This window comes from Athene noctua, chromosome 8, assembly GCF_965140245.1.
Source record: "Athene noctua chromosome 8, bAthNoc1.hap1.1, whole genome shotgun sequence".
Taxonomy (NCBI): Eukaryota; Metazoa; Chordata; class Aves; order Strigiformes; family Strigidae; genus Athene; species Athene noctua.
In genome coordinates this window covers 28,008,441-28,077,101 of record NC_134044.1, presented here as the reverse complement: position 1 = coordinate 28,077,101, position 68,661 = coordinate 28,008,441, and the positions used below count along the sequence as shown (strand labels likewise).

Here is a 68,661-nt window from a genome sequence, read left to right as displayed (position 1 = left end):
TGACTTCCGAGTGGAAGAGTCAATCTTAACTTAAGTAAACATAGAATACTGCTCTTGCCAGGAAGACACAGCTTCTATAAGCAAAATTTATAGAGAAGAGTGGTGATGGAAATAAACACTCCAGCCATCAGTAAAAGCCTTCCTGATTTGGTAGAGGAAAGGGGCAGGAAAAGCAAACACTGGCTTAAAAACGAACCAGACCAAGAAATGCAGACACAATTGAAGTTTCTTGCTTAAGAACTTTGCTTCATCTGTGATCCAGTACACACACAACTGCTTAGCTCCAATGTACTGTATTTATTGCAGGGCATTGATGGTAACTTACCACTTGCTTCACGTGTTTAATTTGGGCAAGTTGGAACTTTGTGTTTTCAGTCGAGTTCTGCCACATCACATAGCCAGAGGCGACCCACGCTAGCAGGTGGATGGGCTCCATTTCTGGGGACACGTTGCCGTGGTTGTCTGCAGACAAAACGAACAATATCCATTAAGCAAGATCCGTGGAGTTGCAGCTGTTAACAGAACCTTATCACCTCAAGTCACTCCCTTACATTCCTTGCTGTGTCACACATCTTCCATAGCAGCTTGGAAGAGCTGCTACATCACCGCTGTGTTTTCCTCCCACTTCTCTCTCTTAACTTGTATTCTCTAAGGTCTCCAAGGCAGGGGTTGCTCTAAAGTAAGAGCAGACCCTAGTACCACAGTTGGGGTGTCTGATGCCCTACTCCAGGGCCAGCCACAGCAGTGAGCAGGGCGCTGGTAAAGACAGAGGAAGCAGTAGCAGGTGGTTTTCAGGAACATGCAAATCACACGTCGATTCTAGTTTCAGAAATGGTGAAGAGATTTAGTCGTGTTGTGACTGACACACCACCCCGAGTAAGAGAAAGTGAAGCAGCACGTGTTCAGAGTAGGGCTAATGGCCCAATTCCCCCTGGTCCTGGCTTCTTACACAGACCACCACCAGCCGAGCTTCTGGCCACGAAGCACGTGGGCTCAAGAATTTCCTTCTCACCCAACCCCCTTCCCTGTACCTGGTATGTTTTCTGCCACAAGCTCTTTTTCCAGGCTCTTGATTCGATTGTAGAACACATTATCTGCTTCATCTGTGTTCTTAAGTTCCCCTTCAAGAGTGAATTGCACATCGGGAGCAATGTTTTTGTTGCCCAGATGATAAAGAACCTCAGCAGTGCAGTTAACAGTATTGTCCTGTTAGAGAGTTAATTAGGTGTATTAATATTTGATTAGATACATGTATAATATTGGTAATGTTATAATATTGGTAACTTGTGCTTCTAAAATGTTTTTTTTTTTTTTCTTTATGTAGTTGCTGTTTTCTCTGAGACTGGCCCATAGAGATTTGTGATTATTTAAGACAAGGTTAAATTCATAGTATTTCTGTGAATATGCTATAAGAGCAGTTTTCTTCCTGCAGTGATAGAAAAGGCGATGTTTGTGGTGCAGAATGTCACTTGTGCTATTCAGTTGGAGTAATGGGTTCAAATAACTTCATTTTGAAATTGAACGACACTGGAATGTCCTCAGGTATTTTCTTGACTCCCAGTGGTAGGGACCAGGGCTTTTATGGTGTAAGAAATGGGGGTTCCCTTTTGGTAAAATTGAGCCTCTTTTTTTTTGCCTGATTTGCAATATAGCAAAATCTGAAGCACAATACCAAGCATTATCAACTGCTGTGTCCGCTGGGATCAGCAGCATAAAGCGATGGCTTTTATTACACATCAGTGGTGCCAACTTCTGCCCCCAGAATGTATCGGATAAATCTGAACTCACTTTGTCAAGGACATCTTCTAACTCCAATTCCAGATGGTACTTAGGCCCAACACCATCGATGTCCTAAATAAGGAAAACATTAAGAACATTTATTTTGTAAAAAGTTGAATTACTTTGCGTTGTGGAATAGATTGTAGTTGTGAGACACGCTGCGGTGGTGCTCGTGAAGAGTTAGGATCTTCTTTTAGTTCTGCCTGCTGTGTTAAGATCGGTCGTTTAATATCCCCTGAGGACTATCTCCTCGCCCGTTCCTAGTCTTAGATATTACTTAATTGTCATATTTGGGCTCCCCGTGTGATCGTGTGCAGTAACGTGCTGCTTGGGTAAATACCCAGGCGAGAGTTAATGGGGCTCCTTGCCTTAAGTCACTTCATTATGAATTGTATCAGGGCATCATATTTTTTGGGTAGTGACTTAAGCAGGTTCATTCAGCGATGGCCCCTGTTTTGGCAGGTTTAGCACCAAATCTAGGACAGCTCGGGGGGGGCACAGTTGGGCCTGTCCTGGCCAGGAGAAGATCATCCTCGGCCTAAGTCCGGTTCAGCAGGGGCCGGTGCCCTGCTGGTAACCAACTGCCCACGTAACCACCCAGCCGGTAACCACCCAGCCGGTAACCACCCAGCCGGTAAGCGCCGGCCCACCGCGGGCAGTGCGGCCGGCAGGGCCGGTTTGCCAGCCGGAGGGGAGGCAGCGGGGCCAGCCCGCCCGGTGGGACTCTGCCGGGCTCGCCCCCTCCCGGCCCGCCACTTCACCCCGCCGAGGAGACGCCGCAGGGAACCGGGGGACGGCCCTGGCCCCGCTCCGCCCCGGCGGCCGCCGCTCCCGGCCCTCACCTCCGCGCAGGCCCGGCGCAGGGCCCGCAGCGCCAGCCCGCGCCCGGGGCCGCCCCGGCGGTAGCAGATGTAGCCGGCGGCCAGCGCTGCCGCCCGGGTGGCCGCGGAGCGCCCCGGCGGCAGCTCCATGGCGGCGGCGACCCGCTTCCTCCTCCCGCAGGAAGCGGCCGGGGCGGAGCGGGGCGGCCGCCGGCCCCAGCCCCCGCCCTGGGCCGGGCACCCCGCCGGCGGGTGTCGAGAGACCTTCAGTCCTCCCAGGTTCGCTTAAACGGTATTTAACAGTTCACGTTTCGCCGCTTTTCCCCTTGACGAGCCTCTCGTTCAAAACTGTAGGTGTGTGCAGAAACAACCAAAAAACCCTTGTTGTTTAGTCAATGAAAAGCCCAAGCCTAAAGGTGAGGAGGAGGCTTTACGAGCGTTGCTTGCCACACAGAGAAGCAGCTTGTTTTTGTGATGGTTTTCTGAGTGATTTGACTCATCGCTTCTGAGCGATTTGACTCATCACAATCTCTCAGCTTCCCAGTGGCAAGATGAAGAATCGTGGTGTTCCCTCTTCGGGCACTAAATACCCTCAGCGGTTGTTTGAGCTGCTGAAATTTGGGTTACACGTAGCCAAATGCAATATAAAACAAAATGCAGAATGGGAACTTTTTCCTTAGAAGACTGTGGTTAAAGCATGGTTTGTTTAATGAGTAACATCTTATTCTGGGGGAACTTGTTTGTTCTTAGGTTTGAATTTACGCACAAGAAGCAGACGGGTGGAGCAGGCCAGTACGGCAAAGTTATAGGTGTTCTTGAGCCCCTGGATCCGGAGGACTACACAAAATTAGAGTTTGAAGACAGAACTATTGGCACAAATATCCCGAAACAATTCATACCCGCTGTTGAAAAGGTACAAAGCGTTTGCGTGCGTATATAAGAAATACTGATTTTTGTTTTCCTGCTCTACCGTCCACGTTTACCGAGCCCATCTCACCCCAGGCAAGGAGGCTTTTCCCCTTACTTCAGTGGAAGCAGAATCACATTTGCGTGGCTTTGCTTAATATCTTACATTCCTAGGTTTTCCACATAATTTAGAAGCTGCTGCTTGTTTTCCTTGGTGGTGTGTGCTCGCTCTATTTCCATAGCAGTGCCTCGGTGCAAAAGTTGGGCTTTCCTTTCTTACAAACAAGCCTCTTTCTGTTGAATCCACTTTCTAACAGCCCTCTTCTGCTTTTGATTGTGACCACATGATTCTCATCTCTAACCCCCAAAAATATGTGACTTTTTTGGTGACTTCTCTGAGGCCAGTTTTGTAGAAAACTGTAATTAAGCTAGATTTTCTGCATGAATTGCCAAATATTCTCTCTTTTTCATCTCTTCTGCAGACTTCCTCTGTGTCTGCCTCTCTGTAACTGTATAATTTATCACATACTGCTTTAAGTAGTACCTACCATGATCTCTGAATTCCTATCATAATGGAACAACCTAAAATATTTCCTTCACTATTCCATGATGCAACACTTAAAGATTTTTGCCAAATCCTGGAAAAAGCATGCAGCCTTAAAAGAATCTTGTTCTTCAGTCAAGTGGTTAGAGTAGTGCTTCCCACATGGAGCATGCTTTTGGGTTTTGATCATGCAGTCTCTTAACAGAGCAAAACCCCGAGTACATTTTTTTTCTTGTCCTTAACTTGTTACGGGATTTCTGTTTTTAAAAAATACCACTATCAAACTGAGGTGCCAAAGAGTGATAGTACAGAGTTTTCAAATCCTTGGGAATGAGAGGTTTTCCCCACTGTTATGTTCTTCCATCACCTTATCAAGCAAGAGGGTCCACTGGGGAGATACGGGATTGCTGTTAAAAATCGTGAAAGGTTTGGGGGGTTTTTTTTGTTCTTGTTGGTTTTTTAAGTTTAATGTCTTTCACAGGCTGTTGTTAGTGGTACTCTTTTTTAAGCTTCACTTTGGTCTACAAAGTACTAACTTGGAGCTGTTATTTGACAGGGCTTCCGAGAAGCCTGTGAAAAAGGGCTGGTGTCAGGGCACAGGATATCTGGAGTGCGGTTCGTCCTGGATGATGGTGCACATCACATGGTGGACTCCAATGAAATCTCCTTCATCAGAGCAGGAGAAGGAGCCCTAAAGCAAGGTACAGAGTTGGTCATTTGAACGCATAGGCCTGCTGGCTGCTTTGTTGTTGGAGCTACATTTACTGACCTCACAGAATCAATTTGGTTGGAAAAGCCCTTGCAGCTCCTCCAGCCCAACCATGACCCTCCCCCTGACCGTTCCCAACTCCCCCAGATCCCTCAGCGCTGGCTCAGCCCGACTCTTCAACCCCTCCAGGGATCCCGGGGACTCCCCCCTGCCCTGGGCAGCCCATTCCAACGCCCAACAGCCCCTTCTGCACAGAAATCCTTCCTCAGAGCCAGCCTGACCCTGCCCTGGGCAGCTTGAGGCCATTCCCTCGGGGCCTGGCGCTGGCTCCTTGGCTCAGGGCTCCAGGACCTCCTTTCTGTAGGTTCATTTGCTGCCTGGTGTGTCCATACATACCGTTAAAATTTGGCCAGTTGTGCAGAGCAGAATATACATGCGAGTTTACAGAAATTTTGAGGGAGGTGCAATAATTCCTGTAGTTGTATAAAGGAAGTCCTGCTTTTCTAGAATAAAGAAACACCAACAGCTTCATCCTTACACAGGTATGAAAATGTTTTCTCCAACCATGTGCCTCCCAGCACTGCAGTCTCAGGAATAATCAGCAAGGGAGGTGGAATTCCACATAGCCAGTTATTGTTTTCCCCCACTGATGTGACACAACACACGTCTTTGCTACTCACAGAGATATCTCGAATTACACCAGGCTTGTTCTTCATGTTTGGTTATTTAGTTAAGTTTTTTTCTGCAGCTATGGAAAACGCCACTGTGCGTATACTGGAACCCGTTATGGCAGTGGAGGTGATGGCACCCACCGAATTCCAGGGAGCAGTGATAGCTGGAATTAATCGCCGGCACGGAGTGATCACAGGACAAGATGGCACAGAGGGTTACTTCACTCTCTACGCTGAGGTTGGTGGTGGTTGCTGGTTCCTGACCTTTTCTTTCCCCACTTTGCCTTTTGACTGTGTTACTGTTTTATTTATTGACTCGTACACGTAAACTCGCAGCCGGGTTTTTCAGCAGATAAACATAACATCCGTTTTTCAGTGGATAAGCATAACAGTAATTTTCAGCTCCGGGCAGCGTATTGTGCTTTTAAAAATCTCGCTCCAGAGAAGCCAGTTTACTAACCCGAAATCCCAGGGTGGCGGAGAAAGGAGCAGAACTCAGGTTTCCTGAGATGGGCTGAGGGTGCTACCTCAGAGTGAAGGAAATCTGTGTGGCAAGACAGGGTTCGAGGGGAAGATCTCCTTCTCAGCTGTTACCTGCACTGACTGTAATAATTACAGATAAATGCAAATGACTTGTTTTCAGTGTTCCTGCTTTTATGTCCCTTCCAAAACCGTGTTTGTTCTCGTGTCAGGGCGTAGAGAAGTGTCTGTCTAACAGCAGGGGTAGGGGAAATCACCTCAGCAAATCCTTAGCTATCGACAAATGACACGCTGCGTCGCTCCCGCTCCTTAAATCACATTTAGAGCTGCAGTTATTTCAGACGTGACGACCTCTTGCTGGGTGACACTTCACTGAATTCAGGACACTCCAGTGTCTGGTGCATTCAGACTCTGAGATTTGTGGGGTTTCCTGCTGAAAACACATTGTGGATATAAATTAGTTGAAATAAGAGGTATCTTACAAAAATAGATAATTAGGTCAGTGCTCTTTACAGAGAGCACCAGATTTTACTCTTTGTATTGTAATTGAGATTAATTGGATAATAACCTAAAGCTGATGGAGAAATACCTGGTTTTTACAATGTTAGTCTGCTTGGATTTTAGGTGCCACTGAACGATATGTTTGGATATGCCACGGAGCTGAGGTCTTGCACAGAGGTAAGTACTCAGTACTTTTTGCTAGAACGTGTTTATTTCTGTAAATGAAGTTAATTCTGTAAATCACCTTTATTTCTGTAAATGCTCATTTACAGAATGATCGTTTACAAACGCATCAGCACACACCTAGCATACGCAGCAGTAAAAGTCAAACACAGAATAGTAGAATAACCTTAGAGTTTTTACTGTTGCTTTAACTGCTTTTTAATTAACATAGCCATCGTTAGCGTTAGTGTCATTTCTGGCCAGAGAATCCTGTCGTGCTTTGAGGAGGGAAGAGATTCAGAGTCGTAAGTAATATGAAGCGATAGGTGTGAGCATTATGCTCACAGGCTGGAGAAGTCGAGGCGTAACCCCCTTCAGTGACAGATTTTTGACAGCAGTGCTCACGTTACTAAGATGTCCCTTTTTAACAACACATACAGCTGTAGTTGTGTGCTCGTGGAAAGCTTTTGAACGGGTGAGTTTGTGCGATGTACAATTCACTGTTCTGCGTCTCGTGAGGCGCCAGCGCCCCTATTTGTGAGTGCCCCGGGGGGCTGGTTGTTAACACCACGATCGTTGTCCGGTTTTGAGCAGAGCTGTCACGTTGATGAGAGGGGGACCACGGGCAACCTTACACTCTTGTGTCAAAGAAATAACACTCAGATGGTGCTTGTGTGGATTTCTGTATCGTACGTACACGGTGGTTGTGTCCACCCCTGGAAATGGTGATCGGGTGTTGCCTCATGGACAAGGTGTGGCCTGCTGCTGTAGGATTACACATTTGGCATCCTCTTTTTGTCTTTTTCCAACTCTCCAGGGAAAGGGTGAATATACAATGGAATACTGTAAATATCAACCATGCTTGCCCAGCACTCAAGAAGAAATAATTAACAAATACCTCGAAGCAACAGGGCGACTTCCTGCAAAAAAGGGCAAAGCCAAGAGCTGACTTTTCTCGTCTTGAGTATATTGAACAGTTTTTCACGCTTTTCTCTGAAAGCTCAGCTGCTCAAGCTGCAGAAGCAATCGAGGCTGGCTGGGTAAGTGCTGGCTGCACTGGGACTTGGACTTGTAATTTCATCATAATCATAATCATCCTTTGTGATATTCTCAGAAGCCACCGGGAGATTGCAACGGAATTGTTCCCATGTAAATGCTGCTCAAGAACAAAATATATAAATGTTAAAACACTGATGAGAATGTCTTGAAATTTGTCTTAATCCGTTTGTATTAAAATAATTTTAATTTTTTACGTGCTACATCATTGTTTTGTAATTAGGCATTGTTTTCTAATTTTGTAATTTCGGGAACGGCACGCGGGGGTTGCTGACGGTGCAAGGCGTTGGGAAGGAGTTGGGGATAGTGTACGTAGGTGTTAACTCTTTCCAAAGCTTTGAACAACGAGGGTTTATTCTGTGGGCTTGCTTTTATGGCTCTTTGTTTGAAAACCCAACAGAAAAATGCCTTTTTCCCGAATCTCACAGTCCAGAGGGCGTGTTGCCGATGATGGGAATCGGTTGAAAAGATCTCACTCACTCTTAGATAAAACAAGGGCATTATAGTTAGGGGAGAAAGAGACGATATTAGCATCCTTTTTTTTTAAAAAAAAAAAAATTGCTACCAGAAGATCCACGCTGAATTTTGTGTGCTTTCTCTTCCTGCCCTACTCAGCCTAACAGCATTTTGTCCAGACTTCCAGTAAACAGAGAATGAAGTTCCAGTTCAAAACCAGCAACATTCCTGGCACGGGATTGCGCCTGATGTTTATCAGACACAGACAGAGCTGTAATGGCTGGGCTGCTGCTCCTCAGCCTTCACAGAAAGACACTGAAAATAATTTATTTTAACCTGGGGAAAAAAAAAAAAAAAAAAAAAAAAAGTACCATGCTGGAGATTTGTCAGGGGTATGTAACTGTGAACTTGGTTGCATCAGTTGTATATGAGTACGATGTTGCTTTTGGCTAAATCCTTCTCGATTCCCTTACATTTGTAGCTTTGGTTTTGTGAAAATCCTCAGCTGGAACTCAAGAAAAGCACTGCAGTTTCTCTGACATTTGGAGATTATCTTAAAAAATCTGCTAGCAGGGGCAAGGCTAAAGGGGTCTGCGGGGCGGTGGAAGGACAGAAGCACTAGCAAGAGCCTCGGTTTTGGGGCACCCTGGATTTTGTTTCTTTTTTTTTTTTTTTTTTCCTCTTTAATCAGATTTTAGTCAGCACTGGTGGTATATCTGGTGGAGTTGGACTCTTCCTCGCTGCAAAGATGGGAGAGAACTGTTGCTCTTCTCTGCCCATGTCTCACAGATGGGCTCCACACGTGGTTTTACAGCATGAAGAATTCACCAGGAACCTGTCTGAGCCACCACCAAGAATTTTGCTTGAGTAAAAACTCTATGATTTTAGGTTCTGATCCACTGACTGAAATCTTGGCCCTAACAAAGCTGGTAGAAATTCTGCCTCTGAATTCCGACAGGTTTGCTACTCATCCAGAAGTTACTGTGCGGTTTCTTAATGGATGTGAGTCTGTGTTGCTTATTACCACAATTAGTCATTTGGATGTGCCAGAAGCGCTCAATCCTGATGCCAGTCTGGAGAACGGAGGCAAAAACAAGGTAAGGCAGTAAAACTGTGGTAAAGTAGAGCCCCAAAGTGCAAAATCCATACCATTTTCGTGGTTCAATTCTAAAAAAATATTTTCATCACCAGTTTCTTAGAGAAATATTGCTGTTATAAGGTCTGGTTTCATGCTTTGGTGATGAGAATTTTCCTTTTTTACCAGCACAAAACACCAAGAGGATGTGAAATGCTTCACACTGAATTTATTGTAATGCCTGCTCTGTGCTGCTACTGAAAGCTTCAGTCAGAAAAAGTATCTCAGACTCTAATACGCTTGTGGAAAATGCCTGAATTTGGGGATTAACAAATCACCCGGCCTAAATATCCCCCAGTTAGTGCTTTGTGGTGAATTCTTCAGTCACTGTTAGCGATGACAGATCCATGAGAGCACGGCGTGCCGTGAGTTCCCCAGAACAAGGCTGTCCCAGAACCGTCGCCTGGCTTCCCGAGGAAGGTGCACGCACTGGAAGGGGTTAATTCACCTGGCAGAAATCTTCTAACGGGGGAGAAAATGGCAGTTGGCATAATCTTGGGGACTGAAGGCAGGACAGCGGGTCTGCTGGGACCCGAGCGGAGGATTTGGGGTAAAGAGGGGAAAAAGATGTTCCTGGGCACCCCAGTTGCTCGCAGGGTTCAGTGGTGGATGTGGGGAGATGAGAAAACATGTTTTCCTTCCATCGATAATATTTTCAGAGTTACCTTCACAAATAGGAGAGAAGAAACTTGCTTTGGATGTCGGCTCACCCTGCAGGGGACGGCGGCGGGACGGAGCCATGGCGACACCGGTCACCGGCTTCTGTGGGGCCTTGTGAAGCTGGGACAAAGGAATGCTGGGGCAAAGCTGGAATTAACGAAGGGACGAAGCTGGAATTAACAAATTCCGGAATTAACACCAGGGTGAAGCTGGAACAAACACTGGGGCCAAATGGCAGCAGCATGAGAGAAAACGCAGCCTCGACCCTGCGTAACGGTGCTTGTTTTATTGGAGATGTAAATTAAAAACCTGCATCTATCCATCCCAAAACAGAGAGAAAAAATTAGACAAATAGAGCGACAGGTTAATACTTTTCTTGATATTTTTATCCAAATATATTAACTTTGTTTACAAACAACGTTACTCTAAGTTAGTGACATAAAATCAACTTGCGTGCGCTTATCTGTGTATATATGTAGTAGCAAAGTGTTTAGGTAGAACTCCAGGAGGTGAGTCTTGCCGTTTAAGAAATTACAGGAGTTAATTTTGCAAGAGAACAGACTAGTGAAAGCATTCAAATTCACTGTTCGACTTGTACAGAAAAATTATCACAACTCCAGGTCTATTAACACAAGGATTTTCTCATTTAATACTTATATATAAGGCGAAAATCTCTTAAAAATTTGCTCCTCTTCCGTGTAAAATCCCAGCAGCTGATCCAGGTTCCATTCCGGATCCATCTTCGAGCCCCTGATTCTCTGAAGCACAGAAGTATTTCACTTTCAGAGGGTGACCCGGGAGCCAAGTGAGGCGCATGTGACATGAAATAATTTCCTGGAGAAGAGATTTGAAAATACACATCTTTTATGATCTTTATGCTGTTTTCTCTGTGGATGAAAGGAGCTACTAACGCACGTTTGCTTTCTTACCTGTGTTGGAACTTCGTGGAGTAGGACAGTGTAGTCAAACTCAATAAAATCATCTTTCCTTATCTGGGCATGGATCAAAGAGAAGAAAACGATCAGGAACACAAGTTACGTTGTTGAAGTTTAGAGCCTGCTCTGACGGTGTTTGTCGCGCAGGGAGCGAGGCAGGTTTGGGATGGGAGCACTTTCCGTGTCAGCCCTCTGACAGGAGAGTTTAACCCTCAGATAAATTGGGAGAATCTTACCTGCCTAGTAATCCCTCCTTTGGAAAAATGGCATTCTAAATAACTAGGGAGCACAAAGGGAATGCTCTCTGCCAACCCTGGGTACCCGGGGGAAAGGGAGCTCTGGGAAATGCCGCTGTGGTGCCAGAGCTGCTCCTCCAGATCCTCTTATGAAAAGGAAAACTACCTTTTGGCCAAATGAGTAAATTTTTCCACCAAAACCTGGACAAAATACCTGTCCAGAGATGGAGATGCCCCACAAGGGGACAGGGGAGAATCGCACCCACCGCAGAGAGCAGGAGCTGTGGGTGGCTGGTTTACTCTCTGCTGCTTGAGTAAACTGTTAGGTTCTGTGACACAGAGGTGTAATTTCCATTTTACTTACCCACTGCTTCACGGACTTCACTTGTGCCAGGAAGTAACCCAGGCTCTCTGTTGACTTTTCCCACATCATGCAACTGCTGCCAGCGACAGCCAAAGCCCACGCTGGCTCCAGGGCAGGTTCAATGTGGCCATAGCTGTCTGCCAGGGGGAAAGAGAGCAACAGAAAAATGATTAATTCTGGCTGTTCAGTGGAAAAATTATAATTCACCGAGTGCTTTTGCCTGGCAGAGCGAGTGTTCCCCCCAACATCTTACAGTCTTGAACAGGGAGGAGAATGATGCTGAACCTGCGGTCACGGTACAAGCATGACAGAACGGGAATTGCCAGGAGAGACTGTTCTCAGGGTCCCCCAGGAGGTGAGAAACCCGACATCCGCCGTCCCTACCTCGCCGGGAGGACAAGCGGGACCAGGGCACGCCCTTTCCAGAATGGAAAAGTTCTGATAGTCATCCCCTGGGAAGTTCCACCGGCGCTGGGATTGGTGTGTGGGTTAGGGCAGCTGTTATTACTTGAGAACGTTTCGCATTTAGTTGAATATAAAGTGGCACAGGCTTGTTTCTAAATCCCAAACACCTTCATTCACAACGTTGTGTTGACCACCATCGTGGCTGAATGCAGCAGGTGTTTTTTTCTGCCCAAGAAGCTGACGAGGTGGAATTGTTTGGATAGTTAGCTCTATGGTTTAGGGTGCTACTGTGAATACATGTGTCTTCTTTTAAAAATGTGTCTACATTTGCTTGTGTTCTTAACAGCACCCGAGCTCTTTAAGTAGGTAAAATGAAATACATTTTTGATTATTTGGAGGAATATACCTGGAATATTGTTCCCAATGATTGGTTTAGTTTGGTGCCTAATTTTTTGGTAAAGTCTGTCGTCCTCTTCCTGGATTTGTTTCTGGTCCTTGGTCTGCATGCACTTGATGTTGACAACGGGTGGAGACTTTGTCCTCCGATACAGCACTGTAGCAAGGCAGCTCCCAGCATTTTCCTGTAAAGGTAGAATTTAAAAGTGTTATCTTTAAGCAAGATTTTATTTACCAGCAACATGTTCCTAAAAAAGCTCTTGGTATTAACAGGTGGAGTACGTATATGTCTTAGTGAGGTGCTTTGTATGAAGCTGGACAGGGTTCAAGGAAGTCTTTAGAAGGATGTAATTTTTTTTCCCAGAAAAGTAAATAGGTTAAAACCACAAGGCTAAAGTGATTTAACAGAAGTTTTTAATTAAAGTGTAGCAGAAATGCACTAAGTCATCTTGGAAATATGTTTGAGAGTTCTCAAATAACATTAATTGATAACAGGGACTTTTGTTGTATGATACTTCAGCCTTGAAAACAAAAACAGTCTAATGCTTCATACTCTGAAAATAATTTGAGTTTCGTAAAATGCGCGTGTAGTGGAAAAGCAGATGCTTACAGTAAAATTGCTAATGACAACTGTCTGACAGAATGAAGGGGGGTTGTAATTAAAAAGAACACACAGCTGTCAACTCTTCATTCTCATTTCGGCGTGTGGACGCAGCAGGAGCCCCGAGTGGATAATGAGGACCACGCTGTGACACTGGCTTTGCCCCGCTGCAGAGTCTCACTGGGGCGCTTGGCTGCCACCTCTTCAGGCATGAGCCCCGGCGGAGGCAGAGGACTGCTGGAGGATATCCTGGGGTGACTTGGCTTTAGGAAGGCCTTTGACACCGTTTCCCACAGCATTCTCCTGGCAAAACTGGCTGCTCAGGGCTTGGACAGGCACACACGTTGCTGGGTAAAAAAATGGTTGGATGGCGCCGGGCCCAAAGATCTGTGGTGAACGGAGTTAAATCTGGTTGGCGGCCGGTCACGAGTGGTGTCCCCCAGGGCTGGGCGTTGGGCCACTCCTGTTTCACATCTTTATTGATGATCTAGACGAGGGGATCGAGGGCCCCCTCGGTCAGTTTGCGGATGACACCCAGTTGGGTGGGAGTGTTGATCTGCTCGAGGGCGGGGAGGCTGCAGAGAGACCTGGCCAGGCTGGAGCCATGGGCTGAGCCCAACTGGGGGAGTTTCACTGAGGGCAAATGCCGGGGGCTGCCCTTGGGCCACAACAACCCCCAGCAGGGCTACAGGCCTGGGGAGGAGTGGCTGGAGAGCTGCCGGTCAGAGAGGGGCTGGGGGGTGAGAATGAGCCAGAGTGTGCCCAGGGGGCCAAGGAGGGCAACGGCATCCTGGCTTGTGTCAGCACTGGCGTGGCCAGCAGGGACAGGGAAGGGATCTGAGCCCTGGGCTCGGCACTGGGGAGGCCGCCCCTCGATTCCTGGGTTCAGTTTTGGGCCCCTCACCCCAAAAAGGCCATTGAATGACTCGAGCGTGGCCAGAGAAGGGCAACGGAGCTGGGGCAGGGTCTGGAGCACAGGTCTGCTGGGGAGCGGCTGGGGGAACTGGGGGGGTTCAGTCTGGAGAAGAGGAGGCTGAGGGGAGACCTCCTGGCCCTCTGCAACTCCCTGCCAGGAGGGGGCAGAGAGGGGGGATGAGTCTCTGGAGCCAAGGCCCCAGCGCCAGGCCCCGAGGGAATGGCCTCAAGCTGCCCAGGGCAGGGTCAGGCTGGCTCTGAGGAAGGATTTCTGTGCAGAAGGGGCTGTTGGGCGTTGGAATGGGCTGCCCAGGGCAGGGGGGAGTCCCCGGGATCCCTGGGGGGGGGTTGAAGAGTCGGGCTGAGCCAGCGCTGAGGGATCTGGGGGAGTTGGGAGCGGTCAGGGGGAGGGTCATGGCTGGGCTGGAGGAGCTGCAAGGGCTTTTCCAACCAAACTGATTCTGTGATTCTGTGGGTGACCCTAAGAGCAACCCATGCCCCGTAGAAAGCAGGTAGAAGCATATTTCACCATTGTAAAAGATCCCTCTGCAGCAGCACTAAAACATCCCCCGTTTGGAAGATGCTGGCGTTCACTGAACGCAGTGTTGGCGTGTGGAGAACCGTCAACTCACCCCGCTCTTGTCTTCGGTCGTGAACTGCAGGTAGTACTTGTGACCGGAGTCGGGGATGCTCTGGAAGAGAGAAGGGTTCGGGTGTCAGCGTGGCTGCAGCCTTACGTGCCGTAACTCACCAAGGTGTGATCATGAGCGCTGAGGGGGGAAACCCTGGGCAGTGGCTCCTCGCGGCCTTCCCGCGTCAGGAAATGGGTCAGGTGAGGTGATCCTTGCAGCAAACACAAAGGGGCTTCACATCAGCAATAAACAAGCCTTAAATGAAGGGCTGTTTTAAAGCCTTTCCTCACAGAGATATGCAAGAAGAAAAATGCAGCTCAAAGTCCTTCAGGGGACAGATTGTTACTGAGTAACTTTAAAAATTATAAAAATGACAAGGCAGTGCTCAGCTTCTGAGGAGGTATTTTTTGCAGAGGCTATCAGAGTGCCCTTGAATAGATAAATGAATCAACTCTTGCTGACTGATTCACAGCTGAACAGGAATTACACAGGCTAATTTAATCTTAGGGATGCTAACCTTTGTAGGTTTTTTTTCCGCTGTGACTGGAAAAAGACTTAATTGCGCTACGCAGCATGTCAGAGCAGGATTCTGATCTGCCTGCTGTTTTGCCCTGAAAATACCAGTCATTAGGTTGCCCAATTAACTACCCAAGATGATGCTTGTTAAGGAATAATTAAAGAATACTCCTTGCTGATGGGAGGCAGCCAGTAGCCCAGAAGCACCTCTTGTAGCCCAAGACATCAAAAAAGCCTTAGAAATGTATACCTTTTGAAATACGTTGTTTTCTTGGATTTGGGTTTGTTGTTTTTATTTTTTTTTTCCTGTTTCTGACAGAAATAGTCTAGTTAAATTGTATTTTTGGTGCGGGATATCACAGACTGTCCTGGCCCCAAGCATGCCAAAACAGAAACTAGCTTTTAACGTTGGCCATGAAAAATACGGATTATCCCGGAACAAGATCAGTGTCTCATTCACCAGTGTGAGAGCAGAGCCTAGTAAAAAACATTTGCATTATCTGCTCTTTACTTCATTAGTCAGTCTCTTACTTTCCTACCAACTTTTATATTCATTTTTGAAATGTTTGTATGTTTGACTGGGGAGTCTGAGTAACAAACAGTGTAGAAAACTTTATATTTTTTTCAAGTAATTCCTTGTAAAATGACATTATGTGTCATTTAACTGTCTGGTATGTTTTCAAGCCTTTCCTTTGATGAAATCAGTCAGAAATAAATGCAAGAAAATAAGTCTTTCTGTATGCTATACTGCGATTTATCAGACAAGCTTTCTGATATACAAGCCAGGTCACTTCCATGCCTGAAAGTTTATTCCTTTTGCATATTTGATGGTTTAATAAGGGGCATTCTCCCTTGTCATAAACCTCTTTTTAAACCTGGTTTAACAAGAGGCATTCTCCCTTCTCATAAGCCTCCTCTTGCTTCTGTCTGCTGCTAGTGGAGGATATATAGTTACACAGGCTGCCTTTGCGTGGCATATGTGAGGTAGTGTGTAGAAACTGTATTTTCCTGGAGAACAAGCTGCCTTCTAAAGGGTGCATTTAAGTCAAATTACTGTATTCTAGCAACAGCACTGTTCTGTCCGTCTTTGGATAAACAGGAGGAGAATTCTGGCCATTTGCATAATTTTGAAGATTAGAACCCAAAGCAAACCTGCATGTTTTATTTATCTAAACCTGGGCCTTTTGTGTTCCTGTCACACTTGCTTTCAGGAAGCTATTAATAGTGTAATGTCAGCAAAGTTTCCCTCCCAGGGCAAGGCCATCAGGCCCGCACCTGCCTTTAGTACATACACTGGGCTACACGCTGCAGATAAGAGCAGAAATCAGTTTAGTCACTTGTTCTGCTTTTACAAAAGCCTCTCTTGAAGCTTTACGATCAGGCAAGCCTGGAGCTGGACCCCGATCAACCACGAAGGGGATGGAGGAAAGGGAGAAAGGATGAGGTCGGACCTTTATCATCTCTGCTTCCTCACTCCCCCCCTCTCCTGCCCCCATTTTGTGTATTGGCTAAAACCTTGTCCTCAGAATGACAGAGATTAGGACATGAGCAGACACTCTTAGCATAGCACAGTGGTAAAAACTAGCTTTGTGGAATGCAGGCTTACAAAAGAATCAGTAACTTGTGCTGAAAGAAGAGTTTAATCTCTCGTGATAATCACTGCAGTTAAGTCTTAAGTTTCTAATTATTGTAAAGCTGCCCAAGAGGTGTTATCGCTGTTGCTTCTCACATTCTTCATTTGATCAAGTAAGGGTATTTTTAAAGTATTTTATTCCTTTTCCTGCCGTCAGTACCAGAGATGAGAGAACCTGCAGGAGTGGGGCAGCCTACACGGCTCCTGAAGCAGGAGGAGCTCTGCTCTGAGTTGGCTGGTGAGAGCGGAGGGGCTTTCCTGCTGACCCTTCTCCTCGAGGGGCAGAGAGCAGCAGCCTGGCTGCACACACCCCCTTACAACACCAAGGTCTTAGTAACAGGAGATTTTTTACAGTTAAACTGGATCTTTTCTGTCCAGCACATTCAGTCATTTAAAATATATTCAACTATTCTTCCAATATTATTTGTTCTTGCATCAGTGTCACCTGTTGTGCTGAAGAAGAAACAATTTTTAGAGCTGTGGTGCTAATTTGGAGAATACTAATCGGTTTCTGACAAAACAGCTCAGCAGTTTCACTGCATTTCCTTGATACCAAGCACTAATGAAGAAAGCCAGTTGAAACCTTTTATAAACTAATTATTCTGCCTCTGATTCCTCTCCATAGAAGGGCTGTAGGGAAGCTTCGTGACAAATGACCTGGTAAATGCTCGCCTTAAAAAGAATACGTAACTCTGTGCTGATGTGGGTTTTGAAGTGGATATTGTCTCTTCATTCCCAACAGTTCCACCACGGCAGTACCACTCGCCTGGAACACTTCTGAGTGGTGCTGCACAGCTAAAACACGTATTAGTCTGGTTATGCATACCAGAGGGCTGCTCTGACCCGACCGGGGAGAAGGAGAAGGGACATTTGGCATGAAACGATTTTAACTTTTACAAAAGTCTTTCTAGTTTCTAAGAAAAACGTTGCTTTTATTTTCACTGTTACTTTCCACTGCCATCCCAAAGTGCATCACTGCAAGCTATCACAGGGTGTGAGTTAAAGAAGAGCTCAGGAGTATCTGACGTCACACAGTGATGGCGGCTGATAAGCAGCCAAAGATAGAAGTGTCCAAAAGAGAAGAAAACAAGTGAGTAATTCATTTTTCCACTGAATATCTGGGTCATGGGATTGTTTTATTTCCGGGCTCAAAATCAATGCAACTTTCATGACAGAGTTTTAATACTATAAAGGCCAGAAGAGCTGTTTAAGAGCCATTTCATTCCAGGTCCCAAAGGAGGTGGTTTTGCAATTGGTTTACACTGCTTGGACTCCCCACCGGCACGGAAAGGGGCGATCCCTCTCTCACCCCTCGCTCAGGTTTCTGTCTCTTCTGTGTGTTCCCCCACCAGAATTTCCTCCCCAGGACCAGTTTGCGGTCTCTGGACCAGCGCGCTGACCCGATCGCTGAGCACGCAGAGGAGTACCAGAGGTGTCTGGTGGGATTCCCCCCTCGCAGCCCAGCCCCAGGTGGCCTGGGGCTTCCAGACGTGCTGGAGACGTGGGTGAGCCCTCGGGCTGCCCCCGGCGGGAGGGAAAAGCCAGCAGAGATAGGTATTTTCTCGACCTCTCTAGCTTGCCCTAGACAATTTACCTACCCTGCCACTGATTTTACCTTTCCCACCCTAACGTGGGGTCCTGACGGTTGGCAGTAAGTCGAAATCTTTTATTTGACTTCTAATACTAGGACCATAGCTCTGGTATTACACCGTTTTCTGCAAGGTGAGCTTGTGAAGGGAAACATCCATCTGTAAAATTGTATTTTGGAGCCCAATTTAAGCAAATGTTGCAGTTTAGTCAAGAGATTGCCTAGCTTTACCTTCGCACTTCCCCTGGTTCACTGCTCAGTTAGGATTTCCAGGACAGCTCGGTATGGGAGACTGCTAAGCCAGTGCTGTGAAAGCTTCTCTCTAGAATTCTAGGATCTTCAGCTGGCACACACTAATGCCTCTCTTCTCAAAAATGTATTTTAAAGCGCAGCTGTCAACAACTCCAGAAGATGCATGCTGCTGTCTCCTAGAAGATACTCACTTAAGAAAAAACCCAAGTGAATGAGAAGGGACAATAAAAAGAAAACTGCAGCCAGTGGCAAGGTAAGAATTATTACGTTTGGTGTATCCATGATGTTTGTTGCATCCCTGATGTTTGTTGCTGGGAGAGAAAAGCACTGAAGTCTCATTTTACCTGAACTTGAAAAATCTTTCACATCTAAGAGTTACCGTACTGGTGACTGTCTCCCGTCTTGTTTCTAATTACCAATTAGCAATTAACTTTCACTGGCTAGTGGGCTCATAATGTTAGTTTTTAAATACAGTGCTCAGGATTAAATTCTGTGATAAAATTATCCTATTTGTACTAGATCTAGTAATATACTAACCAATAGGAAACTAGCCTTCTTAAAAAAAAAAAAAAAATTAAAAACCAAGCAAACAGAAAAACCCCAAAGCCCCCAACATTTCTGTCTCTTGCATTCACATAATATAGCACATTCCTTCCAGGAAATTCTTTTCATTTTTCACAGTGGAGAACAGGAAAGAAGGAAGTCACCACATCTAGTACATTTCTCCTCTTGTTTTCATGGAGTGTGCAAAGAAAAAGGGGAAATAAAGTGCAGAAAGTGGCTACAGCACGCTCCTACAGCACTGAGTACTGTGGAGATAATGAAGCATTTCACTTCTCTCTAATGAACCAGTTCTATTCTTTCCTATATTAGAAGGCAGGTGGCTGAGAGTGGGTGGAAAAAAAATCCCTTTCCCTCCCCGCAACCAAAACTACCTCACAACTATTCAGTTACACTGGGGTTGGAAGGAGGCTCTGCACCAACCCTGCACTTCTGATATGTCTCTTCACTAGACCAGTAGGTTCCAGTAGCACATGCTGCTCCCAGAGGCCATGCTGCTGTGCTTTAAAAGAGGCACAAGCATTTGCACATGTAAATATATATGTATGCACACTACCCAATAAAGTGCCCAGTAAATACAGACGGAGCACTTGCAGGTTTCGAGAGAAGTATCAAATACCAATTTTTGTCACAGGTGGCTGCAGCAATTTCACAGGAAGAATGAAATGCCCGACTTGCACATCCGTGAGCAGCACTGATCACACTGTGTGTGTGCTGGCCTGTTGGGAATGATGATGGGAAGTGAGATAACCTGAAGGGTACGGTCTCGGATAAATCTAGAGCAGGACATTGTGCTTGCCTTCCCAAACAGGCAGCATGACCCATGGCCGTCTTTCAGCCTCGTGTTACACAAAGTAATACTCAAATTCTGAATGGTTAGGCAGTAGTTTGTGTTTTGTCAAGTTTAACTGGAAATTATTCTGGCCTGGTAAATATTGTGTGCAACTCTGACTTGAAATTGGTTTGGAACCACAGTCAGCTGGGATATATGTGAAAGATTGAGGCTGAAGTTCAATGCTCTAAACACAGCAACAGTCCATCCTAAACCACTTTAGGCTGGCTTGGAACTTCTTTCTTGAAAGGGAACATTTTACACTACACCATCTTATTCCCATTTTTAGGAGTGAGGGTGAACAAGACGTGCAGATGCTGAAGGACAAAAGTTAAGATCTCCTTTTCAGACGCTAGAGCCAGAATCCAGTCATGCATTTGGCACTTCAGACTGGGAATCCAAAACCACCAGCCCTTGCTTTTGGGAGCTGCCCAGCACTAGCCTGGAGAGAAAGACCAGATGAGAGGGCTGGGTTTTAAATCTCATCCACTGCGATAGCTTAGACCCTCCTCACCTCTCCAGGAAGGTAGTGCTTTCCTTCCAGGATCTACAGCCTTGGACAAATGTTCCCCCAAAATTTTTGCCAGTTCTCTTGCTTTCAGAAACCGAGTAAGCTGTAAAAAAAAAACAACAAACCAAACCCTTGGCCGGAGGAAGAGAAGGCCTGCATGGCACAGTGCTCGTGCTTGCTGTGAGCACCCCTGACAAGCTCTTGGTGATGTAGAAGCTCTGCCCTTGTAGCTGCTCCTGTCTAGGACTCCCGCCCCTTTCTGTCACCTCCATTTGACATGTTTTTCTGGAAGAGAAAGGCAGGTTTTCTGATGGGAACTGCACTGCCTTTTTTAGTTGAAACTCTTGGTCTCCAGAGGTAGGAAGCCGAAGTCCTTTCTGTCCCTGCTCACACAAAGCAGATGCTCGCTCCAGGAGCGATTTGGGTGAAAACGTTTCCCTGTCAAACTCTTCTTTCCATCGTGTGTCTGCCACATGCCTTGGTTCCCTCTTTCCCTCATCTGTGGACAGGGCACTCGGAGCAACCTCAACCACCCCACAGGGCACCGGCCTTGGATTTGGGTGCTGTTTAACTCAGGAGCGCTCGAGGTGGATCCCCACTCCCCTCTGAGAGCAACTGGGTGCCCTGAGCCCTCTGAGGGAAGGGACAGCGGCTCCCCGAGGGGACCCGGGTGCCCGAATTCCCCGAGGGAAGGGGCGGCGGGACAGCGGCTCCCCGAGGGGACCCGGGTGCCCGAATTCCCTGAGGGAAGTGGCGGCGGGACAGCGGCTCCCCGAGGGGACCCGGGTGCCCGAATTCCCCGAGGGAAGTGGCGGCGGGACAGCGGCTCCCCGAGGGGACCCGGGTGCCCGAATTCCCCGAGGGAAGGGGCGGCGGGACAGCGGCTCCCCGAGGGGACCCGGGTGCCCGAATTCCCCGAGGGAAGGGGCAGCGGGACAGCGGCTCCCCGAGGGAGGCGGGAAGGCGCCCGGTGCCCAGTGCGGGGCCGCGTTAACCTCAGGGCGGCTCAGCCCCGCACCGCTGCCCCACTCTTTTATTATAATAATTATATAATTACAATAATTACTGCACACTGTGCTTTTCCCAGCTTCGTTCTGAAGACCCCCCTCGCGGGGAGCTGCCCTCCGCGCCCCGTCCCGCCCTGCCCTCCGGCCCCCCTACCTTCAGCGTGGCCTTGCGGACCTGCCCCAGGGCCCTCAGCGCGGCGGGAGAGCCGGCCTGGCAGCTGAGGGAGTGCAGAGCCGCCCGCGCCGCCGCCGCCGCCGCCCGGCCGCTGGGGCTCAGCTCCCGCTCGGCGCCCGGCGCTGCCGCCGCCCGCAGCGCGCTGAGGAGGAGGAGGAGGAGGAGGGGGAGGAAGGCGGCGGGCGGCGCGGCGCTGAGCCCCGGCATGGTGCTGAGAGGCGCCGAGCGACCGCGGCGGCTCCGCACTGAGGCGGGCTCCGCCGGGGGCCGGTACTAATAGCGGGGGGGCCCGGCCCGCTGCCGCCCGCCCTCCCTCCGCCCGCTGTCAGGGTCGGGAAGCGCCCGGGGAAACTCCGGGCTCGGCGGCTACTCCCCGTCCCCTCATCCGCCCCTCCCGCCTCGGCGGGGCCGGGGGAGGCTTGGGGGGGGGCCGGGGGCTGTTTGAGGGGAGCCCCCAGCCCCCTCATCCAGGAGAGGAGCCCACGGGAGGGAGAGACTGCTGCTCCGAGACAGCTGCAGGAGCATAACAACACACATCCCAGCAAATACAGGTATTTCTGTGGAAAAAACCGACTTATTTCCTCCTCAGCGTTACAATTCAACACTTCCAAAACTTAAACAAGCTTGCTCAGAGAGAAACACACACGCTTTCCCTGAGATACAGCCGAAACATGCCAAAAATTGCCCACGAGGAGCAGAAGGAAGCGTTCCTCCCTGAAATAAATCTCACTAAGCGAAGTTTTTTGGAACCTGTATGGTCCTGTCTCTTCTAGCGTGAAGAAAATGAACCGAGACAGCAGCAGCCCAGCAGCCAGATTCCCTTAAGATGATTTTTAGGACACAGTTGGCCCTCTGCCTCGCTACTCCTGGAAGCATCTCTTTTGGAAAGACTGAATGTGGCATAACGTAAAAGACTGCAAGACTTCCTGGGTTAAAAAATGCTGTTTTTCTTAATGACCTAGTCTATTAACATCTGAGCAGATGGGCATTAGTATGCGCAGCTGGGAATCTATTTTTATGCTTCTGCATGTGTATTGGGGCATACTTCAGGGCTGGGACGTCAAAAGTAAATCAGAACTCGGGTTAAAGACTCAAACCGCCTCTCGTGGAGCATTAAGTTGCCTTTATTACTGTAACGCTTTTCATAGAACTTGAAATTCAGTATTTTTGAGGTTTCCCTAAGTGAGGGAGAGAGTTATTACAATAAAGGTGTAATAACATTCTTTGTTAGACTGTTCTCTGTGCCACCCAACTCATTTAATTGCCCTGGCTTTGTTGGTGGTTATGATTTTCCTTCCTGAAATATTTTGGGTAAGTAATAGTTTTTATCTTCACATTCTCTAGCATGCTGTTTTCTTTCCATGGGGGTAGCAGATGCAAAGGTAGTTCCTCTCTTTTTTTTTCTTTCCTTCCCAGAAACCTCATTTTGTCCCTTCTGCAGCTCGCTTTATTCCTTTTTGTCGCTTGTTAACAAGTTGTAACAAATTCTGAAGGATCACAAGAGAAATGGGCTGTGTTTTGAGTGAAAATGCAAGACGAAGACAGCCGTTCCGGGGCAGGCCATCATCTAGCTCAGTCTCCTTTGACAGCACCTTCGCTTTGCGAAGACTAAGAAAAAGGCAAGGGTAGGTGATGCTTCCCAGGGGAACTCTCCCAGCTTCCCACCACTTCTGGCTCTGAGATGTCCTGAGATGGCAGAGGTATTTTCTGGGCAGTCAGTAACCCTCAGTACATCTCTCTTCCTCAAACTAGTCCAGTTTCCCCATGTCAGGCGCAGGCAAAGCTCTGAACACTACTTAATTTTTATTTCTTTTTTTGCTGATTAATGACTGTTTTTCTGTAATACGCTATGATTGATTCCAGACAGAAATGCAAACGTGTTCTTTTCCTGTCTTTTTCTTTGATGTTGTTTAGCTTTCTGTCTGCATCCTCGGCGAGTCTGTGTAACCTGTATGGCAGCTGGCTCCAGGACTTGTATTAGGAAAGAAAATAAAATAATTTGTTCTGTCATACCAATCATACTAGAAGATGGTAAAGTTTTAGTAAATTCCATTTCAGTAAGTTCAGCATCCAAGAGAAAATGTGGAGTTATGCAGTTTGGGGTTTTTTTGCCTCCAGTCTTAACTGACACTGTCAATAACTTCTGCAGCAACTTAAGTTTATCTAATTTAAGGGCCAAACTTCTCATCTGCACCTGAGTTATAGCCCATCTAGAAAGGTTAACTTTAGATTAATTTGACATCTCTCCCAGTTTTACAATGCGCTGCTTTAGTTAACATATCTGCAGTCACACAGCCGCTTATTAGAGGGTAATGGCATTTTTCATATATTTTTATGAGGAAGTGCTTATAACATTTTGCAGAGGGAGCAGGCTAATATTTTCCTTATTGGGAGACTGGCCATGTTTGTCTCTAATATTTTCTGTTTAGCTGGAAAAAACCAAGATCCAGTCTTTTCTCATTTATCCTCACTGCGATGACAGCTTCGATGTTACTGTTAAAATGAAATACAAAGCGTGATTCTCCTTAGCTGACACTGGAGGGGTTTGAGCAGCGCCGATCGTTTCCTGATGCATCCAGTTGGCTTCACGTGCTTCGTTTCCGAGAGCAGCACTCTGGAGCGGCTGAGGACATCGGGGGAGCAGGGGAGGCCCAGGCCACGGCAGGGCAAGCAGCGAGGAGAAGCAGGGATCCCTGGTGAGGAAGGCTCCGGCACAGGATGCGTAGCAGAGGGTGGGTAGGGAGGAGGCGAGGACAGCGAGGGGCCAGCTTCTCCAACTCGTGACATGGGTCTACTCGTGTCCTGCAGGAATCCCTGTTCGAGAAAAGGAGTAAAACCCTCCTGCACAGAAGTTTCACGCTCTCAGTTTTGATGCCTCAGGTTTTGTGGGAGCTCAAGGGAGAGGTAAGGGTTTAAAAAAGAGTTAAGAGCTTGTAGATCTGGCTCTTTGTCGCTCGTGCTGGAGAAGCGTGCAAACCCGTGATGTCCGAGCTGTCAGGCTGTGACCCCATCCGTAACTTTCGATGCACTTCCTTTTCCCTTGTATGTTCTCCTCCTTTTCCTGCTTTCTCAGTCAGCATCGCTGTCAGTGATATGGTTGATTCCTTCCTCCTGAGTGCAACAAAGAGGTTGTGAGTAACTGAGACCCGAGGGTCAGTATGACAAGGACAGAGGACCTGTATCACAAAGCAGGGTCAAAAAAGAATTTCCATGGCAGTTTCCTAAATTGCTGCAGAGATTATGTTGCTATAATTTGCCGTTCATCAAACGTGACTCTGAATTTACAGAGCATTTTGACTTGGGAAAATAAAAGCTCAACTGCTGAACAGGTCCAGGTCAGGGCTGGGAGGGATGTTCCTAAATATGTACAGACACAGGCATTTGCTGCTTCCGCAACGTTTAGAAAATATATTTATTTTAAGCCCTGATTTTATGGGGCCCTTAAAAGCCGCAAGTACATATTCCAACAGCCGGGCCTCAAGCTCAGCTCTGCTCATGTGCTTCAGGCTTTTTGGTGACAGTGAAAACGAAGCTCTACAGCATGTACCATCTGAACAAAGGGAACCGGAGCGAGTGATCTAACTTGAAGTGACATATATATTCTGGTTAGCTAGAATGCGGTGCGTGTAGGTTTTGTCCTGCCAGAAAGTCTTTTTACCTCTCATTCCAGTTAACTCAGTCCAGACTCAAAGAGGATGGTGGTGGTGGTACATGTTAGTAAGCCTCTTCTCTTCTCTTCTCTTCTCTTCTCTTCTCTTCTCTTCTCTTCTCTTCTCTTCTCTTCTCTTCTCTTCTCTTCTCTTCTCTTCTCTTCTCTTCTCTTCTCTTCTCTTCTCTTCTCTCCTCTCTCCTCTCTCCTCTCTCCTCTCTCCTCTCTCCTCTCTCCTCTCTCCTCTCTCCTCTCTCCTCTCTCCTCTCTCCTCTCTCCTCTCTCCTCTCTCCTCTCTCCTCTCTCCTCTCTCCTCTCTCCTCTCTCCTCTCTCCTCTCTCCTCTCCTCTTCTTCTTTCCCCCTTCCCTTCCCTTCCCTTCCCTTCCCTTCCCTTCCCTTCCCTTCCCTTCCCTTCCCTTCCCTTCCCTTCCCTTCCCTTCCCTTCCCTTCCCTTCCCTTCCCTTCCCTTCCCTTCCCTTCCCTTCCCTTCCCTTCCCTTCCCTTCCCTTCCCTTCCCTTCCCTTCCCTCCTTTAGCAAACTGTACATCGTGGCAGATCTCCCCACGTTAAGGTTGTGCGGAGGTTTGCATCACGCTTATGTCACATCTGACTTGGATCCTTTAGAAATGGAAATGAGGGTTTGCAGCAGCTGGGCTAAAAAGCGGTCTGAGGTTTTCATTTTCTTACCGTCTTTTTTCATACATCAAATGCTTGTTTAGGGGCCAGCTATCCCTAATTTGCTTCATATTTGAAGACTATTTCTATATCCTTTGTAAGCATTTTACAACAGACCTCACTGGCTCATAATCACTAACAGATGACTGTAATATAATACAATGAATTTGGACAAACTTCAGTTTATTTTGTTTTGTAACTTTTCTAGTTCTAACTTCAGCATCTTGCTGTAGTTAAAAACAAGCTCTGTTACTTGATTTTAAGTTAATTGTTTATGGCTTTCCCCCCCCCCCCCCCCCCCCCCCCCGTCAATAATCACGACTTGATTATATTCCCAATAATTAATCACAAGAGCTTATTTTCTGCGTAATTAGTCTCCAGGATTTTTGCTGGATAAACCAAGCTTTGAATAGGTGATCTTCCAATGCATTGCTGGGCTGACCTTGCCTATGGTTAAGCATAGGCATCAAAATGTTTTAGTGTGGCTCGTTTTTTCAGGGAAATTTGGTTTTGAAGGTTTGGTTTTCTGACTATTTTTAAATCTTTCTGGTTATGGAAAGGATTTTTTTTTTTTAAAAGACAAACGTATATGTTCAATGTCAGCAGTGACAGATGGCATTCTTGTATACCCAGGTACCAGAATTTTCCCAGTGGGTTTTATACATGTGACTCAACACAAGACTGTGTTTTCCTGTGCACAAAATAGACGATATGTTGCATTTTTACAAAAGGGCACGCCGTGTTAAGCCAAAATGAAGTCTCCTATGTTTTGAGTGAGTGTACAACAGACAAGTTTTCTAAAAACTTGTGTATTCTCTGTATCAATTGGCCTATGAGGAAGTTTGCTGTGTAGCTGTAATAGTTCCATAGGGAACTAACAGAAAAATAAATAAGGAGAGAAAAAGCAGGTGAAGCCAATAAATATGCACTGTGACATGAATTACCTTCAAGGCCTTTGCCTTGGTCTCCTGTTAACTGACCGGATTGTTTTTGACCAGAGTTGTCAGAGCCAGGAAATGAAGTGAAGGGACTTGAAAGCCACCACCAAGTGCAAGTTATGTGGGTCAGTGCAGGGACACCACTTGACATGTAAGGGACTGTGATACCTATGTCAGTCAAGCAAGCCCAGTAACCCCTTCTGGCCCAGAACCTGCAAATTGATTGATGCTATCTGTTTCCATTATTTTGTATATTTTTATAGTGCTTTTAAAACACATGTCACCATCCTGTAAAATTGAAATGCTCACGGGTAAGCTTCAGAGCTTCCTTTTAACCGCCCCTGTGCTGTCAGCGAACTTGTCCAGTGAGCTATCCATCAGGACTTCTGGCCTTGTTGCTTGGAGGCTCCTGCAGTTCCAAAGCAATCTTTGATAGTGTAAATCACCTTTAATCTCCCATTGTGCTCTCTTTTCTGAAGGTGTTTGAAGCCACGTGGCGTTTCATTCCATCTACCTTAGTGTCTCGAACCTTTTACAGCGTCAAACGTTTCAGCGCAGAAAAAAAACTTTGTGACCCCAGTGAAACAGAGAAGCACAACAATTCTCAAGCCCACGAGGGTTTACAGGATCCTCTTGTTGTACTTCCCCAAATACTAACAGTGGTTGCAGTATAAATGTGCCAGCATCAATTCTAGTAACCCAAAGCACGTGCAGCTTGGATTCTCCCCGTAACGGAGGTGCCTACAGGGAATTGAGGGTGAAACGTCTTCACCCCTTCGGCACACTAATGCAATACACACCACTGATTCTTCAGGGGTTTCTTGAGGGTGTATTTCATAATAGGACCATATTTAAAGGCATCTGCCTCGGGGAATGGTCACCAAAGCTAAGATTGGCTGTATTTACAGCTATTTTTAGTTTCTTAACCTGTCAGGTGTACAGGATGGGCGCTGTGTGTTGCAGTGCCAGTGTCTCTGGCAGAAGAGTGAGGAAAGGTTCGGAGGGTATTTCTTGGGATGGACTTTGCTTGGGGGTTGCTGGGCTTCAGAAATGAGACAGGCTGATAGCAGATGGCTAGATTTAAGAAATAATGGCATCAGAAATTGTATTTTGCTAGAAAATTGGAATATAGATGAAATGACCCCAACCCAAGAAAAGCAAAAGGCCCTATAATATAACCAGGGGGAGTAAATCATTGCAGATTATTATCACTGGTATTCTAACATTAAAAGGAGACACAGAACATTTTGCTAACCTATTTGGATTTTTTTTTTTTTTTTCATTATGGAATAGGTATGGAGCAGAGAAATCTTAGTTTATAGACAGCACCAGCAAACAAATCCCTTCCATGTCCAGTGCGATATAATCAGACGGAGCCAAGAATAAACACAAGCAATAAATAATACCTATTAATAAACCAAAATCGCAATTCTGCCTTGTGAAACTGTAAAAATGGATCTTGGACCCATGCTCAGGCTTGTTTAAAGCTAAATAGAAATTAAATCAGCCATTTAAAGATGAAATGCTGATAGGAAATGCACCTGTTTGACTATTTTGTACCACTGATGGCTGCCAGAGAGGAACTCAGCTGAAAGATTGGCCCGAAAGGTTTGATAAGAGTCTTTCCTTGCTTTGCACAGCTCTCACAGCCCTACTGCCTCTCCAGAGGTGTCGGACAGTGCTCCAGATCTCCGAGAGATGAGGTCTAAAGTGGAGCTTCTAAAGCACCGTTCATACTAAATTCCTCCCGGCAGACCCAGATGGATGTGAAGTCACGACCCCTCGCCCCACACACTATTTTGACTTGTTTGCTCATAGCTGATAACAATAAAAATCCCCTTGAAATACCGGCTTCTTTTGACACTGGTTTTATAAAGATTCAATGTATATCACTGTTAAATAACTATTGCAACAGAACAGTAATTTTTGAAGCGTTGAGTTGCACAATGTTTAAACAAGGCATTAAATATTTGCACAATAAGGAAAAGAGGGTTCAGATAGTGTTTTACAAAAGGTGGGGACGAATGAGCGAATTCTCATGCTAAATTCCACAGCATTGTATCACAAACCGTCTTACTCACAAGGTGAAAGGATCCAGCAGAAGTAACAGAATCATCCGGGTTGGAAAAGACCTTCAAGATCATCTAGTCCAACCATAAACCTCACACCTCGCTAAAAGGTGATCTTAATCTTAAATTTTTTTTTTCCCCATAATTTATGACATCTCAGACAAAAAAAGATGAAACACGCACAAAAAGATACTCCTCCTTGAAGGGTTCCCTTGATTAGCTAGGGATGTCATTTAGGCTGGAAAACAGGTAAACCTTACTGTTAATTCTCTGGTAAGTTGTTTTGTTGCAGGGAGACATTTCAGAGATTAACTGACATTTTATCTTCACACACTGAACTTTGTACTTTTTTTTTTTTTTTAAGATTTGCTCAAAGTTAAATAATGTAATCTGTGTTTATGTTAGTAATTACCCAATTTTCAGCTCACACCTATAAAATGGTGTGATGACAATTTGCCCGTTGCTAATTTTACTCTTCTGTGGGGTTTCCTGTAACACCAGGTGACACAGGCCCGAAGCAGATTGACCACTTTGATAGCAATCAAGGCAGCTTCCTCTCCAGGACCTTCAAAAACCGTATTATATTTATTTTATTTTTTCATTGCAAGGGTCATATTTTGTTATTGTAGGTACTACTAATGTGACATAAAAAATAATCTGGAATTGTGTTTTTACTCTGAGGATTAGACAAATATGGAATAACATCATTGCAGCAACTGTCTCCAGTTCTTTAAGTAATTTTTATATATATATATATATATATATATATTAAAAAATGTCCTTTATGTACTAAAGATTGGTTTGTTTTCTCAGCATGTCTCTCACTGGTCAATGACAGTTTTCTTATCATTGCTCCATCTCATGATAATCTCATTTTCTTGATTCTGATTAGGAATAATTCCTTCTTTGTCCTTTCCTGCATCACTGTATGTTCCCAGAACTTCTGAGAAAATGATCCTTTTTTTCTTGATTAGTCATACTGTTTTGACAAACACGTACTTGTTTCCTCATGTAAATGTATAGGAACTATTGTGTTTATCTCTCCACATTGTGCAGTTGGGCTTAATCAGCAGGATGATGGTGGGGTCAAAATGGAAATGTCTCTGTTAGGTTTAAGGACTAAAGAAAATATGGAGAAATAACATCGCTTACAAAGCACAGACTTCAGCGTGGCCAATGTGGTACTTTTCATGAGCATTATAGTCACTGAAACTGTTTATACTGAAAAAAATCCAAGTGACAACCAAAGCTATGATCTCAGCGGCGGCTTTGATCCCGTAATAAGACTGACTAAAAGACTTTCAGCTGTTTAAAGCTCAAGGAAAAACCAGTTTGTGAAGAAGGGTAGAGGAGCACTAAACAGTCATTTTCAGTGACATTAATTCCAGTTGGAGAGACTACAAGGAGAAAGTTCTTCAGCTTTCCTTGCCGTTAAATTTGAGTGGGTTTGTGTAATCTGGCAAACCTCCGCTGCCACGAGCTGGCTGCTGCATCACCTTACCACAGAGAAGGGAATTGGCCACTCGGGCCACCACCTCTCTCTGCGTGACCTTGTAAAAATGGGGTTTATGCGTTTGGTCAAAAATGCTGAAATGGGCGTCAGTCTGTAGCATTTGTCCTTTACATGAGGAGTTTCTATGAGAAATAGAGTGACTGAAAGTGGGAAATGTTTGATGTCATGTGGAGCCTAAATGATAGTTCTGGTCTGGGAAAATAAGCCTTTGGTATATTCCAATGTTCGATATATTCCATCAGATTTTTTTTTTTAAGTTTACACCCTGGTCCTTAATTTTACATATCAGTGGATTGGTAGGTCAAGACCTAAGAATTTTATGGATTTTTACTGATATTTTAACTGATGGGGAATGTGATATTAAATCAGTTTCCCTGAAAATGATTGGCATTATACGTCAGGAGATGTTTATGCCCAGCTCCAGCACAAACCCCAGACGTGGTTTTTTGTGTTTTTTATTTTTCTTATTTTTTGCATATCTAGGTCTAGAGATAATGTCATTGAGCAGTCACCAGCTTTCTCCTGCAGCTTGCAGCACACATTATTTTTCACCTGGTGACCAGCCTTTCTAGCACTGCGTTTGGTATCACCAGCAAAACCCATCTAACTCATTAGCTGAGCTTCTTCTGGCAGGGAATATGATGTGATCTAGGAAATTATTCTGCTGTTTACTAAATCAAACTGAAATGTCAGGGATTTGGGCTTGATACCCTCCCAAGTCTTTAAGAAAATGCAATTTACGGCAGAAACCAGATTAATATTTTATATTTTACAGATGCAAATTTGACATTTTCTGTTGGGAGATCTCTGCCTCTCCTGCTGACACTAATACATTAGCAACGGAAGCCTGGGATAGGGCAAGTTCTGATGAGAAGTTGTGTGCGATACATCAAACAAAACTCGATGCCATTTTCCTCTTTTGGGGGAGTTGCTTTTTAATGTCAGACTGTCTGTACTGAATCAACGTTAGCATGAGATGTGGTGTTTGGGTTACAATGTAAAACTACGTTCAGGTTGGTCTTGCTAATTATTTTTTTTTAAGAAAAAATGCATTCACAGTTGTGCAATGTTATTCTTCCTGATACCAGTGTTGTTAGGTGTTATTATAATGTGCTGAAGTATTTATATTGATGTCTCGGGTGAAATTATTTGCTGCCAGTTTAAGAGCCTGATGCTATAATCTTCTTCTAGGCAGGACTGGGCTTCAGATCTGCAATATGTTCATGAACAAAACATTGCCATATGTATATGAAGCAAAAATATATGTATATATTGACAGAGGTGTAACACGTGATTGAAGTATTGCGGTGAATATCGTGGTTAAGATTTCCTTCCTGAATCCCTGATCGCATCCATCCTTTCTTTTTGAAATAATTTTTAATGAAGGGTAGTATTCTGTTCTTGGTCTTGTGTCCAAACAAATCTAGAAGATTTAAGGGAAATTATTGTGTAAAGGGAAAAGAGGGGGAACTTTTACTTTTTTCTGTGTAAGACATGATGATTATTGCAGAGTTTTCCATGCAGATAGCTCAGACCTATACTGACATTTTGTTTTACTTTTTTAAAATAGTCCTGGGTGACCTCGCTTCCAAAGGTGAAGGTGAAAAACAATAGCTGGGGAGCGAACGCTGAGCGTATTTAAAGCACAATAATGGGAAATGCTGGTGACCTCCCATTGCCACTGAGGCCTTTTCCTTCCCCTGGCAGAACCTATGGCTTGTCCCTACCACCAGGCTACCAGCCTCTGGCTCCGTGAGCCCCTTCAGTCAGGTAATGGTTATCAATATTCAAAACATATATCTAGTGGTAACGTTATAAGGGCACGAGGAGATCTCATCACAACAGGACTAAGATACTCTATTTTTAATGCATTTCTAAGTCGCTGCTTAGGACAGAGACAGGCTAATTTTTAACAGCAGATTTCTCTCAGTAGCATCATCCAGTTTAATTTCTAATGAATGCTTGGTTAAATAGTTAACGCTCACTTTGAATAGAAACATGGCTGATTGCATACTTGGATTTTTTCCTCTTCACATTTTTAGGAAGGGGGAGATGGGTTTCAAGAAGTCAGCTATATATTATATTGGCTTCTGTACAATAATAGATGAATTTTAATTTTAATAGCTGGACTTTTGTACTGACCTGAGTTAAAGTGTTTTCCAAAGTAACTTGATGTAGCACAGCCATGATTTAAATCGAGAAGCTGAGTCCAAGTTTCCTTTATTGCTCTGGTTTCTGTCTATTCTGCTATGCTATATTCTGGAGGCTTTCTTTAGAAGGTTAAATATAGATTTTTAACTGTTATAACTTGGCCATAATGCCCAAACTGCAGACAGAGATGGAGAAAAATTAAGTACTTCTGTAGTAGCTGAGCTTTTCAGCAGGCAGTGTTTGGCCCTGTGCGGATTGCAATGGCCAGTTTGCACAGAAAAAGCACAGGTAAGGCAAAATGTGTTAATGGCCAGAGAGGAGAAGGCAGAGGATTTTATAAAGCACTTGTGAGGGCAGTGTAGTTTTGCCGAGTAATACATCACTGGAGACAGCAAAAGCAGGGAGGATGGGACTTTTAACCTGCGTTTCCTCACGGGCATAAATGCAATTCCCATTTTGCACCCTGAACATTTGTCACTGCAGAAGACTCCAGATTCAACCTCGTATTACTCACGCAGAGATTTCAGTCAGCCTTCCAGGTGGAGCCCAGTGTAATTACGTGCTTTTGTAGAATGAAATCAGTGAAGTGTGACCTTTTTTTTTATAAAAAAGTCTCAGTTGTGCAAGTGCCTCATTGTGAAGGCTGGCACTGCTCAGGGGTCTGGCTGTAGTGGTGGGGTGAATTCTCCAATCCGCACGTGTTTTACTGTAACTGAGGCATGAGGAATAAAAAGGCACAAAGAAACAAGCTGCATGCAAAGGTAGAAGGAAACGGCTGGTTTTCACACGTGATGTTACAAATTAGACACCCTTACTTCTCGTGAAGACAAATTAAAAAAAAAAATAATTCTGTATACAACCTTGCAATTATAAAGAGAAACAAAATCTACTGGAATAAAGTAGTTTTTGCTGAGATTATGCAGCTGCTATGATTTAGGTGTTAGTTCTATTATGTAGGTATTTTATTATGTAGGTATTATTAGGTATTATGATTAAGGAATTAGTTTTTCTAGCCTTCTGGATTCTAATAAGCAATTTTGCACATCTGTAGTGAATGCAGAATTTCTGGAGCAGAGTAAATTTGTTTTAGGCATAAAAACTTGTTTCTTATCAAGACACTTAAAATGGAGGGGTTTTTTGATATTAATATGTCACTTCTGAAGGCAGCCTATTGATCCAAAGAGGAAATGCCTGGCAAACCCAGTGAACAAGTCACATGCACCTGCTCCTAACTCAAACAGATTTTTGGCAGGAATTAGCTAACTTCTCATAAGTGTGGTAGAAAACATTTTCTTATGCAAATAATGAAGGTGCTTGAAAATAGAAGACTGTATCATGGCATGACATCACTGAAATTGAAGACAGTTTTAAATGAACTAGAGAACGTAACAGAAATCTGCTGTGCTGTTAAGAAAACTGTGAGATGGTGAAAGATCAACACCAAAAATCACAGACAGTGGGATGGGAAATGGACCTGGGGAAGTCATGTAGCCCACTTCTCACTGATGGACTCTCCTGAGAAAAAAGTTTATTGTTTATCACAGGAAAAAACATGGTTTTGTCAGGGTAAAAGTTATAAAAACCCCAACTCATGATATAGCGCCTGATCTTGGTCCACAGTTTGTGTGACAGTGTGTGAGCTGCATACGTGTCTGTGTAGTTTGTTTTTATATCTGATACTAGAGATAGTAAGTCTGTAGGTAGCTGTATCTGTTCATATTCTTAACAAAGACAGTTCTACCCGCCAGCACAATTCCTCTCTGGTTTGTTCATGCTGTGAGGCTTTAGTGTGACAGCATCCTTTTCTAAAAGCTCACTTTCAATCACGGGGTCATCAGAGAGCTTGAGAAGGGAACAAAATTTTTGATATGAAAGCAAAGATACAATCTCACCTATTGAGATACTTATAATCCATCTTGATAATACTTTCCACTAGTTCTGTGAAGTGTTAAGAGAATGAATTTTTTTCCCTTCAGTAATTTTGCTGTGTTTCCACCTGCCAGCAAAGTAAAGAGGGAGCCCGAGTTTAGGACAGTCTTGCTCAGGATAGGCTTGCTGACACTTGAAGTGGTTTAGGTTTCCTCGATCAATCTAATTAAATAAAAACACAGAACTGAAAAAGCTGTTGGATATTTTGGCACTTTTCTGAAGTGGGCTGCGGTAGATTTTTCTCAGACTAAACCCAAAACAGCCTGTTTATGAAGCAGCTTTGCAGCCGTTGATCAGAAAAGGAATCGCAGGCGCGAACTCCTCGGGTTTCCCCCTGGTTGTTCTCAGCTGAGCGCGATGAGAACATCCAGCAGCCCCTCAGGGGGGTGTGGGGGGACCAGCCGACGAGCTCTGGGAGGGAGTTGCTGTTTGGGAGCTGAACTTTGATGAACCATCTTTGGGCTCTAAGCTTTTCCTAAGACAACGGCATCCACAGTAAATTGTCACTTCGGGGCCAACATTTAGTGCTAACTCACAGAAACTGGAGGATCCTTGTGGCAGATATTAATAGTAAGCACACAAAATAAACCTTGGAGGAGGAGCATATCTTCCTTTTTTAACAATGCCTGGTTGCTAAATCTCTTTGCTGAGTACCCGGTGCACACGTAAATGAGGAAAGCACCGCAACAGCACAAAGAGATTCTTACAGATCCAACACCTCACGCTGCGTCAGCAGACTGTTTACAGCCAGACACTCTTTCTTTTCTTACAGACCCCCCTGCCCACACTCCAAGCCAGTTGCCATGCACACCAAGGCCAGGGTGGGACGGTTTGTAGGCAGAAACATGGTTGTAGGCTTCAGCAATGGGTCCCCCTCAGCCCCCCTCAGGGAGCCAATTATGCCATTTGGAGCCTGTTTATTTTTTCTGTTGACTTCCTTGAAGACGTGCTGTGAGCGGTGATTCATCCGCCAGTTCTTCCCAGTCCCGTGGGACCTGTGAAAGGGTTGTTAAAATCACTGTTTCTCTTCCATTTCCTGGAAGCACTCAGTGTTTGGGGCAGGTTGCTGGGCTACACACCGCTGCTGGACACCTTCCACGGCCGCGCCAGGGCCAGGGCCGGCTGTCGAAACGTTATCTCCTGGGCGTAACCTCCGCAACATTATCTCCCTGAAAACCCCAGCCCTTCAGTTTTGTAGGAAAATGACTTTTCCTATGAGGGACCCAGGGGGTGAGGCTGTCTGTGGGAGATATTCCCAGGGAAGCAAGGCTGGGAATGTGCTGACAGCAGCATTGCTCTTTCAGGTGTCAGTATAAAGAACTTACGAAAAAGTCGGTTCTTGGTTATTGAGCAGGAAGGGCAGTAAAATGAGAGCCAGGGCTAGGAAAGACTGGCCTAGAAGCTGAAATGATGTTGGGACAGCATTGGATGGAGGCAGGAGGATGGATGATTCACATGAAGAGTCACACTTGAGTGAAAGCTTGTACTGAGGTGTTTTGTTTTGCTGTTCTTTGCATTCATGAAGAAGCAAAGTCTGGAAAGCATGGCAGCCTAAACCCCGAGGCTGTGTTTTCTGCTCAAGCCTCTTTTGCAGACTCCTTCTGGCAGGGTTATTGTTAGGAGTGCAGGATTCCCGGCTTTGCTTTCTTTTTCTGTGGGGCAAAGTACTTTTCAGCACCAAGGAACGCTCACTTCACCCGTGTCCAGGAGCTGAACACAAGTGCTGTGTGTCACACCCGCCTTGTGCAAAGCCCCGGTGCTGCCCGGGGACCAGAGCTCCATCCCAGCCCTCACCCTGCGGACTTCTGACGCCACAGCTCTGCCGGGGCTGACACAACTCCTAGTAATTACCAAATTACCAGGCTGGCAGTGGTAATAACCACCGATGGAATTTTATTTGGGGCCAATTCTTCACAAGACTTACAGCAGATAGGGATCTCAGTGTGCTGGGAATGTTTTTTGTTTTGTTAGTCAAAATATTTTGGCATGTGTAGTACTTCTAATAACCATAACGGAATTGTTCAAGCATACTCATAGACTGAGGAGAATTTGATCAACGCTCAGCAAGAGAAGCAGAGCTGGGTGTAGTAACAGGCAGCCTTTAAAGGAAGAGAAAACTTGAAAATGTAGATTCTGGGCAAAAATGTATAAAAAGATGAAGAATTACGATTGCAGCATGACTTTGGTGCCTGTGTTGACATGGCGCTGAGGGATCTGGTGTAGTTGAGAACTGTCAATGTTAGGTTAAGGGTTGGACTAGGTGATCTTCAAGGTCTTTTCCAACCTTGATGATTCTGTGACTTTGGAAAATGAGATTTCTGAATCCTAAAGCAGTGCAGATGTTGAACACCTGATTATCAAAGCTATGTTTTTGCTATAGTTGGGAGATTTCTTTCCTAAATCATCTAAATCTAAACAGTAAAACACCTGAATTTTATTTATACGTACAAGTCTAGATCCTCAGCCACACTGAAGTACCCTTCAGGATCCAGGACTAAATTATTGGAGAAAAATGTAATCTTTGGGAAGTATATACATGCTACTCTGGGCTGAGGAATGACCAAGGCCAATGCCACTTCTTGTGAAATTTAATGACATTAAAAATGTCATTGCAAAATGTTCCTTTTTTAAAAAAAAACCCCACACAATCCTGGTTCCTTTGCGAGGTTAGCCCTGTGCCTGCAGCTTGCCTGCAAGAGGAGAAGGAAGCATGGATGCTTTGTGCTTGGTGGTGCCACCCCTCCTCCACAGCACGTCCACCCCTCTCACCTCCAGTGGATCTACTGACTCACTAATTCTCTGGATTAATCAGCTTTTAAGGAGTTACAAAAGCGCTAATCGTTTGGGTTTTTTTTTTCTCTTTCTGTAGTGATGTAAACACTCCGATGCAGCACCGAAAAGCCATCCAAAATAACCCAGCGGTTACCAGTGCTTGGAAAGGCTCCGAGGGACGCGTTCCCCAAAGAAATTAAGAATCAGTTGTTGTTCACCAGCGGGTCCCATGTAAATTGGATAGCAGGGCATTTAATTGGGGATCTCGGAGCCTAAGTCTGCCCCAAAGCACTTATTGTTTAGAGCGTAACTATAAGCTGGGAGAAGTGTGATTCTACACGGTTTGCCAAGGGAAGCAAACACTCCAGATCTTGTGTGATGGCCAGGATGGGATGTTATTACTTGGCGTCATTCTCAAAAGCAGGATTTTTATCTGTTCCCTTTCCTGAGTTCGGTTTCCTCTTTCCATTTTCCTTTCCCTATAATTTTACAAAGCAGCATGCTTGGCATTTGGTGTTAGATGTTAGATATTTGAAAGAGAAGTGTCACGGCAGTTCACTGCCTTGTTGTATTTTATTGTGGATTAGTTATGGATCTCACTGTAGATATGTCACATGAACTGACCGCTCGGGTTTCCAGAAAAAAATTTTGCACTCCCTTTCCAGATAAGAGAAAGGAAGAAAGCTTCACATTTGTTCCTCTTCAGTTTCTTTTAAACTAAGACATCACCTAATGGTTGCCACGCAGCCCCTGGGCTAGAACTGCGTGAGCAAAGCCCTGGGTGTGGAAGGGAATTCTGCACGGGGCTGGTGTGCACCCGGGCTCTGTGCAGGAGGCAGGCAGGGCAGGGAAGGAAGCTGAAACTGTTACTCATGGAACACGCAGTCACTTACACATAGAGTACGTGTGACGGAAGGAATTCTAGCAGCTGGGGGTAGGTGAAACCAGTACAAGCTCTTTCCAAACCATCCCTCCTAGGCCAGTGGGGAACACTGGGGAGGTTCAAGGGACGAAGAGGAGCGCTCAGAAATTTCCCACACATGCACCTGCATGGTGCGAGCTCTTCTCTGAAGGTTTGTTTTCTCTTCAGTCTTGGGCTCTGTTTAAAACAAGCAAAAAACTCATATTGCTGGGAAGGGTACCTGCGTGTCTGAACGGTGTGTAATCAAACCAGAGCCCCCAGGAGATGTCCAAAGGCAGTTCAGCATAGTGTTATTTCTCTTACTCATCCAAGTGCAATCACGGTTTCTATGTCCAGTTACAGTAATTTAAATATTAACTTTGATTAGGAATTTCATTCCTGATGGAAGCAGGGAGAGGTAAGATCGCAGCCTTTCCATGTCACTGGGACGGGTTCCTTGCCCTACTGCTGGTGTTAAGAAGCAGACACAATTTAAGGTTTAAATTATGTTAATATGTTACGTTAATAAGAAGTTAATATAGAAATAAAACAAGTTGTGAGTGAAGGATTATACAAGCCAAGCATAATTTCCAGTAAGAGCCATCTCAGAACTTTTGCTTTGCCCATTTGCTTGCGCTCAAATAAGGTTATTTTCAAATAAGTCTTTGTTCTTTTTCTCCTTTCCGAGAGGAACCGCCCAGAGCCCAGAGACAAACGTGCCTTCCTGAGGGCAGGTCTGACTCGGGTTGCAAGCAGGTGATGTGCACAGTGTGATTTTTCCTACCTGCACTAGTCGAGGAAGGACGGGGTCTGGAGCGTGTGTCCTCTCGGCTCAGCCCTGACCCCGGCCCTGCCCAAGAGGGAGGGAGGGACAGAAATAGATGCAATGTCCGCAACTTCCATACTGCCTACAGACATACATATAACATACACAAAGCGTGCAGCATCTACAATGAAAGGATGCACGCATGCCACTAAATCATCCCCTCCGCCCATCCCTACCTTGCAGAGAGCAGGTGAGGCCTGTAGGGCTCGTAAGAAACAAAGTGTCTTAAGGTAAAATTTTCCACCCTAACAAAGCTGGAATGACCTTTCACTGAAACCCTGGCCTAGGGATAACGTTGACTTGAACATGCATTTCCTCAGTATTGATCACCCCCGTGCGTAACAATCGTGACATGCCTATAGTGCCGGGAAACGTCAGTGCAGTATTTCAGTTAGTCACCCATATAACGTGTATTTATTCACTTGTCATTTATGTGGAAGAACATGAATCTACTTGATTTTTTTTTTTTTTAATGCTATGAATAATATTTATGAAGTTGTTTGTACTTCAAAACCACAAGGTGGTGAGCTCAGAGATATAAAAATGCAAAGAATTGTAATCTCTGAGGAATGAAAATGTGAAATCAAGTGTTGAGCAAGATGCTTATAAAGGAAACAATATATTTTTTGAATTATATTACAAGTGATTCTCTTGCTGCACAGAATAATTTTTCATTCATTCTTTGAAGGAAAATAAAAAAGAAAACTGTGCATTTCATCCCCCTCTCCAGCCCCTTACTTGGACAAGTGCTTAGGCAGAATATCTTGTCCTCATTTTATTTTTGATTATCAGTTTGGGAAATTTTTTCCTCCCCTCTCCAGGTAGATAAACTGCTAGTTTCCAGTTCTCTGCCAATGGGGAAAGAATTATGGTGGTTTTTTTTTTTCCCCCCTTTTTTTTTCTAAATGAGAGCTTTTTGTGATTTTTTTTATCCCATGGTATCACTTTCTTGGGGTCATGAAACAGAGCAAAGCCTCATACTCTCAGAGATAAAGCTGGATATGTGGAGATGACTCAGAATTATTGGAATAATACTGATTTTGCATTTCTTGCTTTTATTTTGAAAGGTCTCAGTCCAGTAAGGAAACATAACCATGTCAACTACAGGTATAGAAAATATTCTTTTTACAGACACTAATAGGTGAAACTACCTCACGCTTGTCTTGGTTATTTGTTGCTCCTTGTGGACAATCACGCAAGATCAGTGAAGTCTGAGAATTCCTGCAGTGGATAAAATATTTGCTTATGCTGTGCTACCTGCTGAAAGTGTTGCAGCTAGAATAAGAATTCATGTAAATGCTGGAGCAATGGAGCAAAGAGGAATTGACCATAAATCAAGCAACCAAAAACTGATGGCAGGGTGTCTCCTGGAATAACAATTGCTGGATAAGGGTGTGCGTAAAGCGGGGCAATAGTTAACAGGGTGTTGTCAGGAAGGAGCTCATACTCTGCAGCAGGTTGTCCCTAGGTAAATAGGGCCTCGAATAGAAGGGGAAGAGATGTTTCAAATAAATACACTTAGAGGTCAAAAGTGGAAAGGAGTTCCTCAGATTCGAGGTCTAGGAGAGATGGTGAGAAGCGAATTGCATAAAGGTGAGAGGGTTCATTTGCAAAGAAAGGGAAGGAGAGATCAGGTGTATCAGCAATTAGTGACAAATTTCAGGGAACAACGGTGCCACTGAATAAAGCTGTTTCCTTGAAAAGTTCTTCTCAACTCTGGGCTGCAGCCTAGAGAGAGAAGGAAAGAAAAACGACCCACCTTACCCATGTCTTGGAATCTCTCCAGAAAAGTTCAATAACTTGAGGTCAGAGGAAATGCCTGATGAGGAACTGCTCGATGTGCATAAAATAGTCAGCCTTGGGGGAAAAAAAAAACAACCAAAAACCAAAAAACAGAGTTTGACAGGAGATCTGCTTTTGGAATAGAAGTAACTAAGGGAGATAAATACAGAGCTAGGTGGGGACACCACGAGGCTTTATGCTGCAGTTAGAAAGGAGAGGTTCTTGTTGGATACTTGGCATGTCTGACAGCCTGCTAGCCAAATTACTGGGTGGGAGTAATATACATCAGTTGAAGAACTGAATGCTATCTGCGGGGTGAACTACGCACATGATATATTTACAGGGCTACTCAGGGCACACGGCGAGGCCTGCAGCGGAGTCACTGGGAATCAGGTTCTTTCTCCCCTTGCTGCGTTTCTATATGCTTTCATTGGAAAAGAATGAAAAGTCCAGCCCTGGTGACAAAGAGAGCCTTTGCACCGCTTTCACTTGGGCTTCAGCCAGAGGGAGGGAAACAAAGCCCTTGTCAAGGGTGTGAACTTCCTCCATTCCCAGGGCAGCCGGGCCAGCGAGCGGTGGCGGCGTGTCGCACCAACCTCGAGTGTTTTATTCGCAATCAAAGCTTCCTTCCAAAACCTGCTGGGCTTAGTTATAAAATACTTCACGTCCATCACGCTGAAAGAAACAGCAGACTTTTAAAAATGTTTAAATGTTATGAGAATGCGTATTTTCACTGACAGAGTATCCAGCAAGTCATTTGGGCACTTTATTATTTGGCTCTGGACTCCTACGTGTATGCTGAGCAGCCTCTGATAAACGGTTTGTTTTTTTTTTTCCCTTAGGAGGCTTGTTAGACATAATAGCTGTTTCCAAAGTGAAAAACGCTTTGAACTTCTCTGGGAAAGCAGTAAGAGGAGAGGCGAATTAAGCTCTGGAGTAGCCGTGCAGTGCCCTCCTGCAGGGTGCTTGGAATGCCACAGCTCTGCTCCCTCCTGTCGCCGCCGGGATGCGCAGGGAAAGCAGGGAGCCATCTCCCAGCAAGGCCATAAAACAGCCAAACCCAGCCCCTGGGCAATGGGCTGGCTTCAAAATCACACCTGGGTGGACGAGCTGGTGCAAACCAGCGGGAAAACTACGCAGAAATGGCGATTTCTGAGGAAAGGTGATAGATTCAGACGCCTTTTATAGGGAGAAGTTATTACGAATGTGTGCTGTGGGCAACACTCCGTGATGCTTTGGCCCCCGTGTCCTCCCTGGAAACAAAACAGCCTCCTGCCAGTGCCCCCCATTTCATTCATAGGAAGTTAAATAAAGTTAATTAGCAGGTTAGCAGTCAGATCCTTTTTTTTTTTTTTTTTTTTTTTTTTGTTTTTGTTTTACATCCTGCTAGGTTAAAGTACTCAGATAGTAATACTAAAAAATGGTTTGGCCAAGAAGCTCCACATCATTAATGATACTCTTTACACCCTCACTGCAGGTATTTTTTTATACATTATCTGAGCAGGTTTGGCTTGCAGAGATACAGCCTGATACCCGCTTGCCTCAGGGAACAGCTAGGGGCTTTAAGTAGTTTTGGGAAATAGGAAGAGCAATCTTGTTTGATGAGTGTACTTAGAAAAAGGAGCAATAAAGCCACAGTGCTCAGTGCCCTGGTCTGTTGCCTGACTCGGCTGAGAGGGGAGGAGGTGTTTGCTTTGGCAGAGGATCCTTTTGAACCCCAGGAGGTTGCTTAGGCCAAGATCTTTGGTCTCAGACAGTTTTATGGTGCAAAAATGCCTCCTCAGCCTTTTTCCAGCTGTTTACAGGAATTAGACGTGTCTTAAGGAGATTGTCCACAAGTCCAATAATATTAGAGTGAGACAGGAGGAGTACAGGACGTGGAGAGCTTTATAATAACACATTTCTTACCACATGAAGTGATTAAAAAAATGTTTGTATGCCTATGTATGACAGATCTTTCATAATAGGGTGCTAATGCATGTTGGAGGCAAAGCACAAGATTTTTCTTTCAGAGAATGGATAATAGTCTATGATGGTGAAGTAAATTTAATCATGTTAAATGCAGTTCCTGCTTCTTTGCAATTTTGTCATATTTTGAAGCATCTTCACTGAAGACAGTAATAACTTAGAAGAACTCAACTCTGAAAGCTAATCGTTGTTTCACGTGAGTATTTACTATCCAGAGTGTTCAGTGGACTTGATTGATCTGGGCAATGCAAAAAGGTGAGGCCACCAGCACAAGAATTTTATAGCACCTATAAAGTACTGTATACAGTTTTTGCTCAATTTTATGCTGTTAAACTAAGCATTTGGTATCATATGGCACTTTAAGTACTTTGATTTATGTTAAGACAGAAATTGCATCTGTAATAAACATTCTAAAGTATGAGTTTAAGAGCAATCTACTGTATTTATTTGTGACATAAACACTCACCTGCAATGCATTTGAGAATCATCTCAGACTTAACTCACACTGCACATTACAGCCATTAAGCTTCAGGCACAGCAAGGTCATATCCAAGGTGAAGACAGAAGTGACTGGGAAGAAAGGGGTGGCATGGCAAATATTTTGAAATAGCAAGTGGAAAAATATTCTTTTTCTCATATTAAATATTCCAGATACATGACTGTAATTTCTTACTCTACTATAAAGGATCCTACATTATACCAAACAAGATAAAGTACAAATCCAGTCTTGTTTAATATGAAATATTTAAGCGCACAGACATGAAAATAACATGAAAAACCCACTGACATATTTGAAAATAAATATGATAAAATTACACGTGTTTCAGGTTTATGAAAACTCCCTCGAGGATGAATGAAAGCACAGAAAGCCTTTGTTGTACTGGAACCTGCCACAGCTGTGCTCCGTGGGAAGAATCCTCCCACCATTACATTTGCTATTTTGGTATCGAATTAATTACGCTCAAGTGGAACCTGCTTAAGAGTCACATAAATTAATAATTTAAAAATTATTTTAGGCAGCTTTTTAAATAGCGTAATCCTACCGTCTTTGCATATTTTTGTCTGATAGTAATAGAGGGTAGGAGAGTGGCAATAAGGTAATTGATATTATTAGGAATGAATGACAAGGCCTCACTGGCAGAGCGGCACCTTAACACTTATGCAATTTCCTAGGAAATCACAGAATAAGTGAATTCAGATGGATGTCTGGTCTCCCAAGAGCAGGCAAGAGAGAAGACAAGAAAGACACATGAAATCCTGAACTCAAAATTTTGAGGGTAACACAGCTCATTTGGGTAACGACTTAAATAAAAAAGACAAATCCGGGATTCTTTAGTTTAAATAATAAAATCAGAGATACTAATTGGTATTCAACCTTTGAGGCCGCATGTGCTGACGTAGCCTCGTCTCCCTGTTTTCACAGGGAAAGGAAGGAGAAGCTGTCTTTTTATGATCGTTACACACTGAGGCAGCAGTGGCACACTGAATTTCTTACAGCGAGTAAGACTTGGACTGTAATGCTGCACAGGTTTCAATAAACTAAAACGGGACAAGAAGACAGGAAAGCAGTGCTTAAAATCCTACTGCTAAGTATGCAGAAAGTCAAGATGATATTCTTTCTTGAATATTTATTTTTCCAGGAATCCTTTGTCATCATTCTTGGCAGAGACAATCTGCCACAGTTGTTAGAAGCTCTCAAAAATACTTTTGCAGAGTGAATTTTTTTTGGCCTTTAGTGTACCAAACACTGCAACAAAAGTACCCAAGATGAAATCCTGATCCACACGTCAGCTTGAAAGATCACAGGATTTTTTTGGTGGTAGTTAATTGATGAATTGAAATCAATCAAAGAAGATCTTTGCTGAGGATATCCTTAGAGCCTCTGAAAACTGTTCACTTCCTTTTCTCCCACTGGCAGCTGAATCTGGGCCATAATGTTATCATCCTGTACCAAAAATTGCCATTTAATATGTTTACTCACTATGTGATTTTGCCTTTTACTTTGTCTGTGGGGCTGGAAAGCCTTTTTCAGACTTGGGAGATAAAATCTGTGTTTCTAGATCTTCCTTTAAATATCCTTGCTGATAAAATCGATCAAAAGTTACAGGAGACAGTCTCTGTGGGATCTTTTTGTCCAAGTGCTGGCCCATATGAGTTACATGTTGGGGTGATTTGAAATCGATATGAGAGAGTTTAAAGTACATTTAAAATCAAAGTATTACTGCTTAAGACAATGATAAAGCAGTAAAATGGCATGTCTGAGAGTGTGCTAGTTACCTCTCTTTCAGCTTTACCTACCACTTCTCTATCTTTACTTGTGCTAAAAAATAGTTATAGGGACACATTTTTGATTATAATATTCTGGCACTCTACGGATTTGTTAAGTTTAACTTTCCTGGGTACAACAGCCTGGAATCGTTAGCTACCATTTTATGGAGCAGGCTGTGCAGTTCATGTCCCGTTGGTGAGGATTATCCTCCTTGACCCACAGTATAGTGTGTCTGAAATTGCTGTGGTTAAGATTTTGCTTGAAATGGAGCAAGGGTGGGCTTGGGAAAGCTTCTGTGACCCATGGACAAGTCACTTCTGTTGACTCTGGCTCTGTGCTTCATGATCAGAGTGGGCTGGGGATCCTTTCCCCTCACCAACGATGAATCCTGAGGTTTCTCAGCATTTTCTTTCTGAGAGTGACAGCAAGAGGATAGTTTGGGGACTCTAGCCTTTTGCAACAGCCATATTTGTGTCCTGGAGGGAAACTAGAGTGTGTGTGTGTAAACAAAAACCATTTTCTGTGGATCAGAGAGACCTAGAAAAGAACTGGATGGCATGACAATGGTCTTCTGGAATAATTAGGCTAGTTAGCTAGGGAAAAAAACCCACATTTCTTTTCCGTACACAGGCTTGTGCTAACCGTAACTTTGCTTTCCAAAGTGATCCCTTTTATCTGTGTTTTATATAAGCCCCCTGTGAATCTCAAGGTGGTGAGCACGGCCACGCGTTACCTTTGAGCTCCCTCAAGTGGCAAGGACGCCCTCAAGTTTGCAGCACTGGTGCTTTGCAACGAAACCTTGCAGTTTAAGACCATGTTTTTAAGAGCAACTGGAATAAACCGAAAGAACTGCTCTGACAGACTAGTTTAGGGCAGTTGAAAACGCGGCCCCGTAATTTCAGAACATAGTTCTCTTTTGACAGCTCTGTTAAAAGACACATGTTGAGTGAAAAGCGAGCATTTTCTGTGCAGTGGTGTTTTTATGGTGAATGAGTTGCTTCTTAAAGGGTTTGTCCAATATGGGAAGACCTTTTTTGGACAAGACATCTCAAGTAAAATGACTTTTAATAGCCAAAAGGAGGACAGTGGAGAAATTTTACAAACTTTTGCATTTCCCTGTATGTTTATTGTAGGCTTATTGCAGTTTACACCCTTTTTTTTTTTCTCCTTATGAGAGGTTTATTCCTATTAAATGTCTCAAGAAAAATACTAATATAAAAAAATGAAGCCTAGCCCCGTGAGGAGAAAGGCTGGAGAAGCCATGGAGAGGACCCATCGGTGCCGAAGCGCCTGGCTGAGATAGACATGGGCTGGACAAACCTGCCTGAAGGAAACCCCAAAACACCTCCTGGGTTTTATGTTTTAAATTAATCAGGGGCAACAGAGGCACCCTTCCTCCATGGGGCTCGCTCGCCATCTGACCATGGCATCGCCTTTGAAATCCCTTGAAATAGAAAAGGAGCCTAGAGGTGCTAAAAGCTGAAATAACGTCCTGCCAGCTGCGTGCCTACGACACAATTCTGTTGTCAAAAGGCCAGGCTGGGCCTGTTTTATCTAGCGGATGCCCTCACCAGGCCGCGAGGTCAGTTTAGGGTCACTTAGGGGGGTTTTCTGGGGCTGTTTTGCCCCCGGCCCGTTCCTGGTTTACCTCAGCAGGGTCATTACCTGCAGTACCTACCGCTCGGGGTTTTACACCTCCCAGTTCGGTGATTTCCTCACGCCCGGACGCGGCCTGAGGGGCTGGGGGGGGGGCGGCCCGCCAGCCCGCGCGCCGCGCTGCCATAGCAACAAGCCGCGCTGCATTGTGGGCCGGGGGCGCCCACGTGACGCGCGGGGTGATCACGTGGCCGGCGCTCACGTGAACGGCGCCGGCGATGGCGGAGGAGGAGCGGGCGCTGCTGGGCCCCGCTGGCGGCGATGATGATGATGGCGGCGGCGGTTCTCCGGGGTCCCCCCGCGCCCTGCCCGCCGCCTGCGACCCGCGGCGCCTGCCGCACCGCCTCCTTGTCCTCGCGCTCATGTGCTTCCTGGGCTTCGGTGGGTGGCGGCGGGCGGGGGACCCGGGGACCCGGGGGCCGGCGGGGCAGAGCGCTGAGGCGTCCCCTTCTCCTTGCAGGCAGCTGCTTCTGCTACGACAACCCGGCGGCTCTCCAGACGCAGGTGCAGCGGGTGAGTAGCTGCCTAGGGCAGGAGCGACGTTCCGGACGGAGCGGGAGGTGTACTTCTTCCTAAGTAGTTCTACTTGGCTGCTTATTCTGTGCCCCTGTAGTTGCTTGAGGAGTAATTACTCTTTTTCATTCCCTCCCTTATGTACGTAGGACATGAAGGTGAACACGGCTCAGTTCATGGCGCTCTACGCCTGGTATTCCTGGCCCAATGTGGTTCTTTGCTTCTTTGGAGGTTTTCTGATAGACAGAGTTTTTGGAATACGGTGAGCGTGATGTTCGTGTCGCTCGTGTTCGACGGGTGGTAGATTTAAAGTGCGTGTGAAGTACAGGCTTTATAATATACTTTTTTTTTTTTTTTCAAATTATCACAGGCCTTTTGAATTTTTTTTTCTACATGGTCTTGAATTTACTGATATAAATGAGCTTCCTTTCGTTTCCTTTATGACGTAAAGTGGCTTCAGAAATGCCAGCCTGGTACTAGCTTTTCTTAAGGAATCTGTCAAGCCATAGCATTTATTCCAGGCACCTTTTACTGCATAGTAACCTCCCCTTGTTTCCTTGCTGTAGGTCTAATGTAGTGTTTTATAGGGAAAAAAGAGTTTAGTTGTGCATTAAGTGATTTTCTTTGTCTTACAGGTTGGGCACTGTAATATTTAGTATCTTTGTTTGTGTCGGGCAGGTAAGTGCAGATGGGAGGGTTAAGGATGATGTGTCTGAAGCTCCTCTGTGGGGAGTGGGAAAAAAAAGCCCAAATAGCGCTTTGTATAATAAAGGGAGATTTCAAATGGGAGTAGGTGGGTGGAGAGAACTGAGATGGGAGAATCTTGAATTTTGTTGGGGTAGTTGGGAACAAATGGGGTAACTGGGAACAGAGAACCTTGAAAGATGGGTGGAATAAAATGTGAAGAAACTGGTGTGAAACTACTATGTAGGAGTATTTGGGTAGGGTATGGTGGTAAAGGTGAAGCATGACTGGAGCCTCTAGAGGTGTTTTCTGAGTGCAGTTTTAGGGTGGGATGGGTTGGATACTCACGAAAAAAGCAGAGGGAGAAAAACCAAAAAGCCATGAGTAGGAAGTGGCTGTGGAGTATTTCCACAGGGAAGGGAAGGGAGTTCCCTTCCACGGGAAGGGAAAAGCAGTTTTGTTCCTGTTTTGAGATGCTTCTAGTTTGTCCCATACTTCAAATATAAAATAACTTCTCCTTAAATGTTTATTTGGCAGGTAATTTTTGCTTTGGGAGCACTACTTAATACTTTCTGGCTGATGGACATGGGCAGATTCATATTTGGGTAAGTGTAGAGGAGTACATTATGTGCTCTCTGAGGTGAGGTCTGTTTTTCTCTGTCCTAGAAAACTATTGTGTTTGCAGAGACAAAACTGTTGGATGTCAAGGCATGCGAGATCTTCAGTCACATTCCCAGTCTAACTTAAAGTTAGAAGACAAAACCCAGGACTTTGCAGGTCTTACCGAATTCAGAAATTATGAAACTGCCCAAATAAAGGCATTCAGTAACCTCATAACATGTGTTAGTTTTTCTCTTAATTCTTATTTTCCTGAGTAAAAAAAGTTGTTAGCAACAAGTACAACAGGGCTCCTATGGTGGCAAAAAATGAGAGCAGTTGTCAGAAGAAATACCTCCAAATTATGAATGTGCCACAGCACAAAAATGTTGGAAAGCCTGACTGGCTGTTTTGGGGGGTGGGCAGATGACTCCATTAAATTCCAGCTCCAGGTAAGGTGCCCACTTTTGGTTTTGTGTGGGTGAGGATCTATACCACTTGGTGCTTTAATGCAGAAGAGAAATGAGAAGTTGCTGCCCATTGATTTAATTTCTGTAAATGACCAAAGGCAATTATAATTGCTCCTAGACTACTTAAGATGCCTTGTATTCTTAGTTATTCTTAAGACACTCTCTTGAATTATCTTTAAGACTTCTGTTGCCTTGTATATATGCCTTAAATCCACCTGTACGCAGATAAATTTCTCTGAAATACTGTCGTTGGGTACTGCCAGCAACTGATGGACTGCTTCCTTGTTGCTTTGCATGTTGCAATTAATGTGTTTTCTTCTGTGCCTTCCTTCTCTTTTAGAATAGGCGGCGAGTCCTTAGCGGTGGCACAGAACACGTATGCAGTCAGTTGGTTTAAAGGCAAGGAGTTAAATCTTGTGTTTGGATTACAACTAAGCATGGCCAGAATTGTAAGTATAAAACTGTGTAGCTTTAATTCACAGACTTTAAGGTGTGTGGCTTGTCTTGGCAGGGAGACAGGTGGAAAACTGCTTCTCATGCTCTCTAGGGAGTTTTAGTTAAAAACGGATGTGAAATTTAACTTTAGAATGCTAAACATTTGTGGTAAATAGACAAAGGTTGTGCAAGGAAATGGGTTAATGAGATTATTTAGAATCTGTCAACCTTCTGCAGAAGCTTGGTGGTGTTACTAGCATGGATTAGGATAGTCACAGTGCTGCATTTCATCAGACTGATTGATTCTAGGTGTATCATAAGAAGTTGGTTTAACGGAGTGTGGCTTGTGGCTCAGGGACTAAGGGCAGGCTCTGATCAGTGAGCTGGGATGGCTGCTTTAAGGAACTCCCATCCTTACCTGCTGTTGTAAGGTGGTTTTTTCTCAGCTGTGCGTGCTCTGGTTTGATACAATCCCCTAAACTGCTGCTAGAGGTGGGTTTACACTGATAGACCAGGCTGTTAGGTGCTCTTCAGCAGCCTGTGGTATCTTAAACCACTGCAGGCATTCACCTTGGGGAAAAAAAGAGTGAGCTGGTCACAGCTGGCTCTGGGCTGGTGTTCAGGCTGTTGCCGATGAGCAGTTGGCTCAGCTGAGCTGTGGTTACTGTCTGTTGTTAGCCTTGGGATTGCAGCCATGGATCCCTTCTCCAGGGGCAGAAGGGGGGAGCAAAAAAAAGTGCATCCTCCTGATGCCTATCAGGTGGGAATCCTGTGTGCTTTAACATTCGCTGTTCAATTCAACTTGGTGTCTGAGTGAATCTTATGGCACTTCTAATGCCTCCATCAAAACGCTGTTAATGTAGAAACTTTCAGTTTGTGACAGCGTGTTACTGTTGCAATGGTTAATTTATTATAATTTATTACAAACACTGACCAAACCAGCAGGGAATAATTGTGTCATTGTTGCTGATGGTTTGCGTTCCCCCGTGTAGCGTCTTACCTGCTTGTTTTAAACACTGTTCAATAAGCAATCTGCCTAATGTTCCTTTTGAATTTGTGTTGTTGTGAAATACTTTATTCTTCACATGAGTTTGTTCTGCCTAGGGGAGCACAGTGAACATGAATATCATGGGATGGATATACTCTAGAGTTCGAGATCTTCTGGGCTATACTGGTCCCAGTACTCTTGGGTTAACTCTTATGATAGGTCAGTAATATTTTCAATTGATGTCACTTGCTGTCTGAATTTGGACAGTGTGCTTACATGTTAATGATTTCTTACTAACCTGAAAGTAGAGCAAATATATTTGAGACTAGGAAGAGGAATTCAAATACTGTTTGTATCAATGGCTAATATCCTTGTGCAGAGTGTATGATTACTGCATCTGATAAAACACTGTGTGATTTTTGTTTTTTTGATTCTTTTTGTGGCTCCCAAGTTGAAGTTTGTATCTTACAGAGATGAAATGTTTAATGTACTTTGTGTAAAGGGCATCTGAAGGGTATCACGTCAAACTGTGTGTGCAGATGTCTGATGTGGAAAAGTGAAATTTCAACTACCTTTGGATCTGTGATCTTTTCCTTCAGAGCTGTGGGGATTAAGGCCCTGGCACTGGTAATGAGGCCCAGGCTTTGTTTGTGGTGTTAAGAGGTGCAGATAAGGAGCTTGGCTGTGCTGAGTGGGAGCAGTGGTTAGTGTTTTAAATAAATGTGGCTACGTGTTTGTACTCCAGTTCAGGGCAGATCTCTCATGTGGCAGGCTTCAGTATTTACACCTTTTTTACCTTTACCAGTATTTACACCTGTTCTTTGGGTTGTACAGCTGTTGAGTCTTATACATAAGACAAGCTGGTGTTAAACTTAGTTTTTATTAGCTATGTAAAGGTACACTACACTAGTTGTGCTTAAAAGCTAAACTATTATTTGACTCAACTAAACATGTAAACTTGTTGCCTTATTGCAGGTGGCCTAACATGTCTCTTTTCACTGGGCTGTGCGTTAATCCTGGCTTATCTGGACAAGAGAGCAGAGAAGCTCCTCTGTAAAGAGCAAGGAAAAACGGGTGAGTGGTGTGGCTGAAGCTGCCTTGGGCTTCATTCTTTTGTTCTGGAACAGACCCCTTCAGTTCCTCTGTGCAGGTTTGCATTTTAAGTAATTTGGTGGCTGCTACTTTGTCTTTTTCACAGTTACAGCTTTAATTGTAATTTTTAAATCAGTAGGAAGTTTTACAGTTTTAAACACCAGTTTACAGGCAGATGCACTGTCATCTGCTTTATTATAAAGCATGTGGAGAGCCTTCCGGTTCACACCTATCTGATCTGTGCCATGGCCACTGGTACTTTTTGTTGGAATTGGTCTTATTTCCATTAATAGGTGTGTAAAAACATGCAGCCCATCTCCATCAGTGTGTGTGGTGTTTTGAGTTTTCCATGTGGGAGAACTTAGACCAATTAAAAATGAAGTCAATTTGAGATCCAGGTAAGAGCATATAACATGAAGCTTCAGACACGAATTTTGCTGGCTGATTAAACATTTCCTCGAAAAAAATGGTTTGTATTTAATTCTGCTGCGTAAGACTTTCAGAGGCTTTAGAGAACTTGTACATCCAGCTTCATGTGGGAGAAAGTTTGTTCTTGGCTTTGGCACTGTTGATTTAGGACTTGTATATTCTTAACTGACTCCTACTGTGTAAACTTTAAACAAGAGAGTAGACAGTGGCAGGAATATACGCTTTAGTAGTGACTTGTGATCACCTTAATGTTTATTCAATCTGGATGGAATTGAGGTGTGCTTATGCTGACTGAAACAATATTGTCTCTTGTCCCACTCCAGGTGAAGTGATTAAGCTAACTGATGTGAAGGACTTCTCTTTGTCCTTGTGGCTCATATTTGTAATCTGTGTCTGTTACTATGCAGCAGTTTTTCCCTTCATTGGACTTGGGAAGTAAGTGCCTCTTGCTTCTGTAGCTGTTTCAGCTGAATCTGGTTAGGGTTTTAGCTAGCTACTCACAAAGGGAGAGGTGCAGGCTGATAGTTAAGAATCCCAGATGGTTCCTGTTCTCCCAGCAAGTCCGTGCTGTGGTTTGTTGTTTGTTCTGTGCCGTTGTTCTCTGTACTTGTCATACAAATAACCACAACTTTAGTTTCCTTATCTGCTGAGCTGTGTGAGAAATAGCCTTGCTTAACATGGACTGAGCAGGACTCACAAGCATAATGCACGCTCCATTTCCTGATTTCAAACTTGATACAGGCTTAAAGCGTGGCATGAGTTTGAATTCCTTCTGTACTCATCAGCTATTGACTGAGCGTGAGGTGGGGGCTTAAATGTCGTGACACGCTGGGACTGAAGTTGTCTTACTGCACTGATTTTTGGTGTATGTCAGGTTGAAACTTGAAGCATTCATAGGTAGGCTTCCCTTTTGAAACAGATGGTCTAATAGCTCAAGTGAAACGGGTTTTGATTAGGCTTGGAATTAGAAACAGGTCTCTTGAGCTCAATGCGTGTGTTGAGTGAGATGGAAAAGTCTGAGATGACTTGGAGGGACCTGACAGACAGTCAGCAGTGCATGTGCTGATTTTTTTTTTTTATTTGTGCACCTATTCTAAAAATTCTTACTCTGGTCTCTTACCGTGTACTCGCTGCTAATGTCTCATTGTCACCTTACATGTTAGTTATGTACTGGGGATGTTTTCCCCAGAGTGTAGTTTGAATAATCCTTAGACAAAAATGTGCTAATAAGCTCCTAAATGCATTATAAATGAGGATCTGTGATGGGATGTTGTGTCAAAGCTATAGAGCTATATTTAAAAGTTTCCTGTAAACTAAGCTCTTGTGTCTTTCCTTTGTTTAGCTTAATTTTTCTTTCATGTCATACACGTGTGCGTTCTTCTAAACCAGTTTTGGTTTTCTTTAGGGTATTCTTCATTGAGAAATTCAAATTCTCATCTCAAGAAGCCAGTGCAATTAACAGGTACATTGTGGTTGATTTACCAAGTAAATGTGCTTCTGCTCTGTTCTGGGGGGGGGGGTGTGTGTGTGTGTGTATCTTTGGGCTTGGACCGTGTGGGAGGAGGTTTGGGAGCTACTGTTGCAGAGGATAGATAGATTTCACGTGGCCCAAGGAATAATTGGGAGGTGTGGGGGTAATTTTTTAATAAAAATGTCTTAGATATTCACTTTGAGGATTTGGAAAGAAAAGGTTCTGTCTGAAGGATGTTATTTTGGTGTTCAGTGATTCTTTTCTTAGTGATAAAAGCAGTTTAATAGCAACATTAAATGAACTAAATTTTCCTAGTTTGGAGATGAATTTGCGGGAAAAAAACCTTAAAAAACCCAACAACAGAACACTTGTCGGTATACGATTCCAGAATTATGTCACTATTTCCTTGGATGTTGATTGTTTTCATGTCCTTGGACATTTTGGGAATTTTGAGCTCTGACATCTATTGTTTGGAAGGTTTTTTGTGTCATTTTTCTTACGGCCTCACAGGTAAGAAGGGAATATGGTGTTTCATCTGGAGACACTTGTATTGTGTAACACCTAAAGCCATCCATGCCTGTATAGTGTTCAGTTCTCTTATTTTTGTTCTGTTGTAGTATTGTGTATATCATATCGGTACCCATGTCCCCAGTCTTTGGACTCCTGGTGGATAAACTTGGAAAGAATATCATCTGGGTTTTATGTGCTGTAATAACTACGCTTGCTTCTCACGTTATGTTGGCTTTTACCTTCTGGAATCCCTGGATAGCAATGGTAACTAATTCTCTGAAATGTGTAGCTAAATATGATAAAATAAGAGATGGAGTTGATACTGAATTATTCTGCATAGGTTGCCGCTGTCTTCTGACTGTTTATGTAGTCCTCAAAACTGATTTTTGAGATCCCTGTAATACTGTGTGAAACTGAGTTTAAAGCTAAAGATGGTGAAAAAGCAAAAAAATTCATAAAACAGGCAAAGCTGACATGAGCTATCTGCAGACTAGGGATAATGCTTCAGGCTTTGGTGTCTCGTGGAGGGAGGCAGCAGTTGTGCACGTGTCTTTTGAGGTGGAAAAGACTGGCTGCTGCTGTCTGTAGCAGTAATTCTGTAATTGCTTAGTGCAAAAGGGTGTTCGGCAACTGGGGAAGGGTGGGATTAGACCAGAGGGTTGTCTGGAGCGGTGATTCCTTGTCCCTTCACAGTGTCTGCGGTTCGGTGGTGCTCTGCGGCAGAGGTTTGCTCTTGTGCTTCATGGACACACCTTACACTAGCTAGATTACTGTGCTGGGTGCTTGTTTTTCTCCTAAAACTTGTTTTTTTCAGTGTAGTTCTGAAGCTTATTACTATTACTTAAACTGTCTCTAAGGTGCCGTGTTGGATAGTGGTAAACCTCAGTCAAAATCTTTGTTACTGATCCCATTCCTAGGGCAGATTCCCCGAGAAGCTGCTTTTGAACTCAGGTTCACAGACCACATACGGTGCTCACCAATGTATCAGGGTTTAAAAATAGGGTCCTTGAGTTTTATTTATCTTTCTAGTGAGTTGCAGCATTGATCTGTTCCTCTGGGTATTCAAGTCAGGCTCTTACTTAGATAGGGTTTAGTTTGTGGGTCACTCTTGGAAAAAGTTCCCTCTCCTAAATGTGCATATTTATTTAGAATGATATTGCAGAAAGTGTTACTTTAGCTCTTTTTTTTTTTCCTCTTTTGGGAGAAGGGGAAAACCAATATGCTCATTTATTAGAAGTTTCCAGCAGAAATGCATCTCACCTAACAGACGTTTACTTGTTCTGATTTCACCAGTGTTTGCTGGGAGTGGCTTACTCTTTGCTTGCCTGCGCCCTGTGGCCCATGGTGGCCTTTGTTGTTCCAGAACACCAGCTGGGGACTGCTTATGGCTTGTAAGTACTTAAATCTGCCTGTCTGTGCTGCTCTACAGTGACTGTGGCCTGATGCTGTTGAACCACTGAGTATCAAGCAGTTTAACACGTTCGTGGTGACTCCTTCCTCCACGTTCAGTCTAGCAGGAAGTCTTGTGTAGTTTCAGGATGTCTCCGTGTGGGAGAGCACGTGGCTGTGGTCAGCGCACAGAAACTTCTGCAAAACTGTGGAATTGTGACTCTGTCATATGTCATAACAAATGGGGAGAAGTTAATCTCGTTGTTTGTTCAGTGCTGCTAATGGTGTTTTCTCGAAAAATAAATTTCTGCACAGTGGTAATCCTTTGTTTGTGTGTTAGTATGCAGTCTATCCAGAATCTTGGTCTGGCAATCATTGCTATAGCAGCTGGGATGATTCTGGACACAAGAGGATACTTGTTTCTTGAAGTCTTCTTCAGTGCTTGTGTCTGCTGTAAGTATTAAAAACATTAGAAATGGATTCTGTACATTCAGGAGGCTTTATTAGGGTTCTTTTCTTAATATTTCCTGTAAAACAGTAGTAATTTATTTCTTAAAGGTTTCGACTGGGGTAGTGTTGAAAGTAACTCTAACTTGTGAAGTGTTTTGTGGTTTTCTTTGAAGCAATTTAGTGTAAGTAATTTCAGTGTTTCGAAAAAAATGAAGAATGAGCAAAAGGTTGGGTGAATGAAACAGTTAAAGGCCACGTTTGAGGACTGTTACTAATATAACTAAACCTTTTCTGAGTTACCAGAGAGCATAATGAGATTTTTCAAAAGTAATTAAGAGCTGCTGCTGGCAAAAATCTCCCCTCAGTTACAATTATAATGAAAAATCTGGGTTGGTGTTTGGCTGTATATAAAGCTGATGTTCTGTCATTGTTATAAATTTATTGTCAACTAAAACTGTTCGTGGTTTGGTTTTTTTTTTTTTAGTGTCACTAATAGCTGTAGTCATGCTGTATTTTGTGAATCATCTCACTGGTAAGTGTTTTCAGCTCCTCTTGGTGTTTGTTTTTATCTTGAAGTTACTGAGCTGCACTGTTTACAGGTGGTGGTGTAGGGTCCTGTGTCAGGTGCTGTAGCTCGTGGCGTCGGAACCAGGAGCATCTCTTGATGAGGCCTGTCCTTGTAACATCATTTGTGTAGATGCTGTAGCGTGTGATGTTAAATCTTATCAGCAGGGCAGTAGTACCTGTCCCTTCAGCTGACTTGTACAAATGTGTAGGATATTCTGCAGCTTTTTCTAAACTGCATGTCAAACCTGACTGTATGTGTATCTGCAAATATAAAAACTTAATTCTGTGGGCTTTCCTTCAAATAGCAGTGTTTTTTCTCGACTGTTTTTTTAAGAATTAAGTACTGAAAGATCTGGGAGGGATACTCATTTGTTTCATTCAAAATTGCTTCCACTTTCTTTAGTTTCATGGGGCATTTTGAATTGTAGAAAAACGTCATTGTTAGTGGAAACCTGGATCAGGTTTGAGAGCTGTTTGGGTCCTGATTTTCCTTGCTCGGATGATTATGAACACGCTGCTCTTTCTCTTTACCTCAGTTTCTACTTTTAGAAAATGACTGCACCGATTTCTTTTGTCAAGTGCTCTGAGCTTCTGCGGTGAGGTATGATAGCAAAGATACAATACAAAAAGGCCAATTTTAAAAGTTTCAAAGTGTGTATTACTTCTGTTGCAGGTGGTGATCTCAACTGGTCTGCAAAGAAAAGGGAAAAGCTGCAAAAAGTAGCTGCAACTGAGTAAGTATAAAGAACAGTGTCCTTATGAAATGTTTGACCTGAAGTAATTAAGTAGATTACTCTCCGAAGTCACTCTCTTTTGTAGGTCTGCCTTTTGTATTGATTGTTATTTTCTTTCTTACCAGTTAGTAGTAGGATTTCATATTTCTGCCTCCTGTGAGTGAATAATTAGAGGAAGCAGCAATTAACCAGGTGTCCTTTCTGGGCACTCTTCCTTGCTATTTTTCTTTATTTCAGTGGCCTTCCAACTGAGTGGAACCAAAGTGTTTTAAAAATGTTGTATTGCTTATTTAAAACTGTGCTGCATTTATATAGTGTGTATTTGACCCAGTCAGCAGCAAACATTACCATGGCTTTCATGTCAGGTAATGCATGGACCAATTTTTTTTAAGTGTAGTTGAAAGCTAGATCTCTCCTCAGAAGAAACTGCACTCCAGTGACTTCCCTTTTGTTTCAGCTTGCTCCTCTTGCTATCTTATTAAAACTTAGAAGTCTTAATTCAACTTGTCTCTGAAAAATGTGGCTGGAGTCTCAATTGCAGCGCTAACGTGGAACTCAGTTTGTGGTCAGATCTATGTCATAAATGTTACTGGTTACAGTGAAAAGTTCCTGGTTTTAGAAAGCAAATGGGGCCAGGGGTATTTCAGTAAAGTGGAATCCACTTTCTTTAAAAGGAAATGGAGCACTTGAGGTGGGCATAGGGCAGAAATTGTCAGAATAAGCAAAGCTTGTCAGTTCATCCAATTAAGCAGATTCTGTGGCAGACTTGTATGTCCTGCTTTCCTCTCTGCAGCAAATGAGGACAGTGGCACCCTTCAGTACCTTAAAAAATTCTTTCTTGGTCTTGCAAAGCATTGGTGATGTGTTAGGGGTCCGTTGCCCTGTGTAGCCCTAACAGCTGGAGTCAGGTGCTCTTGCTTTTTGAGAGTGGTGTTGGATCGAACATAAAGGTATCAGTCACCTGCTCTTGGGATGTCCCCTGAGCTCTAGGGCACTGCATTTATCCCCTCTGTGCAGTAGAAAGTTGACTTTTTTTATTTGCTATCTGAGAATGCTAAATGAGGGAGAGGTGAAGCTCTCGCTGGGTGTGGAATGCTGTACAAGGGAGTCAAACACTGGGTTAGGCTCTAACTTTCTAAATAATTGCCCAGTACTGAGGGAAGAGGGGAGAAACAGCATTGTATGCTAAAATCCATTAAGATGTCACCTTAAAGGCAAAACAAAAGGCCCTTCCACTCCAGCTTATCTGTTACTTAACTGTCTAGAAACCCAGCTTTTTTTTAGAGTAGACATATTGCAAAGTCCGTCCATCAGGCTGAGTTTGGGCAGCTTAGTTCGTCCTGATGACCTTGCTGAAGACGCTGCTTCTAGTAGTCTCAGCACCCAAAAACTTGTTTTGCCTTTTCCTAGTTCTAATTAGTGCTGTGAGGATTAAAAATATGTGCATTGGAGAATGTAATGTCAATGGTGATGAAGTCTTCGTTAATTTGATTTTAAAAAAAATATATATTTAAAGCAAATATTACATTTGCTTAAGGGTAGAACAAGTCTAAGATATGTGAAGCTCTGCTCCTCTGATCTGACTTTGTTTTGGTGAGATTGTGATTAAGAGCTGTTGGAACACATATACTGTGCCCTCTCCATGACTAGTCATAGTTGAACATTTGTCATGTAAAGGAGTAAGTCAATATGCAGCAAGTCACAGCTTTCAAAATAACATCTGTAGAATTCAAGCTGCTTGTCTGTGAATAACACAGAATTTTTCTTTTGAAATGCTTTCTGTTCTGACCTAATTCAGCTCAGCGAGTCTCTTCAGGTCTTAATTTGCCTGTCAAGTTGTTGGAATTCTTTACTTTTTTATAGGTAACTCCATTTCACCTGCAGATATATTTTTTATATATATAAGCTGTGAGATGTATGAGTTTGTTCCAGATAAATACTTTGCTAACAAGACTTCTCTTGGAGAAGTCCATAAAGTCCATTTATAAAACTGGATCGTGTAACTGTCCATATGATGATACTTGGTTTAGTTTTTTTTCAAGCCTAACTTACCTGTCGACAAGGTCTAGCCAGGTGACTTGTGGGGTTTAACATGGTTTTGCTTCTGATTTGTGGGCGTTTTACACATCAGTCTTGAGGAAAGCTCGAGAAAACTAAAAACTCCCTAGACCTGATGAGCATGCTGGCTTGGTTGTGATGAGTGTCATCCTCGAGCCAAAAGGTCACAGCCAGATTTTAATACAGTTGCAACAACAACGACAAAACCCCAAAACCTTGTACCCAGGAGCAGAGAAATTCTGTGTCCAAATAGAGCTGCTTTTTCAATCTGCCTGGGCCCTGCTGGGTGTGTGTAACACTTCCAGTATTTACTGTGAAAGGTGGTGTTGGTGTATGCTGTGGGGTATAGTGCTGTAGAACAATATTTTCAGTAATTTTTATTACAATGTTTTTTTCAGAAAAGAAATTTGAATAGCAAATATCATCCAGAAGTGGGGAGCATTTGATCAGCATCATGTCAACTTGAAGAATTGTAGTGTTTAGTTTGGTCACTCTGCACAGTAGTTCTTTGGAAAAGAGCCTAACATGCTGGGGGGTTTACAGTAAATGGCTAAATTTTACGCTTTGTAACCAGTTTTAACTAATGCCAAATGATCTCTCGATTGGAACAGAATGGGTTTATAGCGTTTTGCACTGTGTTTGCACTCTGTCATTGGAGAGGGTGCTCTGCAAGCTGAGACAAACATGATAAAGACTTATAGAAAGTGTCTTTTACGTGCAGCACTGCCATGGTGGTGGGGGTGGAGACAATATAACGGCATTTTGTGTTCTGTAGTAAGGCTCACGGCCTTACAGAGCGTGGAAACGGGTCGCTGTTACTGCCTTTGTCACTGTCTTAATGCAAACCACTGTCTTAAATTAAGTATATTTAGAGTTTCTCTTTAAGACTTACGGAAAAAAGAGCCACAGTGCTCTGGTCAAATATTGACTCTTTTGTAGGAGACTGCTATTAATTCTGCAGACTGCTGAGCAGTCTTTTATCTGGATTTTTGACAATTGATTCTTCTTGTATTGTAATCTTTATTTTTAAGGAGTGAAAGCTTGTTTAATAAAGAGAGAGTAAAAGTTGTTACAGCAGCTCACTGAGCGTGTTTGTAATGTCTGAAAACCAAAAGGTTTATCTTTCTACCGGTCTTGCAATCTAAATAAAAGGAAACTGCAGAAAACAGCCTCGCTCTTTCTTTACACTGAATTAGAGTAATCTGTACACATTTTAGTCTTTTAATTTGATATCCAGTGTTCATCTGTAAACATTACAAGCATTTTCGAGTTATTAAAAATGAAACTGCATACACAAGATAGAGTTGCTTGGGTTTGCACTCCTCAGTGCAAATATCTTAAACCAATTTTCTTTTCCAGAGCGGAAGAACAAGAGAGACTCAGACGTCAAAATGAAGATGACTTGGCTAAATTACGGCCAAAAGCTGATGACTTTAGTTTAAGGAATAAATACCTCTCCAAACTAGGAGCTCAGGTATTAGTAACAAAGTAGAGGGTTTAATAACTAAGAATAGAACAATGAGGTGTTTATTTTAAGCACTTGGCTTACTCTTTGACAGAGCCAGCAAATCAACCTCTGATTAAAATGCTAAGTGTGTGCTTGTTCTCAGAAAATGAAGTCTCACCAATGGTAATTAAAAATCTAATGAAGAAAATGAATCAATGGCTGTCGAACCAAATAAGTTGAGGGGCAGGCTTATGATGATGCGTGATTTTTTTTTTTTAATTTTACTTTTTTTTGCAGCTACCAGATAATTACTCTTCCTATTTATCGACAATGGTACACAGAAGCATGTTGAAATAGCCTCTTGACCCACTTGCAAAAGCAGAAATACACTGAAGTTCACAAAACTTTGTTTCCAGCACTGACAACTACTCCAGCAAAAGCAGAATGATGCACCATACTTTCCTGCAAGCACAGATCCTATTTTTAAAATACTTGGCTTAAGCTCCCCCTCTGCGCCGTGGGTAAATAACACAGATGCTGAAGAAGAACCACCCGCCTGTTTATTTGAACCCATGAGCTACGTGCTACACCCTCCTCTCTAAAATGCTCAGTGAGTCGCTGGAGTCAGTAGCTGAGACTTGATCTCACTACACGGTGATGTCGGAAATGCGAGAGCTTTGTTTCAGTAATTGCTGTGAAATGAGCCTTGGTGCAGGTACAAGTTATTGAGCCTCTCGGGTGGGGCAGCTTTGTTACCACGATGGAAGTGGTCTGCTGCTTTTTTCTTCTAGAAGAATGTGAGGAAAGAATACCTTTTTATTTTGGTCCGAGCAAATATTTTGGAGGGAACTAAACTATACAATTTCAGTGTTACAGTTCAAAAAGTGCTAGCCCTGGAGTTTTATACTAGATCACAGGCTTAGCAATAACCTCATGTAAGTCCCGATCAATGTGAAAAATAATGTGTTTTTAAGAGGTTCTGACTAAAAACAATGAAAACGGTTAAACGCAGGAACCGCTTTCAGTGGGGAAAAGTGGCGTTCAGTTTCTTAATGAAATTTAATGCTTTCCCATAATTTCAGTGGAAGGCTTGTTGCTGAATAGCTGGTTCCTAGGAACTCCTGCCGAGTGCTTTTTTATTACTCACAGAGGCTGGCATATGTAATTGGGCAAACTAGTCCTAAACTAAGCTAATCTTACTTTAAAAGGCAAGAGCATCTGGCTTTCTGGAGCACTAGGTACACAGCACAAGGTGCTGCTATGCAAGTAGAGCTTAAGGTGCACAGGGGTGAGTGAGCTTTCCTTGGCTGACTTCAGGGAGTCCTTGTGTGCCACAGAATGCATAAGAGCCTTTGATGAATTGCTTGACTGCAGAGAAAGTAGTTCGTTACAATAAAAATGTTACATTATACCTGTAATTTATTTTTTTGCCTACAGTAATTTAAGCAGACCTTATGGAACTCATAGTCTTAAGGGTTTTGGTTTTTTTTTAAAGATATTTTCCCGTGGAGATTTTTATCTTCCTGAAGGACTAAGCCAGGACTATTTTGGTTAATAGTTTTGTATTCTGAAGAACAATCTAGGAACATCAAGTTGCAGGTTGTGAGCTAGGCCGAGCTTACTGCCGCAGGGGAGCGGTGCACTGACCTGTGATCGGTTTTATTGCTGCTTTCCGTGTTCCCTTGGCGAACCAAACGCTATCGGCTCTGCGACTGGTTGATGCAAGTTGGTTTATGATTCCTTGTAGACTTGTGAATTCTGGGTCTTTTTTAATAAAAGCTTGAAACAGATACTGGTACCTGTATTTTTCTTACCTGACCGTTTAGCGATGCGCTGTTGCCCTTGGTGGTTGTTGAGACTTATATATGGTTTGGTTTTTTGTTTTTTTTTTTTTTAAGCGAGCATGACTCCTGCTTTCCTCTGAGAAATACTTAGCCTCTGGGTGAGTGGCTCTTGGAGGATCCAAAGGCAACGTTTTCCCGCAGTTCCCACCACTGAGGGGGTGATGCATTTTTCTTTCTTGGGGAGGGAGGGCATTTTCTTCTGTTCCTTTTAATCTCCTTCAGCTCCCTGCTTCTCCTCTAATTCTAACATGGTTGTAGGTAATTCTGCTGTTATTTATAGGTCAGCATTTTGTGTGTGGTATGACAGTAACTGTGAGCTCAATGTCTTGTTGAGACTTTTATTTTCAGTTCCTAAATTCTCCGTACTCTCAACCATCTTGCTAAAATACTGTGGTGGACTCATGCAAACGGTGTAACTCGCCGTGTCAGCTCAGCCCCAGATGCTGTAGCCTTTCCCTTCTGAGGGTTTTCAGCCCAGTGATTTCTTTTACCTTTTTCATTTGTGGCTGTGGAGCGTGGGAGCCATCTGGCTTTTGTTCCCTTATCCCTCATTCCTCTCATAAATTTCTGGTAGGATGGAGCCTTCCTCTTTCTGTTGCCAGCCCTTTTGCTGCCAGCCCTGCGTTAGAAACTCGTGATGCTGTGGTGGTGCTTCAGATTTCCAGTGCATACTCCCATCGGTTCGGGTTGATCATCAAGTGGAAAACGGGAAAAGGGATTTCTGAATTCTGAAATGCAGTTTCTTTTTGATAGAGAAAACCTGATGGTGATCTTTGTGGGAGGGATAAGGCCAGCAGCTACAGCAGCGAGCAGGCTGCCTGCCTTGGCCCGGGGAGGGACTGTTGGAGCATGGGCTGCTGGAGTGTTACTTGGCAATATCTGCGCGAGTCCTCTCTGCAATGTGTTTGGAATGGCTTGAGCTGAAAGCTGCTTATCTTTATAAGACTTCCTTTTTTTCCACACAAAGCTTCCCTTAATGGCTTCTACCCCGAGAAGCTGTTGATACAGTACAGCTTTCCTGACTTTTTATTTTTTTTTTTAGTACGGAGTTTACAGGTTGGGCTCTGCTTCTGGACTATAATGGTTTGCCTAAATGCTGCTGGTGGGTATACACGCTTGTCTGGAGGTGTTTATAGAAGAGTTAATAAATATGGTGGTAAAGAGTAGTTCAACACAGTATTTTATTAAATTTATCTGGGCAAATATCCGAGGGAGGTGTCACTTATGAAGAATACAAATGGCATTACCCATCTCTGCTATCATTTCTGCTGCTCACCCTGGGGACTCCCAGAGCTGCTGCTGCAGCTTTCAGGTCGTTCAGTTCCTTTCTATTGGGTGTAGGGTTTGGTGGTTGTTTTTTTTTCCTTTCTCCTTTTGACATGCCTTTTCTTCCGGGGTTATTGCTGGATGTTTCAATAGGCTTTCTCATTCTCATTTCAGAAATTGGTTACTATTCCATCGCGTATCTTAACCACCGTAGGTGCTCTCTTATTCCTTCTCTTGTGCAGATGGTCAAGCAAAGAGGCAAAGCAGAGCTGTTCAGTTGAGCTGTGTCACTGAGTAACGTGAAAATCTTTATTCCTAATATGTTCACGCTGTGTTCTGTTGGATGGGGCAGATGTGCACTGGCGTGAGCAGGAAGCCAGAAAGCCCCAGACTTAAGTACACACAGTGTGCTGTTTCATGCAGATTTCTTCAAAAGGAAATGTTTAAAGCGTGGAAATACTCTGTAAATATTTAAACTTCCCATGCATATAAATCATGAAATACCTCTTTCAAACGTTTAGTAATGGAGTAGCCGCCCGATTGACACTGTGATGCTTCAGATCTTGGGTTGTTCAAGTGTGCAAGTGTTTTTGCACGTTTGAGATTTTTTTCATCAATACAGGTCACTACGAACAACAAAAGCGTTTGTGCCGTAAAGATAATACTTATGAACAAGCTGCTTCTCGTCAGGGACCTTGGAAGTTTTATAAGCCACAGTAGTGAGCTCTTCTTCATCCTGAACCTCACAAGAAGCCTGACTTTGAGGTGGCCCCTGAGCAAAACAGCAGGAATGGTTTTAGTTGTCATTACCCGCGAGGAACTGTGCTGAAATCAGCTTGTGTGGCCGCCTAAACAGCTGTCAGGAGGGGTGGATTTCAGTTGTTACCAACCTCGGTTGAATTTGAATCAACAGATTGGAAATTCAAGCTGCTCTGTCTCATCGCCAAGGCTCCGTCTGCTGAATGTTAGAGAAGGAAACAGAAGCAGCCTTGGCTGACTGGGTGGCTTAATCTGGATTCCCTGGTTGAATTTGCCCATGTTATTGTAGTTACACCAGCCTTGCTCAGGTGGGGAGAAAGCAACTGCACTTCTGCCCAGGGTTCCGATGGGGGTGATCTGCAACATCTCAAGTAAAGGGTTTGGATTGTGTTTGATTTGAATAAGGAGAAAATGTTCGTAAAATAAGTCAAAGTAGTTCTGTCTGTTTAGTCTGGGCTCTGACTTGTGTCAGCATATGTAAAATTGGATAGCTGAAGCAGTTACCCTGTCCTGGCCATCTGGTCTGCCCTTGTGAGAGAAGCTGCCACTGCTGTTGCAGAGATGACTTGAAAAACATTATTTTTTTAAATTTTGGTGGGTTGTTTTGTTTGTTGGGTTTTTGTTGTTTTGTTTTGTTGTTGGGTTTTTTTTCAGATTCCTTACAGTTGAGTATTATGAAGAGGTTATGAACAAATGGGACCCACTTTTCTTGTTTTTCCTAAGCTTGCTTTCTGCTACCATGTCTCGGGTGTATACCATGACTGCTTTTCTGTTTTTTTTTTTTTTTTTTGATTCTGATGCTTGTGTGGATCTGGTCAGGCAGTGCCCCAGCTAGATCGTTTGTTGTCAGCCTCTAACACAATTGCTCTTGCTCTTCTAGTGTTTTCTAGGTCTCGTATGCCTGGCAGCTCCTGTTGTCTTACCTTGCTTCCTCTCTGAATAATTGCTGCTCCCAGCTGGCTCGAACAAAGGAGCGTGACTCAAACATTGTGGGCAGCGATGGATCTACAGTTGCCTGTAGCTCAAATCTGGGTTTGGAAGCAATTAGCACTTTCTAAGAACAACAACTCAAATTATGTTTCTGTTATGGTACTTGCCGAGGTTCTTACCGTGTTCTTGCATGACAAGTTTTGTGCAGATAGTCGAAGCTTGTTCCTATCCCATTGTGCCCACGGCATTTAAACAACATGTAACAGGGTTTGTTGTTGTGGGAGGGAAGAAATTGGAAGCTCCCTGTTCCTCTGGGCACCGGGTTAGCTCTTTTGTTGAGCTGCCTTTGCGGAGAGAACAGAAGGTTTCTGAGCCAGACCCTTCCTGCAGTGACAGCGAATGTGCCGTAGGCGTGACATGGAGACGTGACCACACGGACAGTGTGTTCACGTTTAGAATTGCCTTATGTTAGGTAAACCCCTGCTTCTTGGCTAGAGAACTCCCTGAAACCTTTGGGTCCTGCTGCTGGCAGGATCTGCATGTGAAGATGCAGTGGAGAATAATTCTGTTACCTTTTCTGAAATACACTACACGTAAGGTAAAAGCCTTTCTTTATAGTGCTTTTAGTGTGAACGGTCCTGGCTGGCAGCAGAAGGGGTTCCTACCCTTCAGTGAGGGTGCTGATGTGATGGGTGCTGCTAAGGAAATAGTAGCTGGGTGGTAATTGCCCTTGAAGTAGCTTTTTGAAATATGCTGACAGCATTTTAAAAACTTGTTACCTAATGTCACGAGTGCGTCCAAAGAAGGATGATGAAGCTGGGGCAGGGTCTGGAGCACAGGTCTGCTGGGGAGCGGCTGGGGGAACTGGGGGGGTTCAGTCTGGAGAAGAGGAGGCTGAGGGGAGACCTCCTGGCCCTCTGCAACTCCCTGCCAGGAGGGGGCAGAGAGGGAGGATGAGTCTCTGGAGCCAAGGAGCCAGCACCAGGCCCCGAGGGAATGGCCTCAAGCTGCCCAGGGCAGGGTCAGGCTGGCTCTGAGGAAGGATTTCTGTGCAGAAGGGGCTGTTGGGCGTTGGAATGGGCTGCCCAGGGCAGGGGGGAGTCCCCGGGATCCCTGGAGGGGTTGAAGAGTCGGGCTGAGCCAGCGCTGAGGGATCTGGGGGAGTTGGGAACGGTCAGGGGGAGGGTCGTGGTCGGGCTGGAGGAGCTGCAAGGGCTTTTCCAACCCAGATGATTCTGGGATTCTGTAATGTTGAGATGACTGCTTACCTCTGCTTTGGTGTCTTCCTCAGTTATTTGCTATCATTTTTCTTTACAGTTCTCTTTGCAACTAGAAACAGTAGATGGGCCCTTTGGAAAATCTGTTTTAGCTTTACTTAGTCACAGCTGCCCCAGGAAATGATGGCAACTTGCCCCTTAGTCCTTCATAAAAGTATTTCTTGTGTTCTTCATCCAAATTTGTCCTCACTAGGGGAATTTTTCACTTTTTTGTTGTTGTTGTGCAGGTGAGTTTTATGGCTCTTCTCCAAGTCTCACACCCAGTGAAGCAGAACAAATCTGCAGGAATGGGCTTCCTCAGCAAGGGGCAAGTCTTGCTGGGGCGTGTGTCCCCTCTGTGTTCACAACAGGCCTGGCAAGAGGACGTGCCTTGGGCAGTCTCAGCTCCAAAGCAAGCCTGGCTCTGTTGGTTTGACCAGGAAGAAAGTAGAGGAGGGGGTTGATGCAGCTGTTAAGGCTCACCAGTGGCCTCCAGATCTTGTAAAGCAAACTCCAGCGCTGTAGGAGTTGGCAGTCACCTACCCGGTACACACGAACGAAGAGGTAAATGCTGCGGGTGATGTGAAATGGCAGTAAACAGACAGCAAAAAGCCCACAGACCAGGAGAATGGTTCGGATTGACTTGACTCTGGCGGTGCTGCTGGTGGGGTTGGTGTCCCCGGTGCAGCGGGTGAGACTTCTGATCATCAGAGAGTAGCAGACTACAATGATGAGGAAAGGAAGGAGGAAGCCAGATGCGGTTAGAGCCATGCCGTAGGGGAAGTAGCTGCGGAGGTTTTCGGGGCTCGTCATGTCGTAGCAGACGGTGTGGTTATTGATGAGGCCAGTGCGAGCATAGGCGGAGGTGGGCAGGAGCTGCAGGAACACCAGTACCCAGGAGGCAGCAGCACCGGTGGCAGCTCGGCGCCGGGTCCGGACGGGGAGGGAGCGGATGGGGTAACAAACGCCAAGAAAACGATGGACGCTGATGCAAGTCAGCAGCAGGACGCTGCCGTACAGGTTGGCGTAAAACAAGAAACGTACCAGTTTGCAGAGCAGCTCCCCGAAAGGCCACGTGTCCTGCAGGATGTAGTTGATGATGAGTAAGGGCAAAGAGAAGAGGTAGAGCAGGTCCGCCACAGCCAGGTTCACCAGGTAGATGGTGGTGCAGGTCCAGTCCCTGGTGCGGCAGCAGCTGAGCCACAGCATGGCTCCGTTGAGGAGCAACCCCAGCACAAAGACGAAGCTGTAAGTAAGGGGTAACAAGATATATTTATAGTTTTCCACGAGAGGGCACAGAGCCGTCCCGGCGGTGCCGTTCTCCGTTTCCTTCAGCCCCTCCATCGCTGGGTGCAGCTCCAGGCACCATGCGCTGCTTTTCTGTCGCTTTAAAGCTCTCCCTGCCAGAAATAGAAACACGAACACCCGACAGTCATTTGTCACTCTTGGCCCTCGTCTCTTGCCACCTCAAAGAAATCTGTAAAATCCTAATTAAAGCACGCTCAAGCCTCTGAAGAGACGAAGCTGCAATGGAAATGGTGCGTCACTTGAATTCAACCAAAGCAGCGACTGCTGCCAACGCTTGGTGTATGCCCTCGGGCACCAGCACTCTTATCTCAGGGGCAGTTCAATGAAGTTTTTTGCAAATGCAGGCTCTGCCATGTGCTGAAATTCCCCTGAGCTTCGGTTACTTTAGGGGGGCAGTTGAGGGAAGGGCTCAAGCCCGCATGTGTTTTACAAGAGGCAGTGCCCCTTGTGTGGCGCTGCACCCAGGTTGGTTGAGGAGAGGTGAATTTACAGCTTGCCCATAGCAGCGACAAAAAACCAAATTTGATGGATAGCCACAGGCACCCTCACTCGGGGGCAGAGGCTGAGCCAGGCTGGGCGGGCTGGGGAGGGCTTTGCTCTAAATGTGTGTTCATTGCAGGCTGAGAAAATGGGGATATTGCTTCCCTTTTCCCAAAGGAGTGAGGTAGAGGTGTTTTTCTGTTTTCTGGTTAGTCCCATTTAGAAAATATTCATATAATTTAATATATTTTTTTAAGTTTGTACCCCATATACTTCCCAAATCTCCCAGAAAAGCAAGAGAACCAGGAGGGGTTCGTTAGCAGGCATCCCATCCTAAAGAGGGCAAGGATCAAACCAAGAAATGACTGAATGTCTGTTTGTTTTAATTTAGGGGAAAACCTTGTATCTTCTGCGTGTGGTCAGCTGAGCCAGAACTGTGGAAGAGT

The 68,661-nt window shown here is 44.4% G+C and overlaps 5 protein-coding genes across 8 annotated transcripts in view; 2 read left to right on the top strand and 3 right to left on the bottom strand.

Moving 5' to 3' along the window:
* The window catches only part of LXN (latexin), a 6,163-nt gene extending 3,399 nt beyond the window's left edge, over positions 1-2,764 (bottom strand). The window contains exons 1-4 of the mRNA XM_074911607.1: positions 2,622-2,764; positions 1,789-1,851; positions 1,032-1,206; positions 326-462 (exon numbers count right to left, since the gene is read on the bottom strand). Coding sequence (XP_074767708.1) covers positions 326-462; positions 1,032-1,206; positions 1,789-1,851; positions 2,622-2,750 — 504 coding nt within the window. The 5' untranslated portion in view covers positions 2,751-2,764. The remainder of the gene's footprint in view (positions 1-325; positions 463-1,031; positions 1,207-1,788; positions 1,852-2,621) is intronic.
* GFM1 (G elongation factor mitochondrial 1) overlaps positions 1-7,823 on the top strand; it is a 24,097-nt gene extending 16,274 nt beyond the window's left edge. Inside the window, exons 14-18 of one of the 2 annotated variants that reach the window (XM_074911604.1) lie at positions 3,351-3,513; positions 4,607-4,751; positions 5,508-5,668; positions 6,535-6,588; positions 7,391-7,823. In XM_074911604.1, coding sequence (XP_074767705.1) covers positions 3,351-3,513; positions 4,607-4,751; positions 5,508-5,668; positions 6,535-6,588; positions 7,391-7,522 — 655 coding nt within the window. In that variant the 3' untranslated portion in view covers positions 7,523-7,823. Of the gene's footprint in view, positions 1-3,350; positions 3,514-4,606; positions 4,752-5,489; positions 5,669-6,534; positions 6,589-7,390 lie in introns of both variants that reach the window. The other variant, XM_074911605.1, reaches the window with a different exon arrangement.
* A 2,421-nt stretch (positions 7,824-10,244) lies between these two features.
* RARRES1 (retinoic acid receptor responder 1) lies at positions 10,245-21,724 on the bottom strand. The gene is made up of 6 exons (XM_074911606.1): positions 21,419-21,724; positions 14,365-14,424; positions 12,227-12,401; positions 11,416-11,552; positions 10,810-10,872; positions 10,245-10,714 (listed from the first exon to the last, which is right to left on the bottom strand). Exons 1-6 carry the CDS (start codon positions 21,644-21,646, stop codon positions 10,556-10,558), a joined length of 822 nt encoding a protein of 273 aa, XP_074767707.1. The 5' UTR covers positions 21,647-21,724; the 3' UTR covers positions 10,245-10,555.
* A 25,021-nt stretch (positions 21,725-46,745) lies between these two features.
* Positions 46,746-62,160, top strand: MFSD1 (major facilitator superfamily domain containing 1). Of its 3 annotated transcripts, XM_074912263.1 has the most exons (17): positions 46,746-46,919; positions 46,999-47,051; positions 47,201-47,313; positions 47,687-47,729; positions 48,273-48,340; positions 49,143-49,251; positions 50,342-50,444; positions 51,201-51,299; positions 52,070-52,181; positions 53,152-53,208; positions 53,835-53,991; positions 55,021-55,118; positions 55,457-55,569; positions 56,051-56,098; positions 56,807-56,867; positions 60,285-60,399; positions 60,670-62,160. In XM_074912263.1, the coding sequence occupies exons 1-17, from the start codon at positions 46,757-46,759 to the stop codon at positions 60,727-60,729; spliced, it is 1,572 nt and encodes a 523-aa protein (XP_074768364.1). In that variant the 5' UTR covers positions 46,746-46,756; the 3' UTR covers positions 60,730-62,160. The 3 variants fall into 3 exon arrangements, with proteins under 3 accessions (XP_074768364.1, XP_074768365.1, XP_074768366.1); XM_074912264.1 differs by lacking the exons at positions 60,285-60,399; positions 60,670-62,160 and adding an exon at positions 59,324-60,208; XM_074912265.1 differs by lacking the exons at positions 60,285-60,399; positions 60,670-62,160 and having other exon boundaries at positions 56,807-56,871.
* Positions 62,161-64,095: 1,935 nt separating this feature from the next.
* Positions 64,096-67,771, bottom strand: LOC141963315 (P2Y purinoceptor 6-like). The gene is made up of 2 exons (XM_074912502.1): positions 66,971-67,771; positions 64,096-64,254 (listed from the first exon to the last, which is right to left on the bottom strand). The coding sequence occupies exons 1-2, from the start codon at positions 67,769-67,771 to the stop codon at positions 64,096-64,098; spliced, it is 960 nt and encodes a 319-aa protein (XP_074768603.1).
* Positions 67,772-68,661: the final 890 nt, after the last annotated feature.

Coding starts and splice junctions, on each gene's coding strand:
- LOC141963315 (XM_074912502.1), bottom strand. CDS start 67,771: ATGGAGGGGCTGAAGGAAACGGAGAACGGCACCGCCGGGACGGCTCTG. Junction 64,255..66,970: donor TCTTCGTTCGTGTGTACCGG/GTAGGTGACTGC, acceptor TGTTTTGCTCAG/GGGCCACCTCAAAGTCAGGC.
- RARRES1 (XM_074911606.1), bottom strand. CDS start 21,646: ATGCCGGGGCTCAGCGCCGCGCCGCCCGCCGCCTTCCTCCCCCTCCTC. Junction 11,553..12,226: donor CATTGGGAACAATATTCCAG/GTATATTCCTCC, acceptor TCCCCCTGGCAG/ACAGCTATGGCCACATTGAA. Junction 10,715..10,809: donor TCCACGAAGTTCCAACACAG/GTAAGAAAGCAA, acceptor TCTCTTCTCCAG/GAAATTATTTCATGTCACAT.
- MFSD1 (XM_074912263.1), top strand. CDS start 46,757: ATGGCGGAGGAGGAGCGGGCGCTGCTGGGCCCCGCTGGCGGCGATGAT. Junction 46,920..46,998: donor CATGTGCTTCCTGGGCTTCG/GTGGGTGGCGGC, acceptor TTCTCCTTGCAG/GCAGCTGCTTCTGCTACGAC. Junction 60,400..60,669: donor TCTCCAAACTAGGAGCTCAG/GTATTAGTAACA, acceptor TTTTTTTTGCAG/CTACCAGATAATTACTCTTC.